Source organism: Sesamum indicum, linkage group LG13 (genome assembly GCF_026168435.1).
Source record: "Sesamum indicum cultivar Baizhima isolate 11 linkage group LG13, ASM2616843v1, whole genome shotgun sequence".
NCBI classification, from domain to species: Eukaryota; Viridiplantae; Streptophyta; class Magnoliopsida; order Lamiales; family Pedaliaceae; genus Sesamum; species Sesamum indicum.
This window is the reverse complement of record NC_142669.1, coordinates 14,900,000-14,969,944: the sequence shown is the minus strand read 5'-3', so window position 1 is coordinate 14,969,944 and position 69,945 is coordinate 14,900,000. Positions and strand designations below refer to the sequence as shown.

The 69,945-nt window shown below is 34.7% G+C and overlaps 9 protein-coding genes across 17 annotated transcripts; 2 read left to right on the top strand and 7 right to left on the bottom strand.

The window, feature by feature from the left end:
* Positions 1-1,881: 1,881 nt before the first annotated feature.
* Positions 1,882-4,237, bottom strand: LOC105176158 (small ribosomal subunit protein eS7). The gene is made up of 6 exons (XM_088877361.1): positions 4,079-4,237; positions 3,147-3,228; positions 2,993-3,066; positions 2,793-2,916; positions 2,357-2,539; positions 1,882-2,271 (listed from the first exon to the last, which is right to left on the bottom strand). Exons 2-6 carry the CDS (start codon positions 3,219-3,221, stop codon positions 2,152-2,154), a joined length of 576 nt encoding a protein of 191 aa, XP_088733487.1. The 5' UTR covers positions 3,222-3,228; positions 4,079-4,237; the 3' UTR covers positions 1,882-2,151.
* A 1,469-nt stretch (positions 4,238-5,706) lies between these two features.
* Positions 5,707-12,395, bottom strand: LOC105176159 (T-complex protein 1 subunit zeta 1). Of its 3 annotated transcripts, none has more exons than XM_088877044.1 (17): positions 12,238-12,395; positions 11,928-12,034; positions 11,674-11,822; positions 11,531-11,594; positions 10,621-10,756; positions 9,846-9,997; positions 9,710-9,757; positions 9,463-9,555; positions 8,995-9,101; positions 8,787-8,901; positions 8,604-8,690; positions 7,750-7,954; positions 7,458-7,552; positions 6,891-6,959; positions 6,602-6,709; positions 6,348-6,466; positions 5,707-6,155 (listed from the first exon to the last, which is right to left on the bottom strand). In XM_088877044.1, the coding sequence occupies exons 3-17, from the start codon at positions 11,805-11,807 to the stop codon at positions 6,080-6,082; spliced, it is 1,608 nt and encodes a 535-aa protein (XP_088733170.1). In that variant the 5' UTR covers positions 11,808-11,822; positions 11,928-12,034; positions 12,238-12,395; the 3' UTR covers positions 5,707-6,079. The 3 variants fall into 3 exon arrangements, with proteins under 3 accessions (XP_088733170.1, XP_088733171.1, XP_088733172.1); XM_088877045.1 differs by having other exon boundaries at positions 11,962-12,034; XM_088877046.1 differs by lacking the exon at positions 11,928-12,034 and having other exon boundaries at positions 12,238-12,373.
* Positions 12,396-15,225: 2,830 nt separating this feature from the next.
* Positions 15,226-15,867, bottom strand: LOC105176194 (agamous-like MADS-box protein AGL62). The gene has a single exon (XM_011098925.2). It carries the CDS (start codon positions 15,859-15,861, stop codon positions 15,226-15,228), a length of 636 nt encoding a protein of 211 aa, XP_011097227.1. The 5' UTR covers positions 15,862-15,867.
* A 5,894-nt stretch (positions 15,868-21,761) lies between these two features.
* On the top strand, positions 21,762-29,893 carry LOC105176195 (uncharacterized). Of its 3 annotated transcripts, none has more exons than XR_002288232.2 (3): positions 21,762-24,854; positions 25,045-25,506; positions 29,753-29,893. XR_002288232.2 is itself a non-coding variant. In XM_011098926.3 (2 exons), the coding sequence occupies exons 1-2, from the start codon at positions 21,839-21,841 to the stop codon at positions 25,416-25,418; spliced, it is 3,390 nt and encodes a 1,129-aa protein (XP_011097228.1). In that variant the 5' UTR covers positions 21,762-21,838; the 3' UTR covers positions 25,419-25,558. The 3 variants fall into 3 exon arrangements, 1 of the variants encoding a protein (XP_011097228.1); XR_016063730.1 differs by having other exon boundaries at positions 29,756-29,887; XM_011098926.3 differs by lacking the exon at positions 29,753-29,893 and having other exon boundaries at positions 25,045-25,558.
* Positions 25,721-30,335, bottom strand: LOC105176160 (alpha/beta-Hydrolases superfamily protein). Of its 2 annotated transcripts, XM_088877205.1 has the most exons (9): positions 30,314-30,335; positions 29,814-30,156; positions 29,283-29,327; positions 29,000-29,129; positions 28,364-28,433; positions 28,235-28,283; positions 27,851-27,948; positions 26,333-26,471; positions 25,721-26,083 (listed from the first exon to the last, which is right to left on the bottom strand). In XM_088877205.1, the coding sequence occupies exons 2-9, from the start codon at positions 30,144-30,146 to the stop codon at positions 25,925-25,927; spliced, it is 1,023 nt and encodes a 340-aa protein (XP_088733331.1). In that variant the 5' UTR covers positions 30,147-30,156; positions 30,314-30,335; the 3' UTR covers positions 25,721-25,924. The 2 variants fall into 2 exon arrangements, with proteins under 2 accessions (XP_088733331.1, XP_011097184.1); XM_011098882.3 differs by lacking the exon at positions 30,314-30,335 and having other exon boundaries at positions 29,814-30,202.
* A 3,309-nt stretch (positions 30,336-33,644) lies between these two features.
* LOC105176161 (uncharacterized) lies at positions 33,645-39,709 on the top strand. 4 transcript variants are annotated; one of them, XR_002288221.2, is made up of 6 exons: positions 33,645-33,786; positions 35,110-36,606; positions 37,435-37,784; positions 38,996-39,086; positions 39,184-39,233; positions 39,381-39,709. XR_002288221.2 is itself a non-coding variant. In XM_020698626.2 (2 exons), the coding sequence occupies exon 2, from the start codon at positions 35,153-35,155 to the stop codon at positions 36,530-36,532; it is 1,380 nt and encodes a 459-aa protein (XP_020554285.1). In that variant the 5' UTR covers positions 33,645-33,786; positions 35,110-35,152; the 3' UTR covers positions 36,533-36,882. The 4 variants fall into 4 exon arrangements, 1 of the variants encoding a protein (XP_020554285.1); XR_016063714.1 differs by lacking the exon at positions 39,184-39,233; XR_002288222.2 differs by lacking the exons at positions 38,996-39,086; positions 39,184-39,233.
* A 478-nt stretch (positions 39,710-40,187) lies between these two features.
* On the bottom strand, positions 40,188-42,293 carry LOC105176162 (uncharacterized). The gene is made up of 5 exons (XM_011098885.3): positions 41,968-42,293; positions 41,779-41,882; positions 41,508-41,679; positions 40,961-41,086; positions 40,188-40,742 (listed from the first exon to the last, which is right to left on the bottom strand). Exons 1-5 carry the CDS (start codon positions 42,151-42,153, stop codon positions 40,422-40,424), a joined length of 909 nt encoding a protein of 302 aa, XP_011097187.1. The 5' UTR covers positions 42,154-42,293; the 3' UTR covers positions 40,188-40,421.
* Positions 42,294-44,485: 2,192 nt separating this feature from the next.
* Positions 44,486-50,697, bottom strand: LOC105176163 (ubiquitin receptor RAD23c). Its single transcript, XM_011098886.3, has 12 exons — positions 50,474-50,697; positions 48,606-48,767; positions 48,323-48,376; positions 47,516-47,592; positions 47,372-47,422; positions 47,084-47,258; positions 46,768-46,908; positions 46,598-46,663; positions 46,445-46,492; positions 46,260-46,366; positions 45,849-45,927; positions 44,486-44,771 (listed from the first exon to the last, which is right to left on the bottom strand). The coding sequence occupies exons 1-12, from the start codon at positions 50,537-50,539 to the stop codon at positions 44,655-44,657; spliced, it is 1,143 nt and encodes a 380-aa protein (XP_011097188.1). The 5' UTR covers positions 50,540-50,697; the 3' UTR covers positions 44,486-44,654.
* Positions 50,698-51,632: 935 nt separating this feature from the next.
* On the bottom strand, positions 51,633-54,998 carry LOC105176164 (putative pectinesterase/pectinesterase inhibitor 51). The gene is made up of 2 exons (XM_011098887.3): positions 53,656-54,998; positions 51,633-52,431 (listed from the first exon to the last, which is right to left on the bottom strand). Exons 1-2 carry the CDS (start codon positions 54,707-54,709, stop codon positions 51,746-51,748), a joined length of 1,740 nt encoding a protein of 579 aa, XP_011097189.1. The 5' UTR covers positions 54,710-54,998; the 3' UTR covers positions 51,633-51,745.
* Positions 54,999-69,945: the final 14,947 nt, after the last annotated feature.

Below are 69,945 nucleotides of genomic sequence, written 5' to 3'. Positions count from 1 at the left end.
TACGTTTATTAAAAAAATATACGAAATTTTCGAGATAATTTAGTGCATGAATGTTATCAAGAACATAGCCATAAAAATATAAGGGGTTTGAAAATATATTTTTATGGGCTAATTGAAAATTTGTATATTGCTAAAGTTGATGAAGCTGAAATCACTGGAGGACTTAGTCTTGCAGAGTAACTGGAAGTGCTAGTCTTCTTTATTAAGCGCAAATACGTTTTTAACTATTTGCACAGCATAGTAGCAGAGCTATAAACTCTGATACTGCTGCATTTCCTTTTCCCTTTTTGAACCTTGAATCAAGAACGCAACTCTTGATGGGTCTCGGTGATGCTTATGACCAGAACAAACTGCTTTAAATCAGGGGCACCGGTCGTTTATTTTCAATGGGAGGTGAAAATTTTCCGCACGGTGGATTTGCTCTTTGAGGAAATTATTGGATTGAGATTTAGTGGATCAGTGGGCTTCAATGGAGATTCGATCGAGCACAATTCATTTACTATGCCTTCTATTCGATTAGGTTGGAGAGTTGGATAGAGTTGTGGCAGAGGGTTAGCTTTCACACCAAATTGTTCAAAGGAAATTTTATAAAGAAAGAAAGCAACTTTTTTTTTTTTTTCTAAAACTACAATATATGTTCATAATATGATGCTTCAAATATGAATTTAAGTTTGAGGACACATGTTATTAAACTTTTCTTTATATTTTAAAAAGAAAAAAATGTTCAAATTAACACACATCTTGCGGCCCAAAGTTAGTTATTGTTGACTTGTCACATAATTTATGGGATAGCTATAGTTTCCTTTTATAAAATATAGTATAATTATAAATATCTTCTCATTAAAAGATGTAAAAATTACTGTTTTATCTTTTTTTTTTTTGGAAAAAAAATATAAAAGATCTGAAGGTGAATAAAGTAACACATCTTAGTCCACAAAAAATATTTTTTAAAAAATTAAAAAATATATTAAGTTACACTTAAGAAGGACATTATAGTCAAATCACAGTAAAAGTTCAATAATAGTCTAACGGGCACTAATAAAATTGGCTCGTTATTAAAGGGACATCAAAATAATATAAATATTTTTAATTTTTTAAACAGTGAAAATGTAATTTAAGTATGTCATACCGTCAAGAAAATAATTGTAATTTATCCTAATAAATAATATAAATAGATAATACAGATATTATTGTTCAAGTGGGCCACCAACACATTTCTGATTTCACTTTACTCGATCATCTTTCAGATACACTGTAATAATTCCTTTATCTTTCAAATTCGTCTCAACATGATCTCTCTGATTGCTGTCCACAGAATTTAAAATAAAATGAATAAAATATTTCACTAATAAAGGGTTAAAGTAAATACAATTATGCACTCCATAATCTGTCAGTAATTAAAATTATCATGTTTTTCAAATAATTTATTGCTTTTATAACTAAGAAAACAAGAATAATAATAAAACAGTTATTAATCATCCTAGGTACTAAAATAATAATTGACGTTTTTGAAAAACGAGGAATTATTTTATTGCATCTGAAAGATAAAGAATTAAAGTAAAAAGCAGAAAAATAACGAACAAATTTTTTTTAAAAAAAAAAAGGGGGGGGGGGGGGGGGGGGGCTATCATACACCTGTTTTCATTTGTTACACAAGCACATAGAAAAGATTGATGCCAATTTCGGTACCTTGATCGAAAGCCCATCACATTCCTCCTTATGACAGATAACTTTAAACCAATCCTCCACTTGTTCTGATATAAATGGATCAAGGAAGAAAAGGCAGTGAATACTATAACTTCATTCATATGTTCTTCAAAAATTATATGGAGATGAGTGCATAATCTTGAAAAAGAAAAAACGAAAGAAAGCCCTACCAAGAAGAGGAAAAACACATGAATTCTTATCTAACCATAATCCACTGGAAACAATTCAGAGAAGTAGCAAAGACCAAATGCAAATAACTGAAACTTCACCAAAGTAAAATGAACAACATTATAACTAAAACAAAGTTTTTAACAATTTCTGCAAAAAGGAGCGGGAGTCGCCTAAGCATCCGAATTCTCTTCGTCAAAACTTCAAATAGCCCATACTAGAATGTATATCTTTTAATTAAATAAGAGACGGGAGCCATGCTAGAATAGTAGACTTTTAGGACTCTGTTATTGGGAATTCAAAGACTACATCTTTTCCTGAAAGCTTCCTGTAGACTCCGGCAAATGTCTCCAACTTATTCTCGGTATCATTCTTTGCCTTGGGATCCAAGAAAACCTGCAATTGTAGAATACTAGGTCACAACATCATTGGTAGACACATCAGAAAAGACTTGAAATAAAATCAAGCAAGCAGCAATCACCTTCATAATCTTTGATCCATCAAGTCTGTATCTGACACGTTTTCCAACAATCTCGGCAGGATAAACTATATCCTCAAGCATGGCCTCATGCACAGCAGTGAGAGTACGGGTTCGAGGCCTTTGGACAGCAGAACCCTTCTTTGGTGGCCGTACTATCCTCCGGGTAGCAATAAGAACAACTTCCTATATGTTCCAAGGAAAAAATAATCAACATGAGTGGAGGCAAACATCCAAATAAAATTGGAACATTTCAATTAAAGTGAATCTGAGTTGACCATGAGAAAAAAGGTGAAAACAAGAACATGACTTGAAGGCCAAAAGTTAAGATAGAACAGCTGCAAAATAACAAATAAAATTCACGTCCATACTTTCCTGGTAACATTTGTAACCATTGTTCCATAATTTTGAAGAAAAATCAACATTAATCTAGGATTACCTTTCCACTGAACTTCTTCTCAAGCTCTCTCACCAATCTAGGATGAATTTTGCGGAAAGCCTTCCTCAACCTATAAGGTACATGGATCACAACAGCCTTCTTGCTTCCAGATACATCAATCTGCCTGCATAATTCAACAGATTGATTATAATCATGCTCCCCCCAAGGAGGAAAGCCAAATATAACCAATAAACACCTACAAGGCAGAGTTGATATAGAGGTCTTTCAAGTCGCTCTTAATCTCTTGATTTGTGTTTTCCAGATCAAACAAAGCCTGCAGACATATCAAACATTTATACAACTTCCAACACTGCAGCATTAAGCAACAGGTCAACAGCATCAGTCAGGTAATACCTGAGCAACACTCTCCTCAAACTCAGACGGTTCAGCATCCTTGTCCTTGTGAATCTTTTGCAACGCGGTATACATCTTGCAACTGCGAGGACAAAGATATGCAATCACAAAATCAACTCCATGCAAAATATCAAATTGTATGGTTCAAATAGCAGAACTTGGTAATCATAGATAACATGAGCCCAATGGAAACAAAAGAAGAAAATACTTTCATCTGTTTCATTCACAGAAACTAACAAATAAAGTTACCACTCCATAGATTCCACATCAATAAAATCACATCTCCCTTTTCCGACACAAGAAGTTACATTCACCGCTATTGGTGGTTAAGATAAGTTTTGTTGAACTTTACTAGCCGTTTGAGCTACTCCTGGACGCCCACCAGAAAGTCAGCTCATCTTCCCAAATTAGCCAAGTTTTTTATCGAGACATACTCATGTGTCCTTCAGCCAAAAATTAGTCAATAAACAGCTCAGCATCCCAAGCTTCTTGACGTCGGAATAGCTATTGAAGTTTAAACAAAAAAAAAAAGAAGGAAAGACGGAAGCACTATTATCCTATCTGAGCCGTAGTTTCACACATAGTCATGGTGTAAGATTCCTATCCCGTAGCAATGAAGGCCAACATTTATCACAAAAAATCTAATTACTACCCGCAACATACCCGTACACATAAATATATACCAAAAGATGCAATAGACACAGACACAAATAAAATTCGATAATGAAGCGTCAAAAATACAATACAAAATCAGTACCAAGTCGTTCCCAAATAATAAAGTAACACCAAAGCAAGAACCACATCAACTCCAGTTCAAATTTCTCATGAATGGGCCATTATTAACTCAAATTCACTGATTTTTCATAACTTGACAACGAAAACAAAGCAAACCCAGATGAAAAGAATTCGAGATACGATGTGAGAAAGAGTACCTTGATGGGAGAGAAACGAATGGAATCTAGCTGTGCGGACAAGAGCAACCACAGCTTCGGCGCCGGAGGGCACTACCTGAATATGCAGGGGTTGCAAGAGAGTGAGAATAAGTTGGGCGGAAAAGCGAGGGTTTTATTGCTTGCTACCAGGAAAACCCTAGCTCAATCACGGCTGAGATGAAGAGATTGTTATGTGAAAAGATCTGGACCGTCAAACAAAGGATTAATTGGGCGACCCGACTTCGCAACCCGAAGTGCTGGATTGGTGGTGCGGATCGGGTGTTCGGTTCGGATATCTGGTATGGGCTTACAGAAAAAGCCCAACATAAATGTTAATGGGTCGGGTCACTAAATGAACTCCCATATTCATTTAGCCCATCATAATTCACAATCAGGACCACTTTTTTCAAAAGCCCATTTACATTAATGACAGATGAAGATACATTAGTTTTTATTTTTAATTTTTGAGGGAAACAATTTAATTACTTTTAAATTTACAAGTTTTAACTAAAATAATTTAATTAATTTAAAAAATTACTCTCAACTAATTTACAAGTTTTAACTAAATTAATTTATATTAATTTCAACTAATTTAGTTTCAATTAGTGAGTTTAGGTATTACGGGGTAGGAGTGGTAAAAATTTTTTCCAAAAACCACCCAAACTACCCGAATAAAATTGAATTGAATTATTTATTATAATTTATTAAATAAATCATAATTTTAAATTTATACTAAAACCGCACTAGCATTTAGGCCCTATTTATTTTGTAATATGGGTAGGATTTTTTTTCAATTGATTTTGGTGATTTCTAGAGAAGTATGTTTTTTCCCCCTTCAAATGATACTTTCTTTGTGTATTTATTATCTACGTTTGTTGCTTGTAATTTGTACAAGCATGGGAGAAAGGAAGAAGCAAGGAGAAAAGTGAATACGTCCAAGAGGAGGGAGAGAGAGGGAGAGAGAGAGAGAGAGAGGGAGATGAATAGCATGGATTTAATGTAAGCTATTGTTTCACCACTAACTAATAAGACGGAAGCTACTTCTGGAACGGATCCCTCCTTTTCCTCCTCAGCCTATCGGATATCAGTAGCCGTTTTTAGCTTTTGTTTCCCTTCTAAGGCCAAATTCTTACACGTTATTCACATCCGAGTTGCATGTGTTGAGCATGCTGCCAGCATCTGTCTTAAGGTAGGACCAAACTCTCCGCAATTTACATTTATATCAATCAATTATAAAATTATGAATTCCCTTCCGCTAAAATTCAATTATTTGGAAATCGGTTCTTACGTAATTAGTTATACAACGAGGAGGCCGAATTGCATCTTATAGACGTCTAAGCAAGAAGGGCCACTATTGACAGATCTGAAAGTAATTATTTCAAATAACAAGTGATTGAAATTTACAAGATGTTGTAAATCATTCGAGTCTTGATTTAATAAGTACAAACAATGCCTGGATTGTTCAAGTTCTATATAGCAAAACACTGTAAAGATGCATTGCTTGTTGGGACAGTTTTTTTCTGAAATCTTAAACACAAACGTTTGTTTAACTTGTGCAAAATATTCAGAGGTGGCTCCCAAGTGAATTTGATGGCCGTCTTCCAACAAAAGATATAAGAGAGAACAGATAAAGAGGAAACACTAACAAATCATTTTCTGAACCAAATGTCTTTGGAACCAAGTCTAACTGTACAACATTGATCGTATAGTAAACAGTTAAAAAGATGGTGAATTTCACTGCGGCGAAACAATTCATATCTGATCACCATAATCAGGTATCCTAGCTTCAAACAACTTACGCAGGTTCTGCAATTGCATCATACTGAAAATAATTTCAAGCAAAGTACACAACCAGCAAACATTCAAGAGCTAAATCAAAATTTGTGGGGCACAATGATTGTCTAGATCTTAGGCAAATCATTACGAACCATGACCCTCCCTCCTCACCAAATTTACCATCTTAGAGAAAACTAGAGCACAAGTGAAAAGTGGGCCAGCAGACTAATTTGGTTTCCGCATATTACGACCAGCACGAATAACCTCATCCACAAGTAGCAGCTGAGATGCAATCACAGGGCTGCACAAGAGAGAATGATTCTTCTCAGGAAACAGGGGATGACAGTGAAATTAACGAGCTCAATGAAAGCTACACGACAATGGCAAATATTCTGATTCTCTCAAGGAGAAATGGGTTATCGACTATTTTGGGGGAGAAAATGTCTAAAGCACATGTATTAGAGCATGCAAAACAGTAAGACCTCGGACATACCCCGAGTTTATGATCTGACGCTTGACAGAGTAATTGTCAAAGATGCCCTCCATTTGAGGGTCAATAGGTTCTCCAGTGTGTAGATTAAGCCCAACCACATTCCCCTTGTCATGCTCTCCCTGAAATGAACAACTCAATTTTATATGACATGCTAATGATGAATTATATTGATCAGTCTTGCACAACATGATAATGATGAATATTATCAATCTGGTCCCTTGAAATATGGTACTTGGATATAATATATAAATTACCGCAAGTTCAATAATCACGTCCTGAGTGTCAAGGCCGGAGTTTTCAGCAAGTATCTTTGGGACCACAAGAAGGGCATCAGCAAAAGCCTCTACACCAAGTTGAGCACGCTATTGGAAGTTCACCAACATCAGACCAAATCCAAGAGAATAAAATGAATGTTTATAATATCCTACTCTAATGCACAGTCCTCAACCCGAAGAGGAACATAAACAAGCATTCTAAGAAAGTTCCAAGTAGAATAATGTGCAATCACAGAGATCCACATAGACAGAGAGAGAACATACAGACCCCTTGAACAGTTTTCTTCACTTCATTAACCAGGTATTGTCTGGCTGCCACCTCAAAAGCCCCTGCACCCTGTGATTTGCAGAAATGAACTCACTGAGTGAAAGAGACTCAAGTCAACAGCTATATCCTTAAGATCTACATGATATCAATAATTTAACCTGTTGTCAGGTTTCCATTCATAAGATACAAAAGCAAAGATATAAACAGACATGATGCCACCGCAAATTAAAAGGCTATATTCGACTAAATGGAAGTTCAACAAAACATAGGCTGACTCTGGTTTTCTTCATACATTCAAAAAAATGGAGATCCTCAAATTCAGATTATCCTTGCATTCTGAGAACGGTGAGGATATACAAGTTACACAAGCAAAACAGATATTTTGCTCGCACATGCATGAATCAACATTTCAAACACATTAAGGGCACAGGAAACCTGTTAAATACTTAAATTATGTCAACTCACTAACTGAACTTCAGCATTCACTTGTCAACTAGTAAGATTATTGAATAGAACAACAGAAATAACTGAAAAATCACAAAAAACTAGAAATATGTAATAACTCACAAGTACAACAGCTTCATCTTCAATGGTATTCTTCACAGCCCTCAAACCATCACGAACTGCATCCTTAATCTGAGCAATGGTGTGATCATTTGGTCCTGCAAAAAACTTATAGGTTGCATTACTGGAACAAAATCAGTCAATCAAATACCACTAACCAGATTGTTGGATGATAGAACCATAACAGCACAAACAACACCAAGAGGACAAAGTATACTGTCAGAAAACAGGAATAATCATCTGGAGATACACAAGTGGTAACTGATAAAGCACTTAGGTGAGCAAATAAAAGTACCTTTAATGAGGATTGTACATGAGTGAGGATTTTTTACATTTTCCACAAATGTATACTTCTCTTCTCCAAGTACATGCTCGTAGACCAGTCCGGCCCAACCAAGGCACTCTGGCGTAAGGTCGTCAACTGAATTGACAGCCTCTCCACCACAAGCCAAAACCAATCTCTCCATGTTTCTCCTCTTCGCCCTTCGCAGGGCAACAATCTAAAAAATATTGCAAAAATCAAAAAGAGCAAAGTAGAAATAGATCCCACACAATCATAAAACAACATATGAATATAAATCCAGCAATGCAGATAACAGTAATAACAAAATTCTAAGAGATGGTAAAAATACAGATTCCAGTGAAAAAAGAATATCAAGAAAATCAAAATTCCCCAATACTTTTAAATGATTTAACAGAGAACCAGATGACCTTTCAACTGTATTAAAGACACCCAATATGATGTTATTCCACGAGCATAACCAAATCACATTCATGATATAACAAACTAGTAAACTCCATTGCTACATGAAGTCAGGGAGATCTGTAGTGACATTAGCAGTACAAAGTTCTCCTTTCAAAGATGCCATTTGGCAAGACCCATTTTCCTCTTTCTTCCTTGTTTGGGGGGTTTGGTAGGTGGGGGGTGGCACTGTTAATAAAACTAATGAACAGACAGATCAATTCAATTGAACTAAGTATCAGGAATAATGGTTGCAGAAATGAATATGAAGCACTAGAGTACGTTAACTCAAAGTGCCACCACAACCAGATTCCACTAAAATAGAGCACAGTATATCAGTATAATATTTAATGCAGTATGTGAAAAGTGTCCCAATGACGGGGTCTATAAAAGTAATGGCAACTTACTCCAGCTCGTGCAAGAAGATCCAATGATGGAGGATCAATTCCTTTCTGATTAATAACAACAAAATTGTTTTCATTGCCAGCACACACCTGGAAATAACCTTAAGTATTATTATCTTTGAAATAACCTTAAGTATTATTAACGCTGCCATTAAGAATGCTTCATAGCGCCCTCAAACCCACTACCTTGTTCTTTAAATCAATAATCTTCTGCACTTTCTCATCAACAGACCTCCTCTCTGCTGCAACCATTGCTTCTCTCTGTTCTGCATTTGAGTAAAAAAATCCTGCATTTATTTCACTGGCCAAAATAAAGTCAGTCCTACAGCTCAGACATATTAAGAGTACAGAAGTAATCAACCACAAGTTAGTAGAAAATTTCAGAAAACGATACCTCTTCTCATACTCCAGTGATACATTACAAGTCAAAATATAACAATTCTCTGCTCGACGTTTCATATCCGGATGCCTTGAACCATGGTCAAGAACAAGACCCTCAACCTAGAAACAGCAGCAAGAAGATGAGTATGTATGCCTAAGACACAGAGATTCATACATCATTAGGCAACACCACAAGTGCACATGATCCAGCAGGTAGACATGCATGTCAATGCCCAAAACCCAGCATATTACCAGGAAAATCCTCAAGGACCACATGTTTTCTTAGGATAAGAAACAAGAATTCCTGATAGATAGGACACGCAAACTACAGAAGTAATTTCTCTAATACAACCACATCTCAAATTTCAGCATTTGATCAACCACTGTTAATTAGGTAAATCCAAAAGTAAACACACAAAAGGAATCTAGTGAATGGAAACTTCAGGATCTAATCAGAGCTCCAGTTATGAAATTAACATACCAGACGAGTGTCCACATCAAACTTGTGGCGCATGTGCATTATCTCAACCATGAAAAGATCTATAGGCTCCTCAGGCTTGCGAATGCAGAGCACCTGCAGCAGCAAAAAAATGATGCTTTGAAACAAAAAGAAACTGATAATTTTACATCTGAATAAAGAAGATTTATAAGTAACGTAATGCCAAATATAAGTCCACCTCTGATACTAAAACATGGAAGAAATTATGACCAAGAATTAAAGCACTTACAGAATTTACTACAATGTCAGTTAGTTGATCTGCCAAGGCCTCATATAGCTGAATATGAAGAAAGAGGGATGTAACATGTAAGAACACAATCAAAGAGTCCCAAATGTAACTCAGAAATGTAGCGGCTGAAGCAAACCTTTGTCCTTAATGTTGTTCTTGCTACCATCTTCAGTATCTCTTTATCGGGTTCATCACCCATCACCACAGGAGTCTTGAACTTCTCAAGAAATTGAAGTGTTGCTCTTTTAGCTATTTCAAATCCATCAACTAGAACACGTGGATGCATTCCTGCAAGACAATTACTTAAGTTTCAAAGCCACCAAAACTCACAAAAAAATATGCAATTGAACAATTTGAAAGAGATCCCCTAAAACTTCTATGATTAAAAGATAAGTCGACATCAACGAACAAAAAATTTTAAGGACTACAGTAAGGACTTAAATGTAAGGCATATGGAGTTACCACATACCCACATCAACACATACACCCCAGGGAAAAGGGAAGGACACCTAACATCATAACTAAATTAAAGGCCTTCATCACCAGCCTCACATCATTCAAGTGACCTGTAATCTTATTTCTTGGTGTCAAATAATGTCTTGATCTCCTTACTCTTACACGCAACGGGAAGTGGTTGTTAGGCAAGGGAATGTGATACTTTACTATTGTTTCACTGCAATACGCAGCACGAGGTACAAGGAAGAATAAGACGCACCTGGATGACCTAACCTAAAATCTATGGGTATATACTTCTAGAGTTCCTTATATTAATCAGCATAGGCACAGAATGATACCGCTATTACTTTCTGTTTTTTTGGGGAGAGATTGTGGAGTTGCTTAAGCACATCATAACAAAGAATGCTCGATGATACACCAATACAGATCTTTCAAAGAAAGCAAAGTTGGCTAACCTTCGTCTATATACCGCTCAGATTGCTTCATGAGCTCACCAATAAAGATGACAGTAGAAGTAGTACCATCTCCACTTGTATCGTCTTGAGCAACAGCAGTCCGAGCTATCATTATGGCTGTAGGGCTTTGAATTTGCTGTTATCAACCAAAAGAAACATGCTGTGAGAGGCCATACATAGACATTCTTGTCCTATTTGCAACTTCGAATTTGTGTTTAAATACACATTAAATCCAATTTTCTAACCCTTCTAAATGATAAACACACAACACAGAAAGCAAATCAAGCAGACCTCATGCAAAAAGATTAAACAGAATAGTTCCTGTTGCAGTTGATTCCAGAAACCTACCAGTTTCCTGGTCACCTAGTTCAACCATTATTTCTTAACTACATTCATTTGAATATATAAAAGGCCATAGTTCTCTTGCAGTATCTTGGAGCCAATCCAAGTCTGGTCTGCCTCCTCCACCTTAATACTAATAGAAAACAATATGCTCCTGCCTGACATCCCATTGCAATCAAAAATCTCAACTCAGAACAAACTTAAAAACAACCACTAGAAGTTTGGTAAACAATACTAACACAACATGCTCTGCAATAAAATTTCCTTTAACCACAACCATATGCTAACCATACCAGTTGATACTGCAAATCTTACAAATAATATGTGGGCAACACATTCTTTTTCACCACTTTCTCTTGCTAACAACAAACAACCCCGGATGGTACTACACACATTTCAGTGCAAAAACATATAAAATGCAGACACTGATGCAGATGCAACCAATCATCAATAATATGAAAGGTAAATAAAAAGCGCCCATTTTATTAACAAATAATTTGAGGTGCAGTGTCAAAATACCCAAAACAAAAATTACAAAAAAATAAAGGAAAAAGAAGGAAACAGAAACCATCTCTTTCAAAAGCGTGTTGCCATCCTTGGTGAGTTTGATATCACCAGCTCCACCGACAAGCCTGGCAAGCAATCCGAAAGCAAACTAATCAACACAAATCCAAAAAACAAAATCATAAATATAAAAAATAAAAAATATACATCTTAATAGTGCCCTTGGGGCCGAGATTAGTTTTAAGCACATCCTGGAGGCCCTTGGCCGCATTGATATTCATGTGAAGCGCATGCGACTTGTTCAGCACCTCAGCGTTTGGGTTCAACACCTTAAGCGACATCCTTCCACACTACTCCTGTTCTCCACAGCCGAAACACACAATTAAACACTTCGAGAACATGCAGTTAATACAATTGCACTGTGTAATGCGAATTAACAAAGAAAGGGAGAGTAATGATACCAAAATGTAGAGCTAGATCGGGGGTTTTGAATACCGTTTGAAGCGAGAGAAAGAGGGGGAGAGAGAGAGAATGAAGAGTAGGGCACAGAGGGTTTCTTGAGGGCTTTCTGGAGAGGGAAAGGCACATTATTAGTACCAAGTCGTTCTCAAATAACAAAGTAACACCAAAGCAAGAACCACATCAACTCCAGTTCAAATTTCTCATCAATGGGCCATTATTAACTCAAATCACTGATTTTTCATAACTTCACAACGAAAACAAAGCAAACCCAGATGAAGACAATTCGAGATACGATGTGAGAAAGAGTACCTTGATGGGAGAGATTCGAAGGGAACTGAGCTGTGAGGACAAGAGCAAGAGGGCACTACCTGAATATGCAGGGGTTGCACGAGAGTGAGAATAAGATGAGCGGAAAAGCCAGGGTTTTATTGCTTGCTACTAGGAAAACCGTAGCTCAATCACGGCTGAGATGAAGAGATTGTAATGTGAAAAGATCTGGACCGTCAAACAAAGGACTAATTGGGTGACCCGACTTCGCAACCCGAAGTGCTGGATTGGTGGTGCGGTTCGGGTTTTCACTCTGAAGGTGTCGTCGCTCCCAAACAGGTCTTTCTTACCCTCTTTATTGCTACATTTGTCATGATTTTTATTTTTTTCATTCTTTTCTTTCATATTAGTTTCTTCTATCTCTCTTTCTATTTGTTTTTACAGATCCTCTTCATCAATGCACTCTCCTATTTTTTGAGTATTCATCTCATCATTTCTCAAATCATAGTCACTATTTTCAAAGGATTCCGATTCTTTTAAATGTTCACCTTCTTCAATTAACCCACCCTCCTGAGGTTGTGTACTATATTCACCAACCTAACTACCCATAACATTTCCATCAACTTCAACATATATATCGATTTCTTTTTTAGGAGCAATACCAATACACACATCAAACAAAACATCATCATGATTTACTTTGTAATACACATCTTCAACCTTTGTGAAATATATCCTATTACCAAAATAGCCCACCTCATTAGCCATTTCACCCAGTTTTGAAATAGACATTTCATAAACATTCTCATAATCAAATTTGTACATTATATTATTCCAAAAATATAATGTAATGGTTGCTAAAATAGTGTCATTATTATCTAAAAGAAAACCGAACAAGTCAAAACAGAATAAGTTAAAAAAAAGAAAACATAATTTCAGCAGACAGCACAATTACACATAATTTTTGTGATATGCATGTGCATCAAGTATAAATTTTACAGCAATGCAGTGTCTATACTCTCTATCTGCATCTTGCGGATATCATTCATTAAATAAGTTTATGTATGATTCCCTCACTTTTTGATACTGAATTGTGATGAAACTTAATGCCACATTGTACATTGAGAAAAGAATTGGTCACATTCCAGGTTGGTGACTATGCTTTTTTATGGAATTGTATGCTACATCCTCAAAGTTGTTCTGAAATTCAAAATTTAATCACATCAATGTATTTATTTGCTGGGGCAATTTCAATAAACTGCTTTCGTGAACGTTGGTGGTCTGTGGTCTGTGGCAATTTCACACACTGTTCATTGTTCCATTCAAAAGAATCACAACATCCAAGTGGGACGAAAGAAGGTACTACTATTATAATTACACATAATTTTAAAAAATGAATACATTTACACGCATATGGGCAAAATAAAATATTCAGCAGATAGACAGAAAAAAGAAAAAAAAATCGTCCATTGTTGCTTTTAAGACAATAACAACACAATGGGACCATAGTGTTGGAGATTTCGAAACAAAAATACAATGGACCACTTTTATTTTTTGGGACCACAAAAAACCCTATATTTAATGCTACAAGTCAGATTTTTTTGAAAACATAGAAAACTTACCGTACGAAGGTGGAGGAAAATCGTTAAACTTAGGATCCCGAAATGGCATTGCTTCAATCGGGTTTCTTCCTCCTCAATCGACGATCAGTTGTTTGTGGGAGTTGAAAGAAGGATTTTTAGGGTTCTTTCGATTTGGGCGAATTGCGATTTGGGGGTGAATTTTTACTGCTTTGTTTTACAGCTTTCTTTTTTAACTCAGTTTTTTACATTGTTGCCACATCATTATTTTTTTTTCCACGTGTCAGGCCACGTGTGTTGTTGACTATGTAATTTTTGCCTAGTTGTCATCTTTTTTCCGCCTAAAGCCACGTCATTCGCCACGCAAGCTCCTACGTTTTTAAGTTGCGCACGTGGACGTCGGAACCCTAAAAAATCAATACTTACATGACTAAAATTGTCAGTCCTGTACTTATAGTCCCAATTATGCCACCCCCATGCTTACGGGACTAATTTTACAATTTTGCCTATATATATGACTACCCAACAAAATATATTCTGTTTGTCCACATATATATTTAATTGTCACATCTCACTATTTAATGGTAAGTATTGTTAACTACAAATTGGGAAAATCATTGCATCACTTGCAAAATTTCACATCGTTTTCCAAAGTAAAATAAATAAATAATCACACACACACACAGATGTATATATATATATATATTTGCTGCTTTTCGTTTCTTTGCTTGGTAGTAAATATTGCCGTGAATATGCTTATAAGATCAGTAATTTGTGCTTGCTTTTGTACTGAAGCTTTTATATTCCATTCTCCATGACTTAATTTTCAGAAATTTTTAAAGACGAACACAATAAAATGACCAGATGACGTAATGTTAATTTCTCCCTTGCAGTTTGCATTAATTAATATTAGTATTATAAATAACATAAATTACGGGACTCAAAATACATTTTACCCCATATATAAGTATTACTAATTAGACATCAGAATAATAAGTAAACTAAGACAATTTCCAGCTCGAAAAACTACTACATTCGTCTTTAATTAATCCTCCTCCTCCTTTAGAACATGAAAAAAGTTGTATATATTTTAACGGGGTTACTTTGAGAAATTAAATTATATATATATATATATACTTCAAAATAAAACTAATTGTGTAAAAAGATTAAGATAATTCATTTTGCAAGCAGCCAAGGTGTTTATACATCAAATGATATATGACTTATGAAACACAAAATTCACCAATATTTGGCTCACAAAAATATTACTAAATAAAATGAAAAATTATCATCAAAGCAATACAAAATCTCATCTATATAATTAACCTGAATGATTAATTCCTTGTAACTGCTTTAATAGAAAAATTAAAGAACAATAATATTCCACATTAATAATAAGCAGATAGTGAGATGCTAGTCCACCCATCCATGTAACAAGAAACATGCAATATCAGAAAAATCCATGGCAATATCCAAAGTTACTGTTGACAGCAGCATTCACATGGCTCGAACTCACAATTCCATGACTAGGTTTACTCTCGTACTGATCGAATACGCCGCCAGCCAGATTTGACACGAACATTGAGGACGGATTCATCAGCTTATTTGCATGCTGAGTGACATTCTTCTTTAAGTCTTCCATGGCATCCCTCAATTGCTCCAGCTCCTCTAACCCTAATTTACTCACAGGGGCCTCCCACCAATAATGGCTCTCGTTTGTTTTCCTCATGTTGTCTAAATTATCACCCCTTTTCCTCTCCACTTCCACTTCATTAAGAATTTGACCTAATTGCAGGTTCAACTCTCTAACACTAGCATTCCTCTGAGCCTCGACCAGATGGAACGGATCGTGGGAGTTGGGTCCCGTGCTTCGGGCCAAGAACCTGTCAATTATGGACTCCACGTTGGGATGGCCGAAGGAGAAGACTTTTCCAGCTGGGGAGAAAACGATTATGGCGATCTCAACGCCACAAAGCGTGCAGAGTTCACTAGCCTTTTTGAAGAGCCCTGATCGCCTTTTTGAAAATGTGACCTGTAGGTGATTTTTTACCTCTATTTTCTCGATTTTAATCTTTTGACGGCCCATGCTCGGTTTTTTTGCCATGGCGATCGATCGATCTTTTCTGTCACTATTTTATGTAAAGAATTAAGGATGGACCGATAAAAGAGTTTTGAATTTGTTTCAAGAATTGTATTGGGAGCATGGAGGAAAAGAAATGCCTATATATTTATAGGGGAGTTTGGAATTATTACACCATCAAAAGTTGGCAATTCATGTCTGTTTTGGCATTTCATATCTGATTTGGGAGTTTCAAAATCTTTTCCTAGTAAATGTCTGGATTTTTGCCAGGTGAAAACCTAAGCATGTTTACCTGACATTATTCAAAGATAATTAATAATTTTAAGCTAATGAGACAGTTTAATCTAGAATTATATATATAGTTAATTTTACAAAGTCAACCCAGCTCTAATATTTAGTATACAAGAAATCAAACGTTTGTTTTAACATTTGATACTAATTATTATTAGCCAAATAAACAATATCTGTAAATCCATCATTTGATGCAGCAATAATTATTAGTAACATAACATCATATATACAATTAAATTATATTCATTAATCACTTTAATTTGTAACATACTTTTCTTTTACAGCAAATGATGTGTTGGTGGAAACTGATCTGAATAATTAATTTATGGAATCATTTAATCAGATAATGATATACTAAGTCATGACAATAAGAACACAAATACCTTGAATTGTTGCGGGTATGGAAAAGCTCTCATGTTCGCATTCGAATTATCTATCTAAACATAAAAATCATATGTAAAGCTCTCATGTTCGCAATCGAATTATCTATCTCAACATAAAAATCATATGTAATTTTCTTGTAAGGAAACTCAAGACTCTATATTTTTTTCTTCGTATAAGTGTCATATCGCAATTATTTTGTGACGTAAATATTTCGATAGATCAAAACAATTATTTGCATGATCATCAAAGGGAACACGCATCCTTGTTTACTTCACTTTTTTCCCATATAAAAGCATAATATCGTTTATTCTATTCAACAAGTCGTTTGTTAATTTAGTTTCAAAGCGAAAATCAAAATTTTCTATATAAAAATGGATTTGACTAATGAAATTGTGGCAAGTTTGTAAGAATATGGTTTTCCTTTTGTTTCCAAATGATTATAAAATGTCAAATTAAGGAGAAACCATGATTTTGAGGATTTGAGATCGATCGAAACCGTCATGTAATCTAAATGAACATATGTTTTAGCACAAGGAGATTCGATCATGTATCATATATGGTTAATTTTGCATTACATGTCAATATATATATATATATATATATGTATATATATTAATATCATATGGTGATCAAATATAACAGGTACTATATATATACGACATAAAAATATATGCAACTAGTCAAGGTAACACGTTAATTAGATTATCATACTTAATGTTTTTCACATGTCTCGTCTATGAGCAAATAACACGTACGTGTGTTTACTTACCTTTTGAAATACGTATAATGTTACCCATAATCTGATGAGCCCATGATTTTCAATCGAATGTAACGCAATAATTATATAGTGATACACTCAAGATCTTTCACGGACCATATATAAGGTTTTCTGATGTAAGTTTTTATCAGAAATTCTTTTTTATAGAAGTCGTATGTGTTTAGACGAGGGGTTTGGCATAGCCGCACACCAATATATAGATATAAAAAAATCATGCACCAAAAACACAGAGTATTTACTCTATTTACAAAATAATCGCTGTATCTGGTAAGCTAATCTAATCGAACTCATTTGAAACAGAAATTAAGGGACACGTTATCCAAGCTCGTAAGAAGAAACTCAATGTTAAAAATGCTATAATTAAGTTTTTTTAATTAACTATTTTTGGCCAAAAATCATTCAACCAAGAATCAAATAATTCCACCTTTGGTAAACTAAACTTAATTGCATCTTTTTCCTGGGCTTTCAACATAAAATCATGGGATTGAATACATTTTTTATGCCGTAATTTAAGTTATTTGGTGTTTTTGCTTTTTAACTTTTTAAAATAGTATTTTGGTCCTGTATCATTTTAATTTTCGGGGTTTCAATCTTTTTTCTTGCCGGAGCGCAAAAAAGACTTAACTCCTGAAAATTAAAAAGATGCAAAAACATAATGTTACACAAGAAAGTTAAAGTACAACAATGCTGACAAAAATGAGCTAATATGAATTGCAACCCCAATTTTAAAAGGTTACTTGAGATGCACATGCATTTTTCTGTTGAGAAAAGTGAACTCCAACAAAAAAAAGATCGAAAATTGCAAAAAATTAGAAAGATGCAGGATGAAATGCTATCTTATAAATTTTAAAGGACGAAAACGTCAAATAATCTAAATTATGGGACAAAAATGCAATTAAGCCTAAAATCATGCCACCTTAATAGTTATACCAGTAAAACATGGAAACATTTTGATTGACAAGAACAAATTATTTTACATCTAATTCCTACTTTTCTTTTACTACTTTATGATAATATAAAATTAAAATATGAGATATTGCTTGAATATAATTCTAATATATTAGAAACATTTTGTCTATTAACCTGATATAATATTATATCTGTAGATAATATATAAAAATAGTTAAAAATAAATTAAAAAAAAATACGTTGCTAGCCTACTCCCCAAGTTTCGAATACAAATAGGATGGTAACTCGGGCAAACAAGGTCAAATATTGAAGCTCGAGTTGAGATTTAGTCAAATTAGTTCGTTGAACTGGCTCGGCACATCTACCACCCTGATATGGGCAGCTTGCATTTTTTCAATTTATCTTTTTGTAGATGTATGTATATGTATATTTTACAGTGCATTTTGACTTAGGTGTAATTTGTCCTTTTTGTCCATTTTCTTCATCTGCTGCATTCTTCCCTAAGTTGAAAGTCAATTTTTCGGTTTTGTTCTCATTTTAATTTTTTAAGTTTTAGATTAACGGATGAAATTATATTTTATATTAATAATTGTGTTAAATTAATATATTTTTTATTTAATAAAAATAATAATTTTTTTTATATTTGCTATGTCAAATTAAATATATTTTTTATTGAAATAAAATTAATAATTATACTTATTTTTTATGGATTTCAAATTATTAATGATATCATAAATCATTGTGAAACAAATATATTATTAGTGTATAAAATTAATGATTGAACTTTTTTTTTTATATATAGATATGTAAAATATAAGAAAAAAAATGCAAGCAATTTCTAGTGATATTAAATGTGCAAATTATCCCTTTATGAAAAATATAGCAATTTATTTTTTTATATTTTTTAAAATACAACAATTTACCCCATGTGCTTTTTATAATAAAATAATTTATCTTCCTGTAAATTCATTCATTTTAAAAAGCATAGGGAATCAATTGCTTTATTTTAAAAAGTATAGGGGATAAATTATTAATTTTTTTATAGAGTGATTTACTCATTTGTAATATTATAAAGATAAATTACATTAAATTCTTATTTTTAAAGATACATATTTTAATTAAATAAATAAATAACAATTAAAAAAAGCGAGAGAACAAGAAGAGAAACATACAAGCTTGTAAAATTGAAAGAGAGAGGGGGGGGGGGGAGATGATTTAAAAAATAAGAAAAAACTAATTAACAGATAAAAAGATTGAAACACCAAATGAATATCCTTCAATTATAAAACAATATAGATTTCCGTTGGTGCATGATGATTCAAGTCGAAATATGCGACCTCCCTCGGTAGTTTTAAATTAATTACGTATCCACTCCAAATCGTTAATGGGTTTTCAGAAATAAAACACATACGTTAGACTCGTCAGATTTGTTTCCGACTAAAATTCTAAAATGCTCAAGTTAGTTCAAGTCGAGGTAGAAATATGCGATCTGTAGATTTAAAAGTGAAAGCAATAAATACATGTTACCTCAAGTGATTTTTAATTAGGGTATTTATAGGGCCCAAGTGTACAGCACTAGTTGGGCCATGTGTCACCATCTAGGTGTTCCTATCTTTTTATAGTACAATGGAGAATTTATCCTTCCAATCAGGTGGCATTTCGGAGTCTGGCGTGGGTTGGCGCTCCAAGGACCTAACCCACGCCTTGGGTCGCAGATCCTGCTAACTCTTTAAGCTACCTCTATGAGAGGGGCTTTTTCATCTTTTTGCATAAATAGGAGTAATACCCCCATCACATGCCATATTGGATATTTGGTTGATTGTAATATATATACCTCATATTTTAAAAAAATTAGAGTATCTATCGATCATTCAATTACATAATTCCACGTGTTTGGTGCAAACAAAATAAATTGCAAAGAAAAAAAATTATTTTTTGTAATTTTACCTACGAACCCTTTACACATCATCATTTTGTATTAAAAACTAAAGGGTTATACTCCCCTCCTCTGAGATATGGTGTAATTACACATAAACCCTCCTATAGTTTGAAAAATTACATCTATTACCTTTGAAATTTGCTTCCATCTAATAAATAACTCCTCCCATTAGTCAAAATTCACCAAATTCGCTAATACTAAATCAGAAAAAAAAATCTATATTATTAATTTATTAAACCTATTGATTATTAGATGTTGTTTATTGTCCCATACTAAAAAAGTATAAGCCAAACTTACATACTTTAGACTATAAACATAAAAAGTTTAAGCTAGGCTTATTATCCCATATTGAGAAAGTATAAAAAAAAATTTAAACACCTTAAACTATATATATGAAAGTTTAAGCCCAACTTATTGTCCATGTTGAAAAAGTATAAGCTAAAAGTCCAAAACTTAAATACTTTAGATTATAAATATTAAAAATTTTAATTTAAGTTTTTGTACTACAGTAAAAAAGTATAAAGCAAGTTTAAAGATTTTAGATTATAAATATGAAAATTTTTAAGCCAAATTTATTGTCCCACATTGAAAAAATATAAAACAAAACTTATACACTTTAAACTATAAATATGAAAAATCTTAAGCAAAGTTTATTATCCCACATTGAAAAAATATATGTCAAACTTAAATCTTTTTGAATATAAATATAGAAAAGTTTTTATTTATTCTTTTCCAAAAAATAGTCATAACCAATTTTTGATTGCTCATCGGCTCACAAATTTTGTCCAATTTTGATTGGTCCTTGCTGATTTTGACCACACCGATTTTGAATATATTAACTGCGCCGAATAAATGACCAATTTTCGATTGAATCGATCCACCGATTCTATTCTGAAAACATTGCCTAGAATAAATGAACAAGTCATTGCCTGTAATTAGTTGATGATGTTAGAGTCAAAAGCAAAGCTCACCGGACAAACATGAACCATCAATAGTCAAATCAAATGTCATCTTTTTCTTGATGATTTACGTTAACACACCTATAAAATCTTTTTTTAAATAAAATAAAAATTACATATCACTGTAAATATATCATACATGTATTAAATGAAATAAACAATCTAATTGAAATATATTTTTGGATAAATTATATTTTGTCATTCCAACTATGTCTGTTTTTATACTCTGACATCTAAATTTTTTTTTTGTGTCAGCTTGCCATCTCAACTACACGAAATTTACACTTTGCCATATATGAGGTTTTTTTGTTGAATTTTTTGTCGAAATAACATCACATGCTGTGTATATATAAAAAATATCACATGTCCACTGCATGTGAACTTTTTAAAAAAACTTGATTGAAAAAAGTTATAAATAACAAAATATACAATTTTGTAAAATTGACGCAAAAAAAAAAATTAAATATCAGAATATAAAAATGATCATAGTTCAAAGGACAACATATAATTAATCCTATATCTTTTGTAACACCAGGACAATTAAATGCAACGGAAAGTCAAGCAAATCATGATTCATTACATAAAAATATAATAAATATACTAATATAAAAATGATAACATCATTATATAAGAACAACTATCAACATGATATATATACTAAATGCCGAAGGAGGAGTCAACTACTGAGTATTAAAGTAGTAATGTCCCAACCATCTCCGAACAATGGACGGTGAGAGCTTGCTGCTCCAGCCATTCTTGATTTCAGTCAGCCATCAACCAAATTTAGACAAGAAACAAAGTACCCAAATCCGAGGAACCATGTTGTCCAAGTCTTCAGCTCTAAGCACCATTGCCAGCCTTTGCTTCTTCTGGTTCTTGATTTTCAGTTTTCCTTCTTCATGTTCAGCTCTTGAAACCAATGCCACTGACTATGAGGCTTTGATGGCCTTCAAATCCCATCTTCTGCTGCAACAAGACAGCATCTTGGCCACCAACTGGAGCTCGACTGCTCATTTCTGCAGCTGGTTTGGAGTTAGATGCTTGAATCAGAGAGTGATCAGTCTGCTGCTTTCAGGATTGGCTCTTCAGGGACAGTTATCTTCAGATATTGCTAATATGAGTAATCTTGTTGTGATTGATCTTAGCAGCAATGACTTGGGAGGTGTTTTGCCGAGTGAATTGGGGTTCTTGCAGCAGCTGAGAGTTCTGAATGTAACAAAGAATTCTCTCCAGGGGAGGATTCCGGCGAACCTGAGTCAGTGTGGGGAGCTTCAAGAACTGGATTTGTCATACAACTTCATAGCAGGGAGCATACCTGAGGAGCTTGGGCGTTTGAGCAATCTTCGGCACTTAGCCGTCGACCACAACAATCTCACGGGTAGGATTCCTGCTTCTTTGGGTAACTTTTCGAAGTTGGAGTACTTTTATCTGCATGAGAATGATTTGGTTGGTGAGATCCCAGTGGAACTGGGGAAGCTGGCTAGTGTAACGGTGATGGCCCTCCGTGGTAATAACCATACTGGCTCGATACCTGATTCGATCTTCAACATCTCAACGATGCAAGTCATGGACCTTTCTATAAACGGGCTGTCAGGTCAACTCCCCAAGAGTCTAGGCAGCCATCTGTCGAGCCTTGAACACCTTTTCTTGGACAGCAACAGGATTACTGGGAGAATTCCAACGTTTCTGTCTAATGCATCGAAGCTTACCAAACTGTTTCTGACTGAGAATGATCTGAGTGGAAATATACCGAATGAATTCAGTGAGTTGCAGAACTTGGAGTGGTTCGAATTTGAATACAATCAAATCTCTGGTGGCATCCCGTACAGTCTCTTCAACATTACATCACTTCAAATACTAAAAACCAGACATAATTACCTTAGCGGTGATCTTCCTCATGATCTTGGTAATTGGCTTCCTAATCTTCGAGAGATTTTCTTGTCGCATAACCAGTTTAGTGGAGAAATACCCCCTTCAATATGCAATGCCACAAAGCTCACCACCCTGGAGGCTTCAAACAACAGCTTTAACGGGCCAGTTCCAATGATGCTTGGAAACCTGGTAGCACTTGAGCATCTTAACCTCCAAGTCAATTTATTGGTTAACAATCCCTTGTCCACTCGTCTTGACTTTTTCGACTCGTTGGTTAACTGTAGGAATCTACAATATCTTGTCCTTGATTCTAATCCTCTCAATGGCATCATACCAGACTCGGTTGGAAACTTATCGAGCAATCTCAAAGTCTTAACAGCCATATCCTGTAAGCTTAAGGGTGGCATTCCACATAGTATTGGCAACTTGAGTAGTTTGCATTTCTTGGGATTATCTAATAACAATCTACAAGGCAAAGTACCCTCATCGTTCGTTGGCTTGCAGAATTTAGAAAGGATATATCTAACAGGCAACAAGTTAGAAGGCACTATTCCAACTGAATTCTGTAGCATACAAGTTTTGGGGATCCTACATCTTGGAGAAAACAGTTTTTCAGGATCAATACCCCTATGTTTTCAGAATCTAACTGAGTTAAGAGAGATTTCTCTGGCTGCTAACAGATTAAACTCTACTGTGCCTTTGCGTTTCTGGGATTTGGTGAAGGTGGAAGGTGTAAACTTGTCCAGGAATCAACTACATGGCATGCTACCGGTGGAAATGGGAAACTTGAAAGCAGTTAATATCATAGACCTCTCTTCTAACAACTTCTCGGGTGAAATTCCAAACTCGGTAGGGAGCCTTCAGAACCTACTTGCACTTGATATGTCGCAGAACAAATTTCAAGGTCCTATACCAAACAGTTTGAGCAATCTGATAGTCATTGAATTCTTGGATCTGTCCTTAAATGAGCTCTCTGGTGGTATTCCTCCATCCCTTGGATCACTTCGCGATCTCAAGTATCTAAATCTTTCTTTCAACATGCTACAGGGAGAAATCCCGACAACTGGAGTATTCACAAACATTACTTCAGAAAATTTGATGGGGAATCCTAACTTGTGTGGAGCTCCTAAATTGAACTTTCCAATGTGCTCAGCTCGAGGCCCCGGGCAAGGAAAGAAATCGTCTCTAGTTCTCAAGATAACAATCCCCATTGCTGCAACACTTCTTGTGGTCATATGTCTTCTTGTGTGGCTCAGTTTGTCAAGAAAGAAGCACCTGAAGAATCCAACTGGATCAGATTCTGTCCCAATAGGACATCAGGTCATCAGCTATTATGAGCTTCTCAGAGCAACAGAAAGTTTCAGCGAATCCAACTTATTGGGGAAGGGAAGTTCTGGTATGGTGTATAAGGCCGATCTTTCAGATGGTACCGTTGCAGCAATCAAGGTTTTCAATATGGAGTACACCAGGGCTCTGCAAAATTTCGATGCTGAATGTGAGGTTTTAAGCAATGTGAGGCACAGAAACTTAGTCAAAATAATCTCCATTTGCTCAAATATGGACTTTAAGGCTATGGTGCTGGAGTTCATGCCTAATGGAAGCTTAGATAAATGGTTGCACTTTGAGAGCAATTCCTTAAGCCTTGTCCAAAGGCTCGATATTGTGATTGATGTTGCAATGGCCATTGAGTATCTCCATCATGATTATATGATGCCGATTGTGCATTGTGATCTAAAGCCCTCGAACGTGCTTCTTGATGAGGACATGACAGCTCATGTTGCTGATTTTGGGATCGCGAAAATTCTGGCTCAAGATGAAGAGCTAATCCGGACTAAGACTCTGGGAACTATTGGGTACATTGCTCCAGGTATGGTCATTTACCTGTTCTCTAATATTCCCAGAACCCCTTCTCCTGATTGTTTGCTTCATAATATAGTTGTTACCTTCTTCTCAAATAAGAGTTTTATTGCTAAAATTATGTTTCTATACAGCATGCCTCTGAACTAAACATAGTTTCTATTCACTTTCTCTAATCAAGATTAGTGTCATTCAAACAGAATTCGGTTTAGATGGCCATGTATCCACAAAGGTTGATATCTACAGTTTTGGGATTCTGCTGTTGGAGACATTCACAGGGAAGAGGCCAACAGATAATATGTTTAGAGAAGGCTTGAGTCTGCATCAATGGGTAATCAAATCATTCCCTGGTGCCCTGAGAGAGGTGCTGGATCCCAATCTTATTTATGACCTTAATTCTGGTGAGGAAGGTGTAACCAAGAAACAGAGCCAGGTGGGAGAGTTGCTCGTGCCGATCATTCATGTGGCCTTGCTTTGCTTGAAAGAATCACCAGAGGAAAGGATTGACATGAGAGGCATCTCGGTACAGCTAAAGAAAATCAGAGCTGAACTGAAGGATGGTTGTGGCAAATAGTTTATGCAGGAGTCTCACCATGAGCCTCACACTATTAACTCTGTGAAGCAAGACTATCTACCTCACACAGAAAACACATAACACCAGTGTACGTTTCTTTTTTATAGTAAAGCATGAAATTCGTATTTCCTTTTCAAGAACTCAATCACCTTAAGGATAAAAAGAAATTATGTCCGGGCCAATCTAACATTTGGATCCTACCATAATGCAGCTCTGAGTGATTCTTCAGGTTAAAAAAAATGACAGGGGAAAGAAAATGAAAAAAGACTGTATCCTACCAGCATATACTTAGCAGTATGAAATTTGCCAGCAACAAGAACATTAACACTTGATAAGGCTTTTACAAAATTCCTTTCCCTTCACTCTAATGAAATTTAAATGCTACTATTCCTCAGAATTTAAGTTCTATGCTCACCATATTTCATAGGCGCAGCCATCTTGAACTAACAATATCAATAGTGCTCAGAAAAGTTACAATTTTTTTTTTCTGATATCTTAATCTAGAGCTATTTAGCCATCTCTCTATCCAAACCAGTAAGCCATGATAAGATCACTTCTGCACCTTTTTCCCAAGAGCAATCCAACATTATGTCATGGGCAACCCCTTCAATACAGACAGGTGACACACCATAAAAGCTGCCAGTTTCACTAAGTCCCTTGGCGTCCTACAGAAATCATAAGATTTGTAACTCAGACACCCTCAGTTTATACCAAAAATTCTTTCAGAAATGCTATAGTTGTAGGCAATAAAACCAGAGGCAAGGAGAGACAAGAAAACAATTGCATGAGTTGCAATAAAATAAATGAAAAAAGCAACAGAAGGGCTATTATTTTCAGAAGCTTCAACAACAGATATGCATATCAGTCAATAAGCATTACACAAAATGTTTTAGATTTCAGAGTGAGAATTTTACCACTATGAAATCATCATTTGCTCCCACAACAAGGATTTTGATAGAAGAATCTTTCATGGGAGGAACAGGAAGTGATGCACTGAGCTTCCTTAGATCAAACAGTGGCATTCTTGAACTCTCTGTCATCAGCTTTTGATAACTGGCACAAATTTAAAGTTAAAAAAAGTTTAAGCTAGCTTTCCAGAGAAGAATGAAAAATTAAACTTCTTTTTTGCTCTCCTTTCTGTTTCTTATAGCTGGCATGGATGGTTGAGCATCTGAGGTAGGCAAGTACTATGAGAATGTGAGCATGTAACGAGTCATAGAAGACAAACAACAAGTAAAGGAACCAATTTTTAAATCCCAATCAGATTCCTCAAAAGATGTCAGTGATTAATGTGGTAAAGAAGTAGGAAAATCAGGTTCCTTTATGCCTTAAACACCCTCATGTAATTCTGGAAACACCCACACAAAATCGTAAACCGTCCAATCTTCACAGCAAGTCTGCATTCTGGGGCATTGCTTCGGCTGAATGTGGTAAAGACTGGCTAACTAGTGACTGGTAGGCAACTTTATGGCCTTCAAGTCATAAACTTTTAAGTTTTATCATATGCCGTTTTTCAAATCTAAATCAGATATAGGAAATCATGTTTCTGCAGAATAATTGAATCCATGTGCTTTAAGATAAGCATGTCACCCAACAAACCCAAACCAAGGTGCATAAGGCTAATTTCCACTTCCAAATTTTGAAGAACATCACTCCCTTCCCCTGGCAGGTGCAGACGTATGGTATTTAAGATAAGCAACCAACTGAAGTTAGCTTAACCCATTTTCTTTCTTTAATATGAGATAGTGGGGCTTCAACCGATTAACTAATCAAAGATTGTTGGCAATCGCATGAAGTCTTTGTCTACAAACATCATTTCAAATACTTGTAAAAATCTAGCAGCAGCATCATCAAGCATTTCAGAAATTTTCACATGGCATAACCCTAACCAATTTTATGTTGAGTTTTCCATTATCTTTGAGACCAAGAATCTTTTGTAGAAACTCCCTGTTACTCAGCTGCTGTACTGGTTTATCAAATACAACTAAATCTTGCACAACTACCACCACTCAAACTACCACGTGGTGATAATTGTTAGCATCAGCCCTCGAATTGACAGGCTACTTTCTATTCTTGCATAGGAAGACAACCCTTTGAATCAAGAAGAACTGCAAGTTGCAGAGAGAGTCATTTTCTTTCAATCTTTTGTTATTTGGTACATTTCAAATTCAATTGTTGTATAACTTCTTTCGCCATTTAGAACTATTAAAATCCAATAATCCCATGTCAAAAATTCTTCAGTTACAGTGACCTCATTCCAGATTTGGAGCATAAATTTGATCAACTTAGCAAGACTATGCTCTTTGAGCAAATAATATGTATCCATTGTCAAAGGCAAAATCCAATGCCTCTGGATGATTCATTCCAAAATTGATTACAGCATGTGGCTTGAATTTAAGAATGTACAAGTACACAAGTCTTGTAGTACTAACCGAAGGACAAGACGATCCTCCATAGATTCAGAGAAGAAGGTTTCTCTACAAAGAGGCAGAGAAGTTTGAAAAGCTTTCGCTGCCAAACTGCGTGTCACCTGATCCATGAAGTATTCAATCATGTAGACTCTGGAGAATGCATTTGTTAATATGAACAGGGAAGTGCCTAACATTTGTATTTCAGAATTTTCGGTAGCAGATAAAAATAATACAGAAAATTGTACTGAAACCAAGTAGTATTATCACTCTATGGAAAAGAAAATGTTGAAAATAAAACTGAAATAATAAGATTTTGCAGTAATTCACTGAATCAATGATACATTTTGGAACTTGCATTATAGAAGTTAGAACTGTGAAGAATACATTCTCTAAAAGAACAAGTACCTTAAATGCAGCAATAGGTTTGGAGAACAGATACCGCCAAACTAGGCCACTGAATAAAAGGGAAAAAAGGTATGTTAGTTTGGTAAAACAGAATTCACATACAAAATGAGACAGTTACGACAAAGTCACCTATTTCCTGAAGGAGGTACAGAGCAAACAAGAACTCCTCCTGCTAGATAAGGGTGTGAGAGTTCCTTCTCTGAGATGGAGAATGGTAGCAGAGAAGTAAGTCACAGGGCAAAATTTCTTTAGAAAGCCATTTCAATAAACATTACAAGTCTTCAAAGATGTATGATGCATCAGTTTTAAGTATCCACAGGATATGGATTGGGCTAGCAGCTTAGGGCCTAATTCTCAACACAAACAATGTCTCATGTATGAGGATTGTATCTAGAACTAATTTCTTCCCTTGACCTTCCTTGTTCTATTAACATGTCTAATACACCTGATTATTCTGTCTTCTAGCTCTGTCTTAAAGATAATGATTTTCATATCAGAACCTCATAGAATTATATGAAATTCAAAGAATTACCAGAGCAAAATATTACAAACATCTTTCCTCCTCCCTTAAATGAAAGGAAACAAAAGTTTAATCCCCTGTAAAAGATTGTGTCTATCTACAATACAAGATTTCCTAAATTCTTTCTGAGCGTCGGTGGCCAATGACTTGGTTTTTACTTTCCCATTGAAGATTACAAACGTTCAATGTCAATTTCCTGCTTTTCCATCCAAAAACAGTACCAATCAGTTGAAAATGCTTCTGACCTTGTAATTTCCCATTCCCCACATTTGCAAGATAATACTGAACAATGAGCCCACCAAAAGAATGCCCCAGCAACACTGGGGGTAACTGAATCTCCTTCTGGATGAAATCAGCCACATGAGCTGCATGTGTCTACTGCATGTATGGAGTTTCAGGGTTAGACCAATATGCATAAGCATGCTACACCAGTAGTGGCGGAAATAGAAAAACAATTTAGTTCACTTCCACAACTAGATGAATTTTAGCTAATGAAAAGAATAATTATCTCTTGAAAAGCAAAGATACCTGGAGCGAACCTGCGACTGCACCATCCGTAGAATCACTTTCTCCCTGAAAATCAATAAAATGATGTGATTTAGAATCCAATATCCAACTCAAGCATGTAACTGGTAGCTAGAAATTCATAAAATAAGTAATGGGTCCAAGAGATCGATAGTCAATGACTGATAAACTGACAAAAATGAGTGGACAGCATAACATAGAACATATTGAATCACAGCTTATCGGTTAATCAAGCTGATATCTGCTGGCAAACCAGTGCGGTAACTTTAACAACTAACATAACAAAAAGGTAGAAATTAGAAAACAAATCTTTCTTATAGCCACCTTAGGATTAATTCCATTGAGATTTGTATTAGGTCCAAGAATTAGGCATTCTCAATTAAGAACCTTTACACACTGAAATTGCGAAAAACTGGTTCTTTTTCTTATTATACAACTGCATAATGGTTTATGATCCTTAGAAATGTATACAGCAGAAGGAATTACCACATTTTACTGAACACCAAACGGGAATTAGCATCGCAAGAAGCGTACCTGACCAAGTAAGCTGAGAGCATAACAATCAAAACCATGTCGAGAAAAGAAGGGCAGCCAGTGTTCAGCCCAGCACCAAGCCGCATGAAAACTTCCATGGACAAAGACTAAAGGTGGATTATGAGGTTTCTGATCTTTCTGGTCCCAGCCCTTTTGGAAGATGAACTCCATGTTCAAACCAGATGGGAGCTCGTGGAAATGGCGGGACTGCCCCTGCTTCAGCTCGAAAGGGACCCGCATTTTGTAGTTGTTGTTAGTGAGGGCGGCCCGGGGCATTGGGGTCATCCGGCGAAGAGGGTTGTTGGTCAGTATTATGGTAGCTAGAGCCGCCATTGTTGGCAATCTGAGGAGCAAAGGATAAGTGTAAGTTGAAAATTTTAACTGAGTTTTGCATATCTATATAAAAGCATGAATAAGTTTTTAGATTTCTTTTGATTTTTGATTTGGCTAAATTACCCTCACACTATTATATTGATTTGCATGATCCTTTGACTTCTCACCAATGCATACATCATTCATTTCTTCATGGCTTCTCCCATTTTTCATGACTGTCTTGAATCTTCTCCCATATTTGCTCCCCCGGAGTTGCTGCTCATGCCTAATATATTTGCTTCCCCGGAGTTGCTGCTGCATGCCTAATATATTTGCTCCCCCGGAGTTGCTGCTGCATGCCTAATTTGCATGCTCCACCGCCCAGTTTCTCTCGTAAATTCATTTTCTCTACTGTAGGATGAGATATTCCAAACACCACAACAAATAATTAATGCAATGTGTAAACAAAAAAAAGGCCCAAACCAAAATGGCCTGGGCCTTTTAAACGCTGGATGGCTAATCTCATGTATTAACAAAGTTATTAACAATTTCATGTATTTTGACATAATTATACCTGATTCAGTCAAACCAATGGTATGACGTGTGTAAATGCATTCACGCTATGAGAATGGAAAAGGAAGTACTCATCATCTTCACAGTATGCGTCCCACAGCGACCAAAGTCCAAACACAAAGAACAGAATACGTTGTGTGCCAAATTCCGCTAAATCTGTCACTAATTTTCAGAATCAAATGACCCAAAAACATAAAATAAGAATAGCTTATTTTCATTTAAATGAATGAAAATTACATGTCCGCCCGTTTAAATTAACAGTGAGACATTTTTGCTCCTATCTATATGCCTTATTTGGCAAGGCTGATTGCCCTTTTGCCTAAATCTATCTTTCAGAAGTTTCTGGCTTGACACACCCCTTTTGGGCAGTGATAAATACACAATCCAACTCTTTGCAGGTAACAAAAACTTGCTAAATTTATACATCACATTGCCAATTACAGAAATGAAATGATTATTTGCTCACCAGATTAGGAGCAGCCCATCCAACAAGAGCAGAGAGAACAGTCATCACCTACAACACATTCACATTCACAGTTCGAACGTCCGTATATACGGTTAAACAATCGATTTTCAGATATGTAAGACAAAGGTAATTTTGTTCGAACACCAAAAAGTACATAGGGAGGCACTGAGCTTCTTATTTAAAAACTCGGGCACAAATTGCCCTTTTCTCGATTAAGGGAATCTTTTACGCATTTATCATTTCACATGAGATAAAATGCTGAATGCATAAATACTTACGATGACAGAAAGCAGGCAGCCGAAAAAGACACTCCTCCTTGGATGTCGCATTGTCAATATCTTGCAAACCAAATACACAAATATCAGCAAAACAATGCAAAAACATCGATAAGCTATTCATCACGACGCAGTATATGGTAGCAACAACTTTCAGCAAAGTCTCAATGCTACGTGCCTAAACGAACTGATTAACTTAAAAAGATTATCAAGTCCTGATATCTTCCAAGTTTACTTACAGCAGCAACGCAGAACGTTCGATCACCAAACCAGAAACCATTGTCATGACAAGTGATTTGGTGAAGCCCTGATCCACAAGTACCTGTGGTAGTGATAGACTCATGTTTGTGGAGAATGAAGGCAACTTTACAAGGAAGCTAGGAAAGAGGCAGAAGGGTGATGGGCTTGCAGCTTGCAGAGTAGAGGTCAAATGTGATGATCTCAAACTTAGAAAGATTAAGCCAAATATTTGTATGGGGCTATTAATTCAAATAGCTCCTGCAATGTGCATGAAACTCCTTTAGGGTTAGCACTTTAATATGAAAAAGAGTAAAAAATTTGTTGAATTGTACAAAATGTGAATGTAGTGATTCAATAATGATATAGGTACATTATGTGTTGGTCAATGCTGTTTAAAAATTGAATAGATGAGAGGTATGAGAGGGCGGTAAGATTTGAGGGAGGCCACCAACTCCCAATTTGTCATACTTATAGCCAAGAACTAGGGCATGTAGCAACCATTTTTCAACATTAACACTCACCATAATTTGGATTTTACATTATACAATGAGTTGGGGTTGCTAGCATTTTACCTTTTTGTTGAATTTAGGGGTGGTAGATGAGTCGGGTCGGCTCGATTTTGAACTCGACCTCAAGCTCAATTGTTTTTGTTCATAAGCTCGCTAGCTTTTTTTTTTTTTTTTTGAATTTTTTATATATTTAATTTTATATTTAATATTTGATCAATTTTATAATCAAAATTAACTATATATTATAATTATTAATCAATATCTTATATTTTATTTTGGATAATAATAAATTATGGTACTTTTTTTTATACATTTAATTTTTATACAAAAATAAATTTAATCAACAACTTAGTAAGTTATAATATTTTTTGTAATTAAAATTATTATTTAATATGACATATGTAAATTTTATGTTATATTTAATATATATTTGTATTACGTTATACTTTTTTTAAATTGACAAGTAATTCACTTATGATTTTTTATTGTTATAAATTTATGTCAAAATTTAGTAATTCCTATGAATTAATCTAAATAATAATAATAATAATGATGATGCTGATGATGATGAGATGGTTGAACAATTCTAATTATTATTTTATTATATATATAATGTGATCAAAAAGTTTAATCAATAATTACAATATTTTAAAATTTGAGCACCCAATTCATATGAAATTTAAATATATACAAGATGTGTCCATTAGATCATATATGATTTAAAATCACACGGCTTGATTCAACGATACACCGTCTTGAATAATTACTCTTATGTTTCGAGTATGAAATCTCGACATCCGTATATCCAATAAGTCTAAAACTTTACCAAATGTATTTTTCTGTAAGTTTGATTATATCTATCGATTTAATTTGAATTTTGATGGTCCGACTAACCCATGTTGTTCAACAATATAAGATGATAGTTATATCAATGTATACTAATATTTATAAATATATAAATTTTTTGCAGATTATGAACATATATTAATTTTAACTATATCTATGTAAAATTTGACGATTCGATCCCATAATTTAAAATAATAAAAATAATAGTAATAATAATAATAATAATAATAATAATAATAATAATATAATAGTAATAATAATACAACAAAAACTCAAAAACCCACTATGTTTGTTTTCATTTTTAAGTTATCTCCGGTATGAGTCAAAACATATTGAATATTTGCCATCATTCAGAAACACCTTATTCAGGTGTTTTAAACTGTTTTAATATAAATACATACATATATATATACACATACATATACATAAATATATATATAAAAAATAATTTGACAATTAGTAGTAATTTTTGTCTTTCAAAACACTACATTTAACACACAATACTTATTTTAAATTATCTTTAAAAATAAATCCAAACATATATATTATCTATATCACACTTATTTATCTTCAAAAATCGAATCCAAACGCTGTATCCATCTCTTTCTCTCTCTTTTTCTCGTTTCTTCTTCCTTTTTTTCTCTTCTTTCTCTATCTCCATTCTCCTCTCTCATTTCTTCCCCAAACCCAACTCTTAAAACCCCTAGCCCCAAATTCACGGCAACAAGGACGGCGACGAGTACGGCTTCCAGGTAATCCTTCGTTCTCTGTTAACTGCTTATGAGATGACTGGTATTTGATTTAAGCTAGGATTAGTTCTGTTGTTGCAAGTTTGTTGCTATTGAAATAAAACTAAATTTGTAAGGTTTACGGCTGTCTGCTGCCGTATGTTGATGTCTAAGCTGAGTTTTATTGGATTGTGGAAGAAGAACACAGCTGCATTTTACTTATTCTTCTTTTTCTTGGGTTTGGGTGTGTTTTTAGTGTGGGTGGGTTAATCGTATTAGATTGGTTTGTTGGGATTTCTTTGTAGTGCAATTTCAGAGACAGGATTCTACTGAATGTTTAGTGGCTTTGAGTTATTTCTTTCATTTTGTTGCCAAGAGATTCTACTGAATGAGATTAAACTTTTAGGATATTACTGGCAAATACTTATTTGGGCAGCTTGGAGATGGAGCATGGAAATGATAACTTAATACCCTCCCATTTATATTGTAATTAATTGTAATAAGTTCTTATTGTAATACCCAAATGCTGTTGTTTCCAAGAAAAACAAAGTAGACGCAGAGTATATTTTTTACTGCATTTTTGCAGCATATTGGCTAGTCTGCTGCTAACTAAATTGGTTAAATTTATTTAGAGTTTGAGATTGAATTGTTGAATGTTGAGTTGTAGTGTCATGGACACTTGGAACCTCATAAACATCATCTCAAAACTTAGAATTTGGTCCTCTAGAGTTTTAATATTTTATATTTTATATTTTATATATTTTATATTCAATTTCATGTACTCATATATATTCATTACTCAAGAAATTATAGAATGTTATAGATTACTTATATGTATAATTTGCAAATTTTACAGTGTGTATATATGTTGAATGTAATATTTTAAAATTGTATCGAATAATTTATATTTAAAAGTTGTTCAATATATATAACAAGATAAGCAAAAATTGTTTAAAAAATTAAATTTACAACGTCTATATAAATTCTTTACAAATTATAAAAATCATAAATGTTGGGTAATATTTACTTTAAATTAAATTTTCATAATAATTCAAATTATGTTTTGGGAGAGTGATTGTAATAAACATACTTTAGGGGTGTAAATTATAACGGCATTTAAGTCATAAAAGATTTGATCTATATCATGAGGGAGTAGTTTGTTATATTTTATTGTTTAAGGGGGAAAATGCATTTTATGCATAGTTTATTAGTTTAGGGGTGCAAAATGTGTTTAACCCTTAATGTATATTTGGAACTCGTTATTGTTTTGGGACTGCTTGATTCAGTGTGTAAAAGCAATTCTGATGTATTCTTGTGCGGTTTCCGTGATAATTTGAACTTTGTCAGCTACCTTAAAGCCCTCAAAGCTACAGTTGGAATCTGATTGCTTATGTTTCGAAAATCTTCTGTTGCCATTACCAACGCCGGAATCTTCACATTTGTCAAAACCCTATCCACTGGGAACAGTTTCATTCAGGGCATTGAAGGGATTAGCAATGCGAGAGGCTTGCCTAATGATGACTACTTTGCCACGATTCACCACATATCGAACATCGTGCGGAAAGATACTTACATGGAGCGAACGCTCAACAAGATGCGCATATCAAATATTGTCAATTCAGAGCTAGTTTATCGCATCCTGCGCAGTTGCTGCAATCATGGGATCGAATCCTTTCGCTTCTTCAATTGGGCCCGATCGCACCACCCAAATTACGATCCCACCACCCTAGAGTTCGAAGAGCTCCTCAAAATCCTAGCTCGAACTGGCCATTGGCAAACCATGTGGAAGGTGGCACAGAATATGAAAACACAGAATTTCTCTATTTCTCCAGCTGTTGTCTCATTCGTTATCGAGCAATATGCTAAGCATGGTCTTATTGATCAAGCTGTTGACCTCTTTAACGGGCTCAAAAACTTTGGCTGTCCGCAAACGACTGAAGTGTACAATTCCTTGCTTTTTGCTCTCTGTGAGGTGAAGAATTTCCAGGGGGCATATGCGTTGATACGGAGAATGATTAGGAAAGGGAGTGTTCCTGATAAGAGGACTTATTCGATTCTTGTTAATGCATGGTGCTCTGCAGGGAAGATGAGGGAGGCACAAGAGTTCTTGGAGGAGATGAGTAAAAAAGGATTTAATCCGCCTGTGCGTGGTCGTGATTTACTGATTGATGGTTTGCTGAATGCAGGGTATCTTGAGTCAGCTAAAGGGTTGGTGAGGAAAATGACCAAGGGTGGGTTTGTCCCAGATGTGGGCACATTCAATTGTTTGGCTGAAGCTTTGTGGAAGTGTGGTGAGATTCACTTCTGCATAGATCTTTTCCATGATGTCTGTGGATTGGGGTTTTGTCCTGACATGGACACATATAAGGTTATGATAACTATGACATCCAAAATTGGGAAAGTTGATGAGGCTTTTAGGATACTTCACAGGTCCGTTGAGGATGGGCTTCGTCCATTTCCCAGTTTATATGCTCCAATCATAAAAGCTCTTTGTCGGAGAGGCCAATTTGATGATGCATTCAGTTTTTTTGCTGACATGAAGGTGAAGGGACATCCACCAAACCGACCTGTGTATACCATGCTGATAAAGATGTGTGGGCGTGGAGGTAGGTTCGTTGAGGCTGCCAATTATTTGGTGGAGATGACTGAGTTAAATTTGTTACCTATGTCACAAAGCTTTGATATGGTTGCTGATGGCTTAAAGAACTGCGGGAAACATGATCTAGCTAAAAGAATAGAGCAGTTAGAGATATCTCTGTGGGGTAATTGATTCAGAGCACCTCTTTGGTGTATTTGATTCATCAACTCTTTGTTCAACATTGTTAGAGGCCTCATGCTTGTAAGGTGATTTCAATATGCTTACGATTCTTTGCACGCATCGAAGCTTTCAAAGATGTTACTTGCGTTTACCATGTTCAGGCTTTCGCAATAGTTTTTGTCACTAAACAACTTGGAGATTTAGGTAGATTGGTCACTGCATTTTATCAATTATTCTTTTTACTTTGGATTGGCTGCTTGTGCTTGTATACAGATTGTTTGGATTTGAATTTCTGTTTCATATATGACCCTGTTTGTGGGACTGAAAATCCCTGCAAGCTAAGATATAAGTTGCTCATTAAATTCTGAATTTATAAATTGCCTTGTGAGCATTTGCCAGATATTCTAATTAATCCACGATCGCTGTATTATGAATATTAATTAATGCATCAGTCTTGTTAAGGGCGCACACATTGTTCTGCTGCTGTATGTACATGCTTGGGTTTTCGAATGTCTAACTTTTGATTGTATCAATTCTTTAATATAATGTAAAGTCTAAATTCAGGTTGTAATTGGTTCTGTTTTTCCTGAAAAACTTTTTTGGCTAACAAATTAAAGACCCACCCTTACATTCTTATTTTGTTCAAAATACTAATGGGTATAAATGGAGACTGCGTCGTGCTTCAATTTTGGTACACGTTATGCGCCATGGCTCCAGGGCTCTTTACACCATGTTGAGCCTTGTGCATTAACGAGAATAAGGAGCTCTCCATAGTGTATAATTTACATGTTTATATTTAATTTCTATTCTTTTTTAATTTTAACTTTGATGGGCTTATAGTATTATTTTTCTAGAAGAAATTATCATAGGTGTGAAATTTGTTTGATAAATGCCTCTCTTGCTGTCTTCTTTAGTGGACAGCATCAGATCTCTTTGCTCCTACAAAATTCCTAGTGGAATAGACAGGAAATGAAGCTAGGAAGCTAGATTGGCTAGCCTGTTAGGGCTAACACAGCGAGTAACTGAATCCTAGTCGGAAGGCAGGAACGGAACTGCAGCTAGAGCAAAGGCGCGGCTGTCTTCCTAGGCCCGGAAGCACCTAAAAGTGTAAGGGCCTAGGACATAGCTGAGAGTACGGTGCAGCTCCCCTACAGAGCTAGAGGTGAGAGTGAGTGACCCACGGGTGAGGGGCACGAACAAGGGGGCCTGAATAGGGAGCTAGCTGATGGTGGTTTTGCTGCTTCAACTCTTAGCTGAGTTCAAGGTAAGCTCTATTTATAATTTTTTTTTCCATATTGTCTATTTTTTCTTAATGAGTTATAATAGGTCATTTTTTGTAACATCTTCCTGTAAAAGTTGGGTGTTTTCCTTTAGTTTTCATCCTCTAACATTTATTTTCAGTTTATTTATGTGCTCTACTCGTTTCCTTTACTTTTGCTGATTCATTGTTGTGTAATCTTTTCTTAGGATGCATGAACCAATAGGACTATGTCAGTTTGTAGTATTTTAATACTTGGAGGATTCTTCTAGTGAATTAGGTTGTAATTTTCTCAATCTACTCACTTCTACCCTTTTTTATTAGACTGTAAATTAGAAGTATTTGGAATTCACTGAGTTCCATGAATGCAAGTATATAGTCAACATATAGCAATGGGTGAGTAGATGGACAAATCTTGTCCACATCATATATTTATTATTTTCTCCCAGTTATTTTCTAAAATGAAGATCTTAATATATAACAAAATTATAAGTTATTTTATTTTCTTTCAGTTATTGATTGCAATCTATACATGCTATCTACATATGAAAATCATTTGTTACTATCGTGGAGTCCTCCTTAGGCATCAGGTTTTATACTAAAATTTGTACCAATGGGTATATATGAAATTCTTGGGGTGTTCTCCGTGTTGGTTTTTTAAGTTTAATCACTGTATCCAACTGTTTTAGGTAATGTAGACTTAATTCGTTTGTCATTAGTTACTGCCCTGTTGTACTAGACGTCATAACGTTATTTCAGTTTAACCACGTGCTCTTTATGGCGGCAACTTGGCAAGCAAGGCCTTGTTGCTGATGAGTCAAGTCACGAGGAAGATGAGAAATATTTAATGGCATGGGCATATGATCACCACTCTTTGTAATCCAATGTTAATATAACTGTGGATACCTGTATAAACCTCCTGCTGCATTAGCTTTCTTGTAGCTGCATTGATGTATGTTTGTTCTTGGCTTTTGTAAATAAGGGTTTATACCCTTCCTGTTTCTAATTGTGGGTTGTAAGGCTGCACATCCCCTGCTTCTTTGTGCTCTAGAAATCTTGTGGTAGCATCATTCTGTATAGGTTTCATAGCTAAGATGCTGGTTTAGTTACTAGTATAACGTATTCTTTCACCATTTTTATTTTCTATTTTCCTTTTTTGTTTTCTATCTGTGGTTAGTTCTGAATGTTATGAGTGTCGTTTGGTTTGAAATGAATAGGCTGAACCAGAAACACATGAAGTTTATGCCCAGATCATTTTACATCCAGAACCAAGAACTTCCCCACACTCTTTACGAGGCTTAGCTGAAGGTATTGAGGGATTTAAAGAACCAAATGATTGAAAAGTTTATGAAGAAATTAGCATTCTTATAGCTTGATGGTGACGCAATTATTTCCTCTGCTGTAGCCGGCGCTAGGGATTTCCATGAGGGTTACATGGTATTTTAAACTTTTGAGGTATCTAGCTCCTCTATTAAAATTACCACCGATAGTAACTTGATGATAATTTCTTGAAGCCAACCCCTCACTTGATTTACAATTTCTAATTACATTTGATTATTGATTCAATCCAACCATTTTGTATGCTTTTATCCAAATTAACAGCATTGGAACCAATTGTCCGGGAGTGGAGCTAATGCTGGACAATGATGTTGATCTGGTTGATGTCACTGAAATTTTGGTGGGGAAAGATAATGTGGGGTTATTGTGAAAGAGCTAGAGACTTGATTTTTACATTATGACTATCAATGTCAATGTTTTTTGTTGGTTTTAAATGGTTTTGGACTCAGCTGCATTAAATTGGGCTGTTAATCCATCATCTGGAGAAAACGGACACTGGCTCTGTTTACTTTATATTATGATGTGTATTGAAACCTTCACTTTTCTTTTGAGGACTGCCGTATGAATAATAGAACTACTAGTTGATACTTGAAGTTAGATGAAATGCTTATATCCATGTTGTCATAACAGCGACAAAATTACAAATACGTTTTATGGAAATGGTACTAATTAATAGGAAACCCACGAGCTATGATCTTATTGAGAATGGAGAAAGCATCTGTGACGTTTTTTTGTTTTTCATTTTGGTAGTACTTGCATCCTCATCTAGCTACAGAATACAAATGCTGTTGGAGTATCATAGTTGAGATATCTTTGAGGCCACTGGTCATTTCCGGCTCAAACAGTTCCCTTTGTGGAATGGAGATTGTAACATTAGCTACTTTTGAAACTAATTTTGATTTGAATCTACTGTCAGATTGTGAGGTCTATCTCAATTATGCATCCTCTTCAACCATTGTGAATCCAATCATTTATGAATCGGAATTTCACGATGCTTTACAGGCATCCTAGCATAAATGGTTGATAGCCGATATTTTATTGTAATTAATTGAAACTATTCTTGTAAGAACTGATCTTAAACGATGATGCAAGTATGGGAATTCTCTGAATCATCTAAATCTTGCGTCTTGCAATTTCTTTATGTCTTTTATATTCTTCTATATACGTTAACAATCTATCGAAAAAGATCCCTAACATTTACACCCCCCCTTTTCCAAGACGCGTGGCTCCTTTATTTGTTCTAATACTACAGATGGAAATTCTACATAAGCGTCTATTATTTCCTTCTTTTTCCTAATTCCATCATCACTCCCATGCACAATCACTCTGCTGAAGATGGAAACCACTGTCATCATCTGAATCATCGTTCCATGATTCAAGTTTAGATAGCTTTACCGCCGCTCTTGCTGCAGCAGCAGCATAAGCCGCTGATTCAAATGCATCTTCAGCTGCAGCAGCGACGTCTCTGTAAGCCTGCCTTCCCTTTACCGACTCTGGACATGTCTCACGGCCTATAGTTGCTTCATGCCAATCCTTGTGTAGGGGAGTGATCTCAGTTTTACGGCCATTGAAGGCGTGGCTTCTGTTTGATGCATGCATCTGCAACTGTTCAACCTCGCTCTCTTCCTGCAAGTTGTGGAAAGCCATAGCTTTAGAATACTAGGAAAAATTCGAATCACATGACAAGTGTGTTATATTTATTATATGATTGGTACACAATTTGTGTAGAGTGACCAGTCACACGATTAGTACAATGACACATGATATATGACTGGTTCAATTCGATAAATACTTTTCATGAGACATGGTATGTGAAAGATGATTCTTGTTTTGAACTTTTGTACCTTTTCGGAGGGTATGAAAGCTGCATGGTCTAGTTGGAGAGTGATCCCATTATGTTTAGCAAGTTGCTTTAGCAAATTCCATCTGCTTTCCAAGCTTGCTTGCCGTGTCGAGAGTCTTTGTATAATCTGAAGAGACAACCCACAGTAGGATTACATGAACAAAGCAAATCTTTCACTAGCAGAAATAACTTAGAGAGTGTTTGGGTGAGCTTAACTTTTTCAAATCGATGTTAATTTGAGAGGTCATAAGTAAATTTTTTTAAAAAAAGAAACTTATAATCCAAAAAACAAGATGTTAGAAAAAGTATGAAATTCTCATCTTATTTTTAAAATGTTAACAGACTCCTATAATTTTGATCATATTAATCTCAAAATTGTCAATATATTAACATTTTTTAAGTTCCGCAATTCTATTTTATTCAAACACTTGACGAACTTACTCTCAAAAATAAGTTTTAACGTATTATAAGCTATATAAACATGTTATAAGATATATGAACTTATAAGGTGTTTTACTTAAGATCTTCGTAGGCAAAAAATAAGGCACCTTAGGAGACACTCCGCAGTTGTTTCTTAATTCCACGGCACTCATAGCAAAATCTTTTCCAAATTTGGATGTGAAAAAAGCACGAATCTCTTGCAGCTCTGGGAACTCTCCGCATCTTGAAGCTGCAAAGATCAAGCTTGATATTACCTCCTTGAGCTCATCAGGACATTCCCTGTACGAGAATATTGTTCGTCACTAGAGATATGACAACAATTTTGATCTTGTCACGTTATAATTACTAGTGATGGAAAATTGTGCATAAAATTGCAACCTGCTGTTCTTGATCATCTCAGTCCTTTCTCCCAGGATATGGCAGTAGTTTCCTACCAGAACAAAAGCATCCAACATATGTTCTTCCTTGATCACATGCTCAACCTATCGACAAGATTCAAATCAAGTTCCAAAACAAAATTAGACGCCATGAAGACAATTCAGGGGTCGGTTCTCAGCTCCAACTTACACGGAGGAGGGCATGTTCTTGCCGGCCTAGCTGCAGTAGCTGGACTACGTCGGACTGTGCTTGGGAGCACCTCACACTGTAAATGTTCTTGAGAATGGAGATCCTAGAGATGGCGAGACTTGTCAGCGTCTTCAACTTTTCAGTCTTTGAGCTTCTGTGGAGCAGATAATTGAGTTTCTTGCCCATGTTTTGCCTCTACAGCTGCTCAAACCAGTCGAAACAGCTCGCCGGATTTCTGCAACCTTCACACACAACTCTTTCTATATATATATATATACTATGAGGTTTGAATTGGTATTCGTAATATTTAGAGGGCGTGTGCCGAAAGTCGTTCTAAAACATCGTAAAAGATGTCGTACCTACACATTTGAATAAAATAAGATTGTAAAACTTATAAAACGTTAATAATAATAATTTTATAATTAATATAAACCTTGACCGAAATAATTTTATAAAATACTTTTCAACATCTTATTAAAATACGTTATAAAATATTTTAAAAAATTTATAAACTCGTCTGAATGTGGGTTTCAGGGCGAAAAATCAATAGGGACTTGTTAAGGTCTAGTAGTCAAAGATGTGGTTGCACATGTCTCCTTGTGGTCGGATTTTACCTTTGGATTAGCTCTACGGATGTCTGCCTTTGCCTCTTTGCTCGGTCTCCTCAAATGACATCCAGAAGCTTGACTCAGTCTCTCCACCTACGATTTCTCTTGAATCTTCGAAATGAGCAACCCCTTGGAAATTTTTAGGGTAAATTATGCTAATATCTTCTGGAATTAGGTTTAATTATATAAATATTTCATATTATTTGTAAAATTATAAATACGTGTCTTATTTACGGACAAAATTTTATAAATACACTTCCTGATTTGAATTATGCCGACACCCTCTTAGAAACATACTGATAATTTTACAAAGAACATAAAGTATTTGTATAATTAGATTATTAGACTTACCTTATAAAGTGTCGACGTAATTACCTAGAACACTTTGTTTGGTTTTATTTTTGGCTTATCCTTGAGATACGCCAAAATACACTCAATGTTTGTCTGCTTTTACACTTTATCTGTGCATATATTTGGTCTTGGGCATTCTATACTCGCGCGCACACACACACACACACACACACACACACACACACATATATATATATATATATCTATGATACAAAATAGATATGATTTGACATTAAACGTGATTTTTATATCTAAAAAACACAATATTAAATACATAATATCTATACATGTATAAATATACATAAGAAGACATGATTTAATAATAAACAGTGACTTTTATCTTCCAAAATACAACATCAAATTTTAAATTACTTTAGAAAAAAAATCAAAACAAATATTTTTATGGGTGTAGTCAAGAAACTGGAAAAATGATGACCATTTGAAGTGGACATCTGTTTGTTAGGAGGCTTTTATGTATGTTTTGTTGGCCTTGATTTTTGTGTATGAAATGGGAGATCTGAATTATGAGGGTCGGAATTTCAAATTTCTTATAACAATTTGTTTTAGTATATTTAGATAATTATGTAAGAGATTCCTTACAACAAATCTTCTGTGATAATTTCGTATTACAAATCTTTTATTGGTTACTTTTTTTGGTGAAACACCAAATAAATGGTTATTGTTGCGATGCGGTTTTGTATTTTACTAGTTAATGATGTTCCAAAATGCTCATTATAACTTATACACATTAAAATATACAATAAAATCACATTGATTCGCTAAATACATTACACATTCCGCACTTTGTAAAGTTACAAGTTTGATGACAAAAACTCACATTAACACCCACTTAAGAGTATACTTGTATTTTATACAGAAAGTAAAGTATTTATGTATTTAACCCTAAATTTTCCATTTTTTTTATATTCTTTTTTACTGTACGAAACTTTTTTTTAAGAAAAGGTTCTTTCCACTTCTTCTTTTCCTTTCCTACTGAATTCAGCTAAAGCCTAAAACAAAATTACTTATTCTCTTCCTCTCATTGAACCAAACCAAGATTTGATTTCCTTCCATTAAACAAAATGAAGCAACCGATAAAGGGCCAAATAAAAAGAAAAAAAGAAAAAACCTCGAACGCAGCCTAAAGCAGAAATGACTTATTGTTGTGTCTGAAATGATGAATTCGAAGTTAGAGATATCAAATTCATTGTAACAAGCACCTTAAACTTGTTCTATGATTTCGTGTCGTTTAAGATTATTCAAATCCATATATTTTCACTTTAAAATAGAATAATTTTAGATGAATCTAATACAAAATCGAAGGATGCAAACTTACTAGGGCTCAGAACTTGGAACTGTAGAACTGATGGCGAACTATTTCAAGTTTTCAGGTATACTAAAAAAATTTAAGCAAGAGGGATAAAAACGAAAGGTGTCAGTAAAGACATTCTTAGCAGGTAAAATAATATTGCTGGAAATGGTTTAAACAACTTAAAACCCAGTGCAAACAGCAGTTTTTGTGCAACAGAAACTAAAAAAGAGCAAAAGGACAAAGGCCCTTAGGAAGAATTTAATTTTTTCGACATTCTACTTGTGTATCCAAATGATACAGTTCAAGGAAAGCCACTGTGAACGATAAATAAAAATTAATCCACGCGGCGATAAAAAAGGGTTTGTTAAACAAAGTAAACTGATGAGATCAAAGAAGCCCACTTAATTTAACTGGCTTCACTCATCAAACTCGTGCATATGATCTAAGAGGTAGTTTGCAGCCAGCTCTTCGTTCTTGTTGCATGCAAAGAACACTTCCAATACCAAAGCTCGATCAAACCCCATTGCTTCGAGCTGCAGGTCAAATCACAACATTCAATTACAGAAAAATTTCTGTATTCTTGAGTGGCTACATCCAAGATAAGATAAAGTCTATCCAAATAGAGACAGATGGGCAATGCCAGTGTGAGAAATATGGCATAAACGTACTCTACAGGTTGGGTAGTCAAGAATGCATTAAGCACAAGTCTGTACTCAATCTGATTAAAATAACTGCTCTATGATATATATATATATATATATGTATAAGAAAGATTGTACAAAAATGGATCAATCATGGAAGAACTTCATGGTGGCTGCTAAACCATCATAATTCAGGTTGATAGAATATGGGGGGAATATATAATGAGTTAATGACTTTCATAAGTCATGCAATACATCTAAGTATCTAACACCAGGGACATGGTGGCTGGTTAATGAAATCAGTCATGGAACCAAAAGATCTAGTCGATAACCAACCAATCAGAAAGCAAGTGCAAATACACCCGCCTTGGGATGTGAACCATCACATAGCAAGTGTAATAAAGAATTTTGCATAATGAACCAATGTTTTCTCTAGTCCTTCCCATATACCACCTCGTTCTTTTGTAAACCTAAATACCAGAAGGAATTCATGATGTGCACAGGAGACCCAACATATATATAAAATGTGGTTGAGGAGGCTCAAACACCCAAACTTTCAACGTCAAGGTTCCTGGACCAATCTCCAAAGCAATTAACTAAATATCATCAGGGCCTGTCTACACTTAACGAGATGACACACAGGAAATGCCCGCCGATAACTTCGTATTTCTCTTCTCAGCTGTGATTAGACATTGACTTCTCAAGGCATGCAATTTGTACTTCTATGTACTTGAGATGGACTATGGGAATTCACATGAAAATGTAGCATGCACATATTGGGGTGGTACACTTTTCCCTGGATCGGAATCCTCTTAATGAACCACTGAGGTCCAACAATCATAATATGATAAGTAAAATGTTATGATCCTATCAGGAGATGCAAGAAAATGGTAATGAGATCAATTACTGTTGGACTAAAATTAAAATTTTCTAAACAAATTGAGCCAGAACCGGGAAAGAAAAACTCACACGTTCGATTGCCTCCCTCTCCTCAGGTGTGACAGTCACAGCCTGTGGCATTGCTTCGGCGAGTTGACCTAGTATGTTCCTGAATATATTATTGTTACATTTGGTGGTCAGGACATCTAGAATGATCCAACTAGACGAAATAATATTGTTATTTCATTGAAAGATTTTGGGAACTAAAAGATTTCAACTCCAGAAAAAACAAACTTCTTAATGTTGGATTCAGCTCATATTGATTTCAAAACCTCTTGTAACCATTTTAAGTTATTTTTACAAAAATCACGATGAGCTTGAAATGCACTCTATGTTGCAGAATTTTCAAATCATTAGCTCTGAATCCTTCGCTTGAATTCAAATCCTTCAATCCAAATGCAACATAACAACATGTGTTATTGATTGAATCGAACTCCTTACCCTTCCCCTTCAACAGGTTCATTTATTAGGCGTAGGAAGTCTGCCTGATGTTCTTGAATCAATCGGACAAGTTGTGGATTTTGCTTTCCGAGTTCTTGAAGCATAGGCTGCAGACACAAAAATTGAAGCGATTATAAGGAAAAATTAATGCCTACATCATCAGATATAGCAAGTGAAACAAGTACCTGCAATATTTGAGGATTGGCCTGCACCATGGCTCGCAATGCTTGGAACTGAAGAATAAGAATATTAATAGTAAAAATAATATCAAGAAGAAAAGAAAGAATATCTAGTCATTATTTCTAACAGAAAACCATTCAAAAAAGCATCTCTTGTACCTGTTGACTATTGCGAAGAAAATCTAAGGTGCCAGCACTTGCATTTGAACCCATGTTTGGAAGACCCTGGTTCCAGAGGGAAAAAAAGGACCCCTTAAAGTAATCTGAATATTTCCCAACGAAATATTTCTTGTCTTTCTTAAGTGGTTGATACATCACAAAGAATATACCTGTGGAAAAAGATCCAAAGGATTCGCATTAGGACCACCGGCAGGGGCTGCTGCTTGTGTAGCCTGGGCTGGAGGATTCACAGGCTGTCCACCAGCAGGAGGTTGAACCACAGGATTGACTTCTGCTTGCTCTGGAATACCCTGAATTCAATTCTTCTCCATGGTTATAAGATGACTGAATCAATTGTGGATAAGTCGGGAGAAGTTTGTAGTTGCCCATAAAAAAACTTGCAGTTATATTCTTAACCTCTTGGTGACACAGAGAAAGAAATGGCAAAATCAGGGGAAATATCCAAGATTCTCAGGGTAGACTCACAGAGTAAAGGTATTCAACTGCTCTTTCTGGATTATTATATGCAGCCCTCAGTGCGCGAACAACTGTATCTCTGTCCCAACTTCCTCCACCCATATCAAGAATCTGTTGAACAGTAGCCTCCAAGTTATTTCCAGCAACAAGGTTTGATGCTGCTTGACCATACACATCCGTGGAGCTGTTGAAACAAAAACACATTAATTAACGAATGAAATGGTGGCCGCAGCAACTTTCCTGAAAAGTAAATAATCTATCTGTATCTCAGGTAATAAACACTTCAATTGAACTCACGAAGCAGGGGTAGGAGCAGGAACTGGAGCAGATTCAGGAGCTGATTGCAGACTGTAAATGCAAGCAATGAAAATTCTAATGAGTACTTAGTGGAGAAGAATTCTTATAATCACATAGCTCAAAAACCAGAACAAAACAACTCACGGAGCAACAGTTGGTGCAGGTGAAGGAGCTGCTGTTACGGGTTGTGTTGGCAGAGATGTATTACTCACAGGTTGGGACTAGAGAGGTGATTACACAAATCAATCAAAAGATGTCATATCATCAGAGTTTAAGATCATGACCTCATGTATAATCCATGAAATTTTGGACCAAATATACACAACAGATGTCACCACTCAAAATCCATGACCTATAATCTAAAAAGTATACAAACACAAGGGCCTCAGAATTCACAACTCACACAGACTCGTAATATTATGCATCTATCACAATCGTAATAATACTCCAAACTAATTTTGATCGACATTAGGGGCAAAGCTGGTACTGAAACTTCTGAAAACCAATTATGTTTTATGACCATTCCATGTAATCCTTTTGTTTTTTCTGAATTCTGTTTTTGTTTTCATCATTTGATCATCTTTTACAGGGTTGGGATGTCCCAGATTCTAAGATATTATTTTGTTAGACAGGTCATCTACAATGCAATTTATACAAGCAAAGATCTTCAAAATCAAGGATTTCCTCTGTCATCCACAGCCAACCCCAGGCCCATGGAAAAGAAAAAGGAAAGCAAACATATGCTCGCCTCAAGAGCTGGAATGTGTGGTTGGATGTGTGCCAACAACAACGTCAACTACATACTACATTAGTAAACCGAAAACAAGATATCTTGCTCAAAAGATAGCACGTGCCTGCATCTGTGAGCCCTGACTCATAAGCTAGACAACCAAAAGCATATTTCCAATTTCGCTAACCCAAAATGGCAAATGTATACATGCACGAGCTTACCGTACTCGATGCCACAGCAGATGCAGTTGCAGCTCCACTTGATGAAGCCTTATTCTACAAAATTTTCAAGACACAGTCAGCTGTAAGTTATTTATTTATTTTATTTTGAGTTACAATTTTTTGTGTGTTTGTGTTGTGTAAGTATATGCAAGCCCGGATTTTAGGAAAAAGGAAAGTTTTTATTGGGTGCACAAGTTTTGGAGGTACTAATGAGACAAACTACTTAACTGAAAGAAGAGTAATAGGGTTGGAGACGCTCCCCAGATTACAGTCAACAAGTTACCTTGGTCAGCATAATCACAACAAAACTGTTTTCAGCAACTTTGTTCTCTTCCAGTGTCGTCTCATCCTTGAGCACTTTGCCTTGATGGATAAGCATCTGTTGACCAGCTGGGTAAACATCAGAACCCTGAACTGTTTCAATATTCTTCTTCACATCTGCCACCTAATAATTAATAAAGAGAGGAAAAAATATTTGAAATATTTACATTTAAGGAAGTATAAAATCAATGAAAACCTCTATTAAAATTCATCAGTTTTGCAGATACTCATGGTCAAGAAGCAGGATTTGGTAAATTATATAAGACCATTTACTTAATAGAGTGGTCAAAACATTATGAAAATTATAAAGTAATCTAAGTCAAATCCAAACGGAATCTTCCATCACAACAAACGATCAATAAATGAACACAAGACCATTGCATGCCAGACCTCTAGTGTCATATTTGATTCGCAGTTCAAGTAGTTTTATAAAGAGTCAACCACTATTATATAAAATCTCAAACAAACATTGCCATGGAACTCAAATATTGTATAATACTTCCTCTCAAAATATTATCTAGAAAATAATTTCAAAAAGCAATATAGATCTTATCCAAGGAATCAGACCTACCTACAAAAACTAGGGTAAAATTCATTTCAGTCCCTGAAATTTGAGTTCAATTTCTTCAAAATAGTCCTTTCTATTTAATTCACTTCATATTAGTCACTTTAATGGGTGATTTTCCCATATTAACCTTATAAAATTTTGCCTTTTTATAGAAAATTATTTTTATTTCCCACTTTTCATTTTCAATTGCAATTTGGTCTCCTGCACATAAATTTTAAAAAATATAACTGCTTTTAATTGGAAGTATTTACAATTAGGCAATTATTTAAATAAAAAACTTGATCAATGCATATAAACATAACTTTTGCGAACTTAATGAACTTCTTGAAATTTTCAAATAATAATTAAAAAAACACTTGAAAAAGTTGGAGAGAAAAGTTTTAACTAAAAATTTTTTTCAAACAAAAAAGCTTTTGGAAAAATATACCCCATTCTTCAACATTTTAACTTATTCATTTTCTTATTCATGTTTTAATTTCAGAAGGTTTTCTTAATAATATTTTGCTATATTCTTTATTTAAACTTTTTTCTCTAACTTATTTATTCAAGTGCTCTTTTCTTTTAAACCCCCCCCCCCCCCCCACAAACACTGTTATTTTCTTAATGAAGAAACCCCCCCAACCCCCTCACTTCGTTTTTCATACAGGGCAGTGTTAGCTTAAAAATTGAGTCTGGACAATTCCGTTACTTTCATACGCAATTACAAGATAATTCAACATCATGAGTCCTGGGGCATAAACCTGAACCCAACCAAAGAACAGCACCACTATTCCCCCACATCTAACTTGAACTTTTTCATTACTTATAAGTGTCTATGAAAGTAAGACAAATCTTGGACCACCTACAAATAGGAAAGCATTCTACTGATGATACCACTAAGTACCGCACTGTTTGAGATGCACATTTTCCATTATAAAAAAAATACATAAATTAGATTTAAGGAGTGGAAATATATCGTTTATACCAATAATTCACTGAAACAAGCGAATCCCAAGGGAAAGAATAGGAGCTCAACTCTAAGAAGCAAAGCATAATAATGACTCGAATGACTATACGAATTACAAAAAGAAAAAAAAAAACCCAATCAACAGCCCTCAAATCAATCCCAAAACCGCAAAGGAATATTATAACTTTAAAACCCTAATTACAGTTCAATCCCACTACAGGCAAAATTAATCGATATTAAAAAACACACAAACACACCGGTAAATTACGTAATTCGCATATGCGCAGAACGAAATAAAGGGGAGGGGAGTTCATACGGTGTCCTCCGGTTTCACTTCGATCTCGAAGTGCGAGCCCTTCAGGGTCTTCACAAAAATCTTCATCTTCGTTCGGACTTTAGCTTTTTTCTTTGTCGGTATGCACCGAGAAAGAAGGCGTCTCCGATCCCTTGCCGCCGCCGGCGATATATTTGTGTGTATAAATTTTAGAGAGAGGAAAAAGGGAAGGGAAAATATCAAAGTAAAACGGTAGCTTTAAAGTCTGTCACAGTTTATATACATGGAAGGTGGAAATGATCGAGTAACAGAGCGTTCAATAACTGCACTATCGAAACCAATAAACGATGAACACGTAATGATGAGCTGGAGCGGCGCGCCTGATGTTTTTTGTATTTAGTACAATTCTAGAAAAAGGAAACCCAAACGATGCTGTCTACTACTATTTTTTTGCGGTTTTCTTGGTGTTTTTGGTTTTTTTTTTTAAAAAATAAATTAACAATTCACACACATGATGTATGAACAAATATAAAAATTTAAAATAAAAATATTAATATACATTAATTGATGTATTTAAATTACGTACTTTAGTCAATTTTAATACATAGCATTAAGTGAAATGCAAAAAAAAATTAAATATATGTACATATATTATCCAAATAAATATGTGGTTTGAGATATATAAATTTAAATATTTATGAATATATAAGTATAAATATTGTTAATAAAATCATACAATCTTTTCTTTTGTTTGCACTGAATTGTAATTAATGTGTATGACCCAAAAAAGAACAAAAGAGGCCAAGACCTATTGGAGATAGCCCAACAGCCCAAGGAGGATGAGAAGGAGGCCCCGTAAAGAACCTTTTGAACCAGAGGCCCGTACCCAACATCCTTGCACAAGGAAATAACCAGGATGACCTAAGACAAAGGAATGCCTTTGTAAAGTATCAACTCTCCAACGTTTGTAAAGTATTAGAAAAAATACAATTTTATCCCTAGTAGATCGTTGAATCTGAATGTAAGGTCACATTGCTCAGCTCATGACTCATGACCAGGCTCATACATATCTACTGCAGAGTTGGCAGGCAACAGCAGAATGGAGCAGAAGTAGCAAAACCTAAGCATTGTAAGAAGCAGGATCTTCAGCTGTATCAGGTACTAACATTCTTTGGTAAGTTTTTTGCGAGAAACCTTGTGATAACTTGGGACAATCACAACCTCAAATTTCTGCAATTATTTCTTTGGTAAAATTAATTGATGATTACAAGACTGCCTAATCTTTTCTATTACAATAGTCTTACTCTAGAGTGATCAGGACGATACTGGAATCCATTGATCGCCTTGGATGAAATTCTGAACCGAGTATGAATAAGCATGCTGAGCTGGAATCCGGCTGCTCCAGCTTACTCGGTTGGATGTATTGGATCCGGCCCCAGTGTTCTCGAATTCACCGTAATATAGGGTCTTCAATGCAAAATCACCACTCCAAGGCATCCATCCGCCTGGTGTAATAAGAGCCTCCAAGGTACAGTGAATGAACACCGTCCTAGAATACTCTTTCCATGGCCTACCGAGGAAATTCTTATGCACACTGGGTTTACTATAATACAAAGCCATGTATGTATCAGTGCCGTTAATCACACAGTTCTGAAAGACAAATCCTGTTGACTGGGCAGGATCTATTCTGCCATGGGCCGTCACAGCATTGTTTTCACCCTTTTCTGGTTTCAGCTGCCGGGGGGCAACAAGTATGAGACAGTCTTGGAAGAATGCAGCTGAATTTCCAAATATGAAATCAACATTGCCTTGGATTCGGCATGACTTGTAGTACTGACGTAGGCTGTGGGCGTAAAGGGTGTCTTGATTGCCAACAAATTCACAATTTTCTATCACAGAAAGATCGCTATCTGACCGGAAAGCAACTGCTTGATGTGCATCAGGGCCTGCCGTATTCTGGATAGTGAGACCGCTAGCCATAAATCCATCGCCGACAACACCTTTACAAGGAATGCAAATGTCAGACAACAGTGAATTAGGCACCGAAACGAAACTTCATCACAACCGTATATAATTAAATAGTGAAATAAGTAAACAGAAGGAAACATATACTAAGTAGCTCGCCGGACAATACAAGATATGTGTCAAGATTTTCATTGGCATAAATCACTTTGATTATGTGTAATGTCCTTCAAAAAGTAGTTACTAAAGCATATTGAATGAGAGTCCCACTCTTTTGCTCTCTCAACTGATAAAAAGACACATTGAAAACAGAGGGGAAGTATCTGTATGGTGGTGCCATATGTTCTTAACATGTGAAAAAGAGATGCTCAAGGCCAGCCAGCATTGTGACCACAAGACAAAGGTTTTGATGCATCAACAACACGATAAATTGCAGCCTCTTTAAAAATACAAGTACACCCTAAAGAAACACAAAGTATCCTTTACAAGAAAAGGATCCATAGACATTGGCTAGGTTCAGGTCGGATCCGATTGAGGATCTATTGACCATTACAGCTGTAGTTCAACCCTGTGTGGACGGACTGGATTATGCCACATGGCTCCCTACATCTTCGGACACACCGGCAACCTCTATATACCTCATATGGTTCTTTCATTTACTATACACATTACAAATCTTGAGCTCCAGTCTTTAAGCCCATCAATCTATTCCAACTCAAAACAATTTAGCGTTGGGTCATTTTAATTAGGGGTTATTCCAGCATACCCAACGATCTCCTAATTTCATGTCTGGATGCCAAGCAATCCAAATCAAGAGACCATGAGCATTCAAACCAATAATGTCATAGTTACTTGACCTTGTCAATATCAAATTTTATACAGAAATTAAAGTGTATTAAAAGAATTTGACATACTTGAAATGCCTCAATAACCTATCATCTGAGTCGAAATGTTTATTTCACACCAAAACCATGAATTCTTGCTCCATCCCTGATGACTTCACACAAGTTAGCAAATTCCCCCAGTTCATGTCATCGAGCTACAATCAAATTCCAGGCTTAAAATTTTAAACCTATCCAGTTCAAATGAGTATTATACATATATAGGAAACCAGCATATGGAGATAAATTACTTAGCAGAGGCCTGATTCCTTCCAGCAAAACCAATATGAAAAGATTTGATTAGCATATCTATTCAGTGAGTCTGATTCATGAAAAAGAGACTAATAGTTAGCATCAGAAAGCAACCAACAGTGAACTCACCTACTGTGGCGGAGTTGTAGGTGGACACACCCTGCTGGCCCACATTCATAGACCCTGTAATGATCGTTTTGCCCATGCCATCACCCAAGAACACCACATTCTTCTTCTCCAAGGGAACCCGAACCGTCTCCTCATAAACCCCGGCCTTGATATATATCACGAACCGACTACCCAACCCGGCATTATCTGGGGCAGCATTGACCGCCTGCTGCACTGTCTCGTAGTCGCATCCATCGCTGCCCTTGCACACCGTTGCGTCCGCCTTCAGCCCCAACGGCACGCTCCCCATTGATACGGTGGAGGGAGAGTCTGATACGGGTTCCCAGAATCCGTCGCGCTCCGTCTTGGGCGGGACCCAAGACCCAGTTTTCTCACCGAAGATATCATAATTTACCATCATTCCCAGCGCGTTGCTGCTGGACCCCAGTAATGAAGAGTAGAAGAAGGCCATCGTTTTGTCCACCAGTGACGTGTCGTTCACATACTTGAGCGCCGACCAACAGTCATACTGATACACCAGCGCCGCGCTCATCCAGGCACGCGCGTCCTTCATCTTTCCAAGCGGCAGAGCGTCGCCCACCAAATTCATCCGATACTCGGAGTAACGCAGCAACTCCAGGCAATTCTTCGCTGCATTGGAGCGGTTCTGATTAGCTGCTGACGCGTCCAGGATATCCTGAACCATCCCTCGACCCTTGTTAAGATTCTGCGACGAAACCCACAAGGCGGATTGGATTACTTCCACAACATTAGCATTCGAAGGCACATGGGCCGACTGGGACAACGAGGCTTGGCATGTGGAAGGGTCGCGTGAGGCCTTGCAGGCTTCCTTAATAATGTCATACCCAGTAGGTAGATTGTCGGTCTTGGTGGACTTGTGGTGGCGGGAGGCGGAGGAGATGGTAAAGAAGAGGAGAAGAGAGATGAGAACGAAAGAAAGAAGAGCAGCCATAGAAATGAGAATGAATTTCAATTTCTGAAATTGCTTGGGACTGTTCGTTGGAGGGGCCAAAATGGGTGGGAGTGGGGATTTTATAGGTTTTCTGTGCTGCATAATAAGGCCGGAATCAAGAACGTATGGGCAGAATTAGTTGTATGAATTAAGACGAAAAGAAAGTAATCCACTGAGACTCTTTTGCATAAGAAATCCTGAGTGATTCCACTGATTTTGGAAGGTAGTGATCTGGAAATGCAGTCACGGGTTGAATTCTTGAAGTGGGAGTCACGGGTTGAATTGTTGAAGTGGGAGTAGGGAGTGGAGGATGAGGGAATGAGCACTATAGGCACGGGGGAACAGAAAGTGGATGTGAGTGCCGATGTACTCTGGCGTCGGTGGGTGGGTGCTGGTAATGGAGATCTGGTACTGGTAATGTATGTGCCTGTGGGCCCCGGAAACATGGAATGTATACTCATGAGATGGAATCTCAATTCATTGAATTGTTGCACATTTAAATGAGTGTGTATAATTAAATAAAATTTTTAAAATATAATTTATATTTTTTAAAAATATGTTTTAATAGAAGAAATTAAAAATATTCAAATTGAAAATAAAAAGTTGTAAAGAATTTGTGGAAGTTGAAAATAGTGAGCAATGTGAAGGTTTAGAAGAGTGATTTGGTGTGTAGAAGAATGGGACAATTGAGTGGAAAGTTAATAGATAAATAAATTAATTAATTAAATTAGATATTAAAAATATATAAATTGGAAGAAAAGAAGTGACATATCAAGGTGGTGATCTCACTTAATAATAAGGTATCGAGTTTAGAATAATTACACTGTAGTTTTACGAGTTTTGAGTAATTATACTTAAATTTTTCGTACTTTTGAAAATAAATTTAGTATTTTTATGTTTGTTTCTATTGACAAATAGATTCGATGTACGTTAAAATTGAATGAAATCTACATGTAGTTCTAATTGACTTATTTTTAACAATTGCAGGTCAAGCAAATTATTTCTGACCAAATTACTCATATGTGAAAATGTATACTTTCACTCTTATAAGGCTATTTTAGTCAACAAAAAATTATTTAAATTACAATAAGTGAGTAATAAGTCAATTGAAACTAATATAATAATTCATATTTATTTTGCTAATATCAGTAAATTAGGAGAATTCTGATCAAAGAATAAATCTATTTGTTATATGGAAACAAATATAAAAAATACTAAATATAATTTTTTAAATTACAGAAATTTACGTATAATTATACCAAATCTCATATAAAGGCAATATAATTATTCTTAAATTTTTTTATCACTTAATACATTTATAAGAATTCCGTTAAATAAAAATAAAATCTGCAATCCGTAGGATGATAAGTGTATAGGCCATGTTTACATATCTAAACGGGATTAATGTGTGATAGGTAAATATGTGAGGATAGAATAAATCTAATTTTCGTTTATTTAGCATTACAAGAGTAGTGATTAGTTTTTGATAAAATAATCTAAATTTACATTAATTAATTAAATGTCTGATGAATTTATATTTTTATATAAATTATTAATACCAACCAAGTGAGCTATTGAAAATTGTTGCGAGTCAAATTGCAACCTTTGGCTTAGTCCAGATTTGGGCACGGGCCCAATGATACATTGCGACTTTGCCTATTTTTTAAGTAAGCAAAATATTAGTATGTTCTTTGTTTCTATAGTTGGGAATATCGGCATATATTTGACATTAGTGTACTATTCATTTTCTTGATTGTACGCTGGAAAATATGATGAGTTCAAAATCTACTAATATAAGTATTAATGTACTTTTGATAATAATATTTATTTGCTTTGAGTTTTGATTAATTTAGAAATATTGATATATTGTGTATTAAATATTATAACAATATATTGATTGGTTTTGAAATATTGATATATTTTATATATGTTAGTTTCTATGAACAGGTTCGATTATTTCACATGGCTCGTGGCTCATTTGAGAAAGTTTATGTCAATTCTCTTTCAAGTTATTGTTTATGTCATTTTCTCTCCTCTCATATTCTAGTTTGTGTTATGGTAATCGAGATATTTTGAAATTGAGTTGAATTTTCTATTTCAAATCATATTACATTTTCTATTTTGGTTATTTACTTGAGTGTCATGAGTTTGAATATCACTATAAAAAAATGCGGGATATGGAACGGATGGAATGACTGTTCCAATGTTTGTGTCTTTTTTGGCACTCATAAGGAACGAAAACTGATCGATGCCGTCATGATCCTCATTTTATAAGTTAAAGAATTTTGGAATGGTAATACTGTTATCAAATGAGTTCCAAAAGAACAGTGACCACTTCCATGCCTAATACCAGTCAAAATCTGTAATAGTTAATAGATGAAATTATTTTTGTAACACATTGTTTAGATTAGAGACGATCCTCAATAGACCGTGCCTATAGATGTCACAATCAATGTGAAAAAAATGACAATTGGTAAATGTAGTTTGAAATAAGGTACAATTTGTAACGATTCAGGTAGGAGCCTGTTGCAGTATTACAAAGACTATTCCTAAATGCGATTTTTACTTAAAGATTGATGTATTACAGATACTGTGACTAAATGTGTTACAATTTGTAATGGTTTTCATATCGCATTGGTATTGTATGACTAAAATCGTTCCAAAAAATACAACAACGGTCATATTTCAAAGGAACTATGCCTAAATATGGGCCTATGATTGTTACTAAAAGTGAAATAACGGCTATATTTGAATGGCTAATTATGTGTTCCGGACAAAATGTATGAAATTCCCCTGTATTTTAAAAAATATGCAAAAAACACCATCTGTTTTCAAAATAGGCTAAAAACCCCCTCCTGTTTTGTTTTAGTCAGCAAAAAACTCCCATTCTGTTAGCAACTAATGGGAAGTGGAGGAGACGCGCGTCTGCTGTGTTTGGTAGTCATTTTCTGCGATTTTAGGTTCATATTTAATGATAATTTAGAGTAAAATGCACCTCTATGGGTCTATATAATATACAAAGGGTTTTTTGGCTTGTTTTGTGTCTTCCTTTTGTCATTTCAAACTCTAAAAATAAGTATTAAATTTTGCTATATTAAATTATATTTAATATTAAATATTATATTATATTTAAATTCAAATAATTTATAATTGTTAATTATTAAATCTAAAATTATTTTTAATTAATTAAAATATATATTTAAGTACAACAATTATTATTAATTAGCCAAAAATATTTAATTATTATAAATATTTAAAATATTCTTAATTAACTAAAATGTATTTTAATTAATATAATTAAAATTAATTAAAAAATTAAAAAAAAGAAAGAAAATCTGCTATTTCGCCCCTTTTCCACCGTCCGGACGAATTTTCGATGGCCAATGGTACCATTAGAATCATCTCTTCAAGACGAACATTTTCATATCTTTAATTTGAGTTTTCGTCAATCATAGATAGTGGGCTTAAGCAATAATCGCCGAATATGTTTGCCATTGAATCGTCTCCGTTCGATCGAATATCGGTTTTAGACCACCACCATCAGACTCGTTTCTTCAAGACGATTCTAAGAAGACCAACCTCACTCAATTTGGTAAAGAATTTATGGAGATATGATGATTTTAACAAAATCTTATCGCCGGCGACGAGATTTTGGGGGGTGGTGGGGGTTAAGGGGGTGGGTGGGGTAGTTAGTTTTTTTTTACTATATAATGATAATATATTCTTTAAAATTTTAAATTATTTATATATAATATAAGTTAAATAATTTGTTGAATCTAGACCTTTTGTTTTTTAAAATCTAACGGTTGAGATTAATTGATTAGATCTAACGATCAATATTTGATCAAAAAAGATCCAACGATCATTAAAATAAAAAATAATATTTATTAAGTAAGGGTATAACGGTCATTTTCTAAAAAATTAACACCGTTAGTTGGATTTAATGGAGAGAGTGCGATTGAGCTGAATATTACAAAAGACATGGGAGCTTTTAGCCTATTCTAAAAACAGGGGGGTTCTTTTTGCAAACTTTTCAAAATACAGGGGGATTTTATGCATTTTATCCTATGTGTTTCAATAGTCGTGCCAAAGATTGTTCCAAATTTTTCTATATATATATGTGATTCTCTTTACATTTAATCTCATTTTCTTCTCCATTCTTCATATATTCTCTCTATTTTCTCATCTCTCTCGAATTTTAGCTAATATTTGAAGTTATTTTGATCAAGTAACAACTTTAACCCTTTATTTGTCCATTAATTATATTTGTTGTAGTTTTATTAATTAAATTTAATGTTATAATGATATATGTGTGTGTGTATGACTCATCATGTTAAGACAATTGAGAGACTGAATGTATGAGAAGAACCTGCCGAATAAGGCAGGTCTTACTCCAGAGTATGAGGCTAGTTTTACTACATTTATACAATAAGTCAAGTCTCAACATGCATATATGGACGGTGAGAAAATTAAGTGGCCTTGTTGGAAGTACAAATATAAAGTTCTCAAAATCCCAAACGAGGTAAATTTTGACTTGTATATGAGAGATTTTATGTCAAAATATTATAATTGGACTTCTCATAGCAAGGAGTACTTTGAGACCGTCACCGCGGCCCTTTTGCAGGAGGAGAAAACTCCTGCGCATGAAGAAGAGGTTTCGAGAACACACTGGAGTGATGTGGCACAGAGGATGGTTTTTGATATTGGCAGGCAGACTTTCTGGTCTTCTAATTATAAATAGGATGGTGCGCCTGATGGTGGTACGAGTTCGTATTCTACTGATACCGAGCCTAGTTCATATTATGGTTGGAGCCTCTATGATTATGTATCTGGACTAGCAAATCGGTTTCACGATATAGTGCATGCTGCCGAGCAGTCGTTGTGGAACGGTTGCACCAAATCTCAATTGGCAACTGTTGTTGAGTTAGTGAATATCAAGGTCGAGGCCTATTTATTTGAGCGAACATATGATCAATATCACGGTGGGCTAATAATATATTGCCCCTCGGCCACACCCTACCACTGGATTACTATAGTACGAAAAAGTTGGTAAGAGACTTGGGTCTACTTGTTGAGAAGATTGATACGTGTAAGAATAGTTGCATGTTTTACTGGAAGGATGACATTGATGTGGACTACTGTAAGTTTTATAGAGAAGTTAGGTACAAGTCGATCAGGGAGCGAAATCCTAACCGCAAGAAGACCTCGTAGACCATTGTAAGGTACCTACCGCTTACCCCTCGTCTGTAGAGATTATATTCTTCAGAAGGGATTGCCAAACATATGACATGGCATGCCAGCCATCAGACGTAGGAGGGATCCATGTGACATCCGCCCGATGCAAAGGCATAGAGACATTTTGACCAAACAAATTCTAATTTTGCAGCAAAGCCCCGTAATGTTAGATTGGATTTGTGCAAGGATGGGTTTGCTCTACACCGGAAGTACGGTCGTACGTATTCATGTTAGCCCGTTATAATTACACCATACAATCTCCCACTAGGAATGTGCATGAGTTTTGAGTATATGTTCCTGACGATTTATGCAATTTATACAATTTTTATGCAATCTATGCAATTTTTGTGTAATTTATGCAATTTATGCGTAATTTATACATAATAAATGTAAATAATCACAAAAATTGGAACATTATTCACATTAATAAATTTGTACATAATAATAAAAAAAATTGAACAATATTCCCAATAATATATTTTTACATAATAGTCTAAATTAATCACAAAATTAATTTAGATCAATTTGCCCAATATTTAACAATATTCACATAAACATATTTTTACATAATAATAAAAAAAATTAGAACAATATTCTTAATATATACTAACATTTTACATAATAATGATCACAAAATTAATTTAGATCATTTTTCCCAATATTAATATTTTTACATAATAATAAAAAAAATTAAAATAAATTAGCACATTATTCCCAATATGTACTAACAATTTTACATAATAATGTACATAATCACAAAATTAATTTAGACCAATTTTTCCAATATTAATATTTTTACATAATAATAATAATAATAAATAGTATATTCATTTTTATTAACATATTAGTGTCAATAATCCAAAAATTTAGACTAATATTTTTATATAATTGGTGTAAATAATGTCTAGTGTACGCTGCCTCTAGTGCGTGGTAAAGGGCGTGTCGTGGTCGTGGTCGTGGCCCGCCACTGCCACTAGTACCATCGGGAAGCATCCCCTCTACCACCCACACCACCGGATATGACCACACCTTCCCCCAACCCGCAGACTCCAGATGATGCTGGTACATCTAGAGCTGCATGTACGGCTGCGGATAACGCGTTACAGCAGCCTGCCACACTGGCGGCTGCTCCACCACCACCACCATCATCAGCGCGCCAATACATCAGCCTCGATGATGTTAGGTAAGTTTGTTACCTAATTTTTTTATTATTAATTATCTTATCTTGAAAATTTTAATTAATTATTTAATATTAAATTAAATTAAGGTCTACCAGGTGGTTCCACGAGCACATCAATGTGGTCGTGTTGGGGACATTTCCCCCCACCCGTGGCTGTGCCTGCCATAAGTGCTGTCAAAGGACTAGCATTTCTGGTTCGAGAGCATGAAGTTAATTAGTTATAAATTAATTTATTTTTATCTAATATAATCTAACTGTTTAATTTATTTTACTAATGTTTTGTTTAATCTTATTGCTGTGGATAACATACTGGTGGGACTGTGACAATGAGTCAATGTTCCAGATCTTCCACATGTGGGCCGAGAAGTATATCTGAAAGACCTTCTCCGTCGCCCAATTCAGCCTGGTCAGGACACTATGGCTTTCCAACGAGGTCTGGCACCAGCTCTAGTCGTACTGGGCTGACAAGGACTTCTAGCAGGAATCCTCCAAGAATAAGGCGTATTGGATGGTGAAACCACGGTATCCTCGACTGTCTTTCGCGGAGCGGGCGGGGCGAGTCTTCCTCTGTCGACAAGCACAAGAGAAAGTTGGTAAGTACATAAAAAATATTTGTGGGTTAAATCATTACTTTTAAATATGATTCTAATTAATTTACTGTTTTTTCCTTATACAGGAAACACACCTCGGACGATTGCCCAAACAAATGGAGTTATTCAACCGCTGCTACAAGTAAAAAGAGGATGGGGATTGGAGCGAGCCGAGGGCATGGAGGTGGTGGTAAGTAGCTAATTTATTGATATTATTTTTTTAATAATTAATTATTCATTTAATAAAGTACTAACGATTTTGTTTGTTTTGCAGGAGACGTTCCAAAAGATGCTGGATTGCCATTAGCCTCAGCCCACGGCCAATGACCTCGATGCCCCGCTGAATCTGAGGCTTCGGTGGAGATGACGGAGCAACAGATGTAGCTAGCTGCAATCGAGGGCAAGAACAAGGGTCGAGTATTCGGCCTTGCTTCTAAGGCCCATGTCTCCAGCCGCACATTCAAATCACCATCGCCACCGCCACCAACACCAACATCGCCAAACCCAGCCATGGAGGACCGTATCGGCCGTCTCGAGACGATGATGGCCGACATGATGGACATGATGCGGGCCTCCTCATCCACTGCAGCACAACCTCCGACTGATCCCCCGACTAAGAATCAGGACGATGCTGACGAGGACCTTTTAGATTAGGTTTTATATATTTTTTATTTTTGTAATTAAATACTTTTTCATATTAATATAATTTTTTATTATTATTATTTCATAATGTTTATTAAATTCTAATTATTCTATATTTATTCAATTAATTATATTTATAGATATAATTAATTCTAGTTTTTTTAAATTAAATTAATTATATCTAAAAATTTATTAAAATGTATAAATTTATATTTATTCAAATTTATTACATATATCAATAATTTATGAAAAAATATAAAATTCAAAACTTATGAACGAGTTTAGTAATACTAAAGAAAATGTTACAAATTTTATAAAAATCCATTACAAAGACTACTCCCAAAAAAAAGTGTTTCTAAACTGGATGAACCGTTCTAAAAATTTATATATAACCGTTACAAATAGAATTACTAATCATTATCTAATATGTGTTTCAAATTATATAAATCGTTCCTAATGCTATTAATAAAACAGTTCTACAAATATGTTCCAAATTCAATAACCCGTTGCAAAAAACTGTTCCAAACATCGTTCCTAAAGTGATCCCAATTAAAAAAGAAAAAACAGTTCTAAAATAGCATTACAACGGAGTATTACAAATATCGTTCCAAAATTTCACCTAAAAAATATAAGTAATCATTCCAAACCCCGTCCCTAACTGTTACAGTTCCTAAATTAAAAATTTTTTGGACTAAATTGACATTAGAAACGATTTTCAGTGACTGGTATAATTACCGTCCCAAGTTGGAACGACATGGAGTAAATCGTTTCTAAATTTTTATGACGCCAATTGCAGGAACCGATTTCCATCCGTTCCAAATTCGTTGTAGAGTCCTCTCCAAATAAGTTATGTGTTCTCGTAACCGTTCCAAAATTTAAAAAAAAAAAAAAAATCCAAATCCCATCTTTTTTTATAGTGTACGAAAATGAGTACTGTTGTAAATGAAAATTTTTCCAAAGGGGTGCAAATATAAGTTCATAACTTTTTAGAAAAAAAATATAACTTTATATTTTTAAAAATAATCTAAATGTAATTAACCCTTCTAAATTATACTAATATGATGAGTTGAATTGGTTTACATCTCAAAGTTTAACATCTTGTATTTTAATAATTTGATTGATATGCTTCAAAGTATGTTATAAATAGGAAATCATATATAGAGTTTGAGTAAAAAAACAATAATTTATAATTAATTCAATCTTTAAAAATATAACTAATAAACTATTGACACTAATTCTAACTTGGAAGTTTAAAGTTGTCACTATGTATTGATACCACGACAACGTCTTTTTATGAGGACCAAAATTCAGCACAAGAAGGTTGAAATGTCCAAAGGCCCAGAAATGAAGTCCATTATTTGGCCCAACCACCTCTTTGTCCATCTCATCAGCAATCGGTTTGAGAAACCAACAGGAATTTGCATATTTGACCTACCTTCAACAATCAATAGATGTCAACTCCCATTGATGTGGAGGCACGTAGGGTGTGGCCTACTTGACCAACAGTTATCAACATATGATCGTGGTAAGATACTTATTCTATATCTGTAGTAGACGTAGATCGTAACTATTAAAAAGAAAAAAATATTATTTTAGTCCGTTAAGTATATCTAATTTTAATTTTAGTTCGATAATTATATTCATTTTTATTTAGGTCCAGAACTTACAAAATTGCTACTTTTAGTCATCTGGCAGATTTCAGGCAATTTTACCCCTATGAGTGCATATGGACTAAAACTGCCTTTCAAAAGTTGCATAGGAATAAAATTGTTCGAAAATCTACCAGAGGACTAAAAGTAAGCAATTTCGTAAGTTACTAGACCTAAACAAAAATGGACATAGTTATCGGACTAAAATTAAAATTAGGCATACTTAGCGAACTAAAATAATACTTTTCCCTAACAAAAATCCCTATATTTTCTCATCTTCCTCTTATAGAAGGAAGACCAAGTGTTTAAAAGTAAGACGACAAGGTCAAGAAATATTATTTTTTAAATAATATATTAATAATTTTTTCATCCGTCATAATTGTGTTTGCAATGGATTTTGCATCTGTCAAAATTTCGTGGAAAAGTTGCTGAAAATTTTCTACAACTTTTACTTGTTCTATCTCGTCTAACACTACCACTCTTAGCTTAGTGTCAAAACACAATGGATCAGAGCTAGTACACGAGTTGCTCATAGAAAACAAGACGTGGCTATGTATAATATATTTTTTATTATATATTCTCAGTTTCACATAAAATTAAAAGATGCAATATGAGAATATCAAGATAAAACATAAAAAAATATGTCTTACATCCAAAATTTTAGCCAAATGTGGCTTCAAAAGTATATATAATAAGTTTATCATAAAAAGCACGCAATGAAAAAATTTTAGTAATCCAACGTATTGAACAGGCCTCCAAAATATGTTGGACACGCCGGACAGGCGTGCTCGTGGCTAATTCGATGCCGTGTCCTTTTTTTTCCCTTTTTATTTTAAATTTTTATATAGATGGATGCAGTATCCTACACGTGTCTGAGGTGTGTCGGACACTGCACCGGACTTGTTTTGTATTGTTCGTGCATTACAGGTTATAGATAATCTAACATAATTGTTTGATTTAAAATAAATTACATAATACATTCATATAGTTGTCCATGCAAAATCTTGACGAATTTATATTGAATACATAATTTTTTAATAATTAATATTAAATATAAAAAAATTAAGAATCTAACGCGGTGGGTTTAGGGCAAAACCCAAGACCGCCCCAAACCCAACTGCATTTCACTTTATTGGCCCCGATGCCAACAAGTGCGTCAAACCCATCTAGGTAATACATGGGTTCGGATTTAACCTGAACCTATCATAATTTATATACATATATCATAAATAGATGTGTATATGTATTTTTATTAAATTAAACTTTATAAGTTAGTAAAGTTGAAGCAATGGAGGTGGGCAATTATGGTGATGGAGTTGTGCAAGTAGAAGATATATGAGGTTACATCAGTGGTGTAGATATCAGTATGTTTAGTGGTTGGAGGTTGAAGGGTTGAACGCCTTCTCTATCTATTAATGCATATGATGATATCACCCCTACCAACTTGCCATCTCATTGTTATTTTCGTCCATCTGATAGATTTTCGGATAATTATACCTCTATGCAACTTTTGAAAAACAGTTTTAGTCCATATACACTCATAGGAGCAAAATTATCTGAAAATCTGCCAGAAGACTAAAAGTAAGCAATTTCGTAAGTTACTGGACCTAAACAAAAATGGACATAATTATCGGACTAAAATTAAAATTAGCATACTTAGCGAACTAAAATAATACTTTTCCTTAAATGTAATCATCCCTAATTCCAATAATACACATAATTACACAAAAAAAATGTATTAAAAATTTAATTAGTTACCCATAACAGCAAAAAGGAAACAAAAAATTTGAACTAAATAATATAACAAAAAAATAAAACATAAATTTGATATAAAAAAATAAAATAAATATTTATGACACAGTGAATTGAATATAATTGAAATGAAATTCCAACCAAAAAGGTTGGCAGAGGAAGGAGTTGTCGAGCAGCAATTAATGAGTGTCATTAATTGGTCAAGCGGAGCGGATGCAATAACTCCTCCAAACTGTCAGCCCCTTTTGGCAGCTTGCATATAGTACTACTTGCGCTCTCATCGCCCTTCTACACGTGCACATAAAGGGTAGCTGCTCACCCTTCCTTCACATTCCAATTATAAGGGATTCAACAATGTTAATCAAGTCAAAAAGGACTATCCAATGTGTAACATCAATATATATGTTTGTGTGAATTATTTGTTATGATTGACTTATGATGATTGAATTGTAAAAGATTATGGCAAATGTGTATTGATAACAGATACGCAACGGGTTATTTTGTTTTTTCATTGAAAATGTCGGATAAAAATCGAATTATTTTGAATTGAGGGATATGTAGTTGCGTGTTATGTCTGGAGAAAGTTTGAAGTTTTCATTGTTCGTATTAGATAGTTATATTTATTCAGCATACAAAAACATAAAAAGTATTGTTTTTTGCTGGAGAGAAAAAAAAAAGAGAGAGGGTGCAATTTGATAATTTTATAAATTTAAAGGACTAAAGTGAGAAAAACAAACTCTTATCCATTCTGTGATTCTACTAACTTTCTAGTCGGTTTAATAGAAGACTTCAGGCGTTTTCAAGGGACAAGAACGCTCTGGATTCATCCACATATTGCAATTCATCGTATTCAGAAGGTTGGAGCAAGACGAGAAGGATTAGTTTTTTAGGGGACGAGAATGCTATACAGACTTATGAAGCATATATTAGGCGAGCTAAGGAGTAAAGGACATAGCTTTTTTCTATCTCTTCCCCCCCCCCCCCCCGTATCTTTCTTGATATTAGAATAGGATTTATATTAGTTTTTCATTTCAAATTTATGTCCGATTAGACTCCTCTGTCTTAAAGTTGAATCATTTGATAGAGTATTAGAATTTTTTTAATTTTCCCTTTTATATTATGTGTTAGTTAATTTAAATTAATTCCTGAAAGTATAATTTGTTTATTTTTAAGTAATAAAAAAATAATTAACCTAGTGTTCGCTTCCCAAGAATTAACCAAAGTGATATGACGAATGACACGATTGCTGCCTCATTGCATGAGGTATGTTTTGCTCTAATTTCATATCATGAGTTTTACAATTTTGTCATAAAAAGGAATTTATCAAGAGGATAAGATTTTGGATTTGTAAATTACTCAAACTCTTTATTTGCAATTGATATAGGACAGTCGCCAGCATCATCAGTCTCCCATACAAGAGGCATGCAAGAGGTACATGGCATTGTTCATATAAACGGGTATGATGTGACATGATCGATACGTGTTGTGCAAGGCATTAATTGTATTGTTTTATATGAGCCTCACAGTTCTGTTATGAAAAAGTAATTCACTAGGGGAATGAGATTTTAAGACTTATAAGCTACTAGAGCTCCTCATTTATAATCGATATAGGATACATGCCAACATCATCAACCTCCTAGATGAAGGGTTTGGCACGAATATATGACCCTGTTGCCGTAAACGTAATCAAATCATGATGTGATGTGCGATCAATGCTCCACTGTACGACTTACTGTTCGCTCAAGTTTCGCATGAACTTCACGATTTTATACTTATTTTTAGTATTTAATTTTTTAATTATTCTTAAACAAAAAATCCAATTTACTAAAACGGCTTAATATTTTGACCTCTCTTATAGACAAAACGGCTAATAGTCATTGCAGAATCATGATCTATTAAATTTATTTTTTATTTTTAGCCATGATAATTAATTATAATAAACTGACATATTTTTTATGAAAGCCTTATAATGTTCAAATAAGCAAAGCGGGTAAATAAAAGAACTCAAAATTCAAAATTTCAGAATTTAAAAAAAAATAATTATTAATAATGATAACGTTCGGTGTTCGAATCCAATGCGAGTTCAGGACGAATTCTCAACAAAGTTCTAAAAAATAAACTCAAACCTATACCAAAACCCATTAATTAGACCTAAACCAGTTCTGTCCGGGGCGGGACTCTGATCTACTCGAATTTATATATACAGCGGCAATTAATTATTCTTTCTACAGACGAGACAAAAATACTAGCCATGACCAAAATTGTTGTAATTATAATATAGAAAATTACTGATATATTTTTTTGTAGAGTGGCCAACTTTGACTGGTTATGGATTAATCTTCAATATCTAATTTGTACCTAAGTGCTATGCTAAAAAAAGTTAGGTATTCGGTAATTAAAATCGCCCGACAATTAAATAAATAAGTTTGTAAAAAGTAAATAATGTATAATTAAAAGAGTAGGAAAGCATTAATTATTTGGTACCTTATGGTATTTATACACAAAGACCCCAAGTACGCCGGCCACATCAAAATGAGACGATCGAAACAGAATCGTCCGATATTGAGAGATCAACGGTCAGAAGGGTATGTTTTTACTCAAATTGGCCCAACCTAGTTAAAATGGTACAAATCCTAGAGCATTTGGAATTAATACATTGTTTGGTTCCATCACAAAATAGTATAAAAAAAAAAAAAAAGTGAAAGTAAAAAAGAAACGTATGAAAAATAATTTCATGTTTGGTGAGGGAGAATAAAAGAAAGGAAAGTGAAATTGAATGTAAATAAAACTTTTCGGGAAATCAATTTTAATTTCATTTAGAATTAATCGGAAAAGTAAACGTATAAGATTAAAATGATTAAAAAAAAATACCCACTTTTTCATTTACTATATTGCTTATTGACATGAGTTATTTATAAAAAGGGCTCTTTTATTTTGAAATATCGATATCTATTATTTCTTGTTCTTGTTTAATGCATATTTGTATACAATTTTTTAGGTTTAATTTTTAATTTTTTAATAATTTAAAATTATTTTAATTTTGACTTGTTTTTTTTTATTACTAAATGAACAGGAAATAATTAATTGATAAAATTACAAAATTTAATATGTCATTACTAATTTATTCTTCTTGTATCACACAAAGAAAAAAAAATTTAAATTTATTTCCCTTTTCATCGTACCAAACATTTAAAGAAAAAGTAATATTTTCCTCCTCCCGTTTCTCCTCCTCCTTTTTCACTTTTTCTTTTTTCTTTTCAATTGAACTAAACGAAGCCTAAAGATAAGTCAAGCAAGGATCATAATCTTAATTACTATGTGTATGGAAAATATGATGTTCACTTGTGCATCATGACCGTAACTCATGTATGAGATATTGTCTGCTTTTGAGGAAGTTGTGCGATTTTATTTAAAAATGTGTCTCACAGTCTTTGACCTTATAAGCTGCACAAGTTCCTTATCTACTACTAATATGAGATGGGAGCCAAGAATATCTAGTATCATCAACGACCTGACCTAAGGGTTTGGAAAGGGCGCCAAATGAGTTCCATGCACTCACGCATCGTGATTGAAGCCCTAAATGATATTGTCCACTCTGACCAATACCACATATTTTTCCCCACTTCAAACCAAAGATGAAGGCTTGGGACTTATTAACCTGCACAAATCCCCTCGAATGCTACCGATGTAGGACGCAAACCTACACTATCCAATATCAATATATTATTTCATCCGTGCAATAGGGATGTGACATGTTCTAGCTAAAATCTTCATTTAATTATTAGATCATGATGAGCAAGAAATTGGACTAGACTTATCAAATGTCCGCTCTAACTCATTATTAATAAATCATTTGAATTTATTTGAATAATTTTAGTTCAAATTCTTATACTCTTATTTTGAATTATATTTTACTGAAAAATATTAAATTCAAAATTTTCCAATAAACGGTCATTTGAAATCCTTTCTTATTGAATTTTTATTGTTAAATTCAAATTTATCAATCCAAATAAAATAAAGGACTGTTGTCACAATTCACTTAGGGAAAAAAAAGAAAGAATTTAAGGATGGTGGTTGGGAGAAGTAGCTTTTCAGATATTATATTTATACAATACAAAGACTTTAATTTGTGTGTCACATCAATGAAAATGAATTAGTTGTGTGAAGAGGGCTAGCTATGATCTTTGAATGAAAAGGATTTTGATATAACTTAATTACATATATATATAATGCTTTTAAATTTATAAGACATTTAGCTTTATTTTAGTAATGTATACTAATTTAAATTTT

Coding starts and splice junctions, on each gene's coding strand:
- LOC105176158 (XM_088877361.1), bottom strand. CDS start 3,221: ATGTATACCGCGTTGCAAAAGATTCACAAGGACAAGGATGCTGAACCG. Junction 2,917..2,992: donor CTCTATATCAACTCTGCCTT/GTAGGTGTTTAT, acceptor TGAATTATGCAG/GCAGATTGATGTATCTGGAA. Junction 2,540..2,792: donor AGAAGAAGTTCAGTGGAAAG/GTAATCCTAGAT, acceptor TGGAACATATAG/GAAGTTGTTCTTATTGCTAC.
- LOC105176159 (XM_088877044.1), bottom strand. CDS start 11,807: ATGTCGCTTAAGGTGTTGAACCCAAACGCTGAGGTGCTGAACAAGTCG. Junction 7,955..8,603: donor ATCTTCTTGCACGAGCTGGA/GTAAGTTGCCAT, acceptor AATATTTTTTAG/ATTGTTGCCCTGCGAAGGGC. Junction 6,960..7,457: donor AAGATGAAGCTGTTGTACTT/GTGAGTTATTAC, acceptor TGCAAATCACAG/GGTGCAGGGGCTTTTGAGGT.
- LOC105176194 (XM_011098925.2), bottom strand. CDS start 15,861: ATGGGCCGTCAAAAGATTAAAATCGAGAAAATAGAGGTAAAAAATCAC.
- LOC105176195 (XM_011098926.3), top strand. CDS start 21,839: ATGGACGGTGAGAGCTTGCTGCTCCAGCCATTCTTGATTTCAGTCAGC. Junction 24,855..25,044: donor TATTGGGTACATTGCTCCAG/GTATGGTCATTT, acceptor TCATTCAAACAG/AATTCGGTTTAGATGGCCAT.
- LOC105176160 (XM_088877205.1), bottom strand. CDS start 30,146: ATGGCGGCTCTAGCTACCATAATACTGACCAACAACCCTCTTCGCCGG. Junction 29,130..29,282: donor CAGTCGCAGGTTCGCTCCAG/GTATCTTTGCTT, acceptor TACATGCAGTAG/ACACATGCAGCTCATGTGGC. Junction 26,472..27,850: donor GAGGATCGTCTTGTCCTTCG/GTTAGTACTACA, acceptor AATTTGTGCCAG/TTATCAAAAGCTGATGACAG.
- LOC105176161 (XM_020698626.2), top strand. CDS start 35,153: ATGTTTCGAAAATCTTCTGTTGCCATTACCAACGCCGGAATCTTCACA.
- LOC105176162 (XM_011098885.3), bottom strand. CDS start 42,153: ATGGGCAAGAAACTCAATTATCTGCTCCACAGAAGCTCAAAGACTGAA. Junction 41,087..41,507: donor ACTGCGGAGTGTCTCCTAAG/GTGCCTTATTTT, acceptor TTGTCTCTTCAG/ATTATACAAAGACTCTCGAC. Junction 40,743..40,960: donor CTTTCATACCCTCCGAAAAG/GTACAAAAGTTC, acceptor CACAACTTGCAG/GAAGAGAGCGAGGTTGAACA.
- LOC105176163 (XM_011098886.3), bottom strand. CDS start 50,539: ATGAAGATTTTTGTGAAGACCCTGAAGGGCTCGCACTTCGAGATCGAA. Junction 48,768..50,473: donor AAGTGAAACCGGAGGACACC/GTATGAACTCCC, acceptor ATTAATTATTAG/GTGGCAGATGTGAAGAAGAA. Junction 47,423..47,515: donor CCTGCACCAACTGTTGCTCC/GTGAGTTGTTTT, acceptor TTGCATTTACAG/TCTGCAATCAGCTCCTGAAT.
- LOC105176164 (XM_011098887.3), bottom strand. CDS start 54,709: ATGCAGCACAGAAAACCTATAAAATCCCCACTCCCACCCATTTTGGCC. Junction 52,432..53,655: donor CTACAACTCCGCCACAGTAG/GTGAGTTCACTG, acceptor TTCCTTGTAAAG/GTGTTGTCGGCGATGGATTT.